Here is a 71474-nt window from a genome sequence, read left to right as displayed (position 1 = left end):
AGAAAATTGCAGTTCCAACAATCCCCCACATGAATAGAAATAAGTTTAAACACATGACGACAGAACTAACCCTATAGACTAACACTACTAGCTAGACTAGACAGACTTTCGAGAGTATATGCGAAAACTAACTGTATCTGAGTTTGTGGCGTTTTTCAACCTTGAACCGACTCATTGTTATACCTGTCGAGTTTACTCGGCCAGATGGTGAACATGATGTCTTGAACCATTCAGATTTGTATGTAAACTTAGACAGTAGGCATAACACAACTTCGTTTTCTCGTAGAACAAGGTTCTCTATTGTGTTCATTGTGGCCTTGAACATGCCTAGTTAATCATGAGTGAACTTGGAGAGTATAGCCTCATATATTCTCCTAGAAACGGTACCATTTCACACTCACAAGGTGATTTTAATAGCTGCTTGTATTTAAAGAAATATCCTGTAATTATTTCAAATATTTTACAGAGCTACATTTCAAATCATTAAAAGCATATGCTTAACATACAGGAAGCACTTTACATCATTTTAGGAACTGGGAAAAGACAAAAGTCTCTTAGTGCTTGTAACAGATTCAGCTTGATTTAGTTGTCCTTTTGAACCTAGGTCATGGGGTCTCCAATCTGAGTAGGTGGGGTTACCATCAAACCTCCTCTTAAGTCGTAGGCTTCAAACCCATTCCTCTTGATGATTTTATAACTTGATCTCGCGCCAAACCTTTTGTAAATGGATCCGCTAGGTTTTCTTTTGTATGGATGTAATCAATCATAACTATACCAGTTGAGATAAGTTGTCTAACAGTTTTATGTCTCCGTCTGATGTCACGAGATTTGCCATTATAATGGGTATTTGTTGCCCTACCCAAAGCTGATTCGCTATCACAGTGTACACGTATTGCAGGCACAGGGTTCCCCCATATTGGGATGTCTTCCAAGAAATTACGAAGTGATTTAGCTTCCGACATAGCTATCTCCAAAGCTATGAATTCAGATTCCATAGTTGATTTAGCTGCTAGAGTTTGTTTGGAAGACTTCCATGACACTGCTGCACCTCCAAGTGTAAAAACGTATCCACACGTGGATTTTGAGTTTCTCGAGTCTGCGATCCAGTTGGTATCACTGTAACCTTCCAAAACTCCGGGTTCTCTACCATAGTGCAAGCCATGATCTTTGGTATAAAATAGATAGTCTAAAACTCTAGTTATAGCCATCCAATGCTTATGTCCTGGATTACTTGTGTAGCGACTAAGTACATTTACAGAGTGCGCTAAATCTGGTCTTGTACAGTTTGTCAAGTATATTAGACTGCCAATTACTCTTGCATACTCCACCTGTTGCACAGGTTCACCAGAATATTTGGTCAAGTGAATTTGAGGATCCTCTAGAGTTTTTGCAGTCCCATTTGAGTAATGCTTGAATCTATCAAGTACCTTTTCAGCATAGTGGGTTTGAGACAAGATAAGGCCCTCATCAGTTCTGATGATTTTTATCCCCAAAATTACATCTGCTAAACCCAAGTCCTTCATGTCAAAATGTCTTTGGAGCATGTTTTTCGTTTGAGTTATGATGTCTTTGTTGCTGCCAATGATGAGCATATCATCTACATATAAGCATAACAAAATGTACCCTGATGGAGTAGTTTTGTAGTATATGCATTTGTCACATTCATTAATGCGAAAACCATTAGACATCATCATACTGTCAAACTTCTCATGCCACTGCTTATGAACCTGTTTGAGTCAATATAATGACTTCACAAGTTTACATACTTTGTGTTCTTGTCCTGGAATAACAAATACCTCAGGTTGTTTCATGTAGATTTCCTCCTCTAAATCTCCATGGAGAAAAGCAGTTTTTACATCCATTTGATGGATTTCAAGATTTCTCAAGGCTGCAATACCTATGAGCATCCTGATCGAAGATAGTCTTGTTACCGGTGAATAGGTATCAAACAAATCTAATCCTTCTTTTTGCCGAAATCCTTGCACTACAAGCCTAGCCTTGTGCTGCTCAATATCGCCATTAGGTTTCGTTTTATCATAAAAATCCATTTACACCCCAAAGGCTTAAATCCTTGTGGTAGATCTGCCATCTCGTGAGTATGATGTTGCATGATAGAGTCTATTTCAGTTTTGTCTGCTTCCTTCCAATAAGTTGCATCAGGTATAGACATAGCTCCTGCGTATGTTCCTGGTAGATTTTCAACAGCTCCTGCGTATGTTCCTGGTAGATTTTCAACTAGAAATGCCATCATCAGAAAATCATCACCAAACGATTTAATTTTGCGAGCTCGTTCACTTCGTCTAGGTTCCAGTTTTGTTTCTACAGAAGTCGTACTCAAAGTATTGCCAGCTTCCAAAGTCGCTGCATCTCGTTGTTGAGTTTTCCTAGAGGGGAAAATGTCTTCAAAAAATGAAGCATTTCTTGATTCCATAACTGTATTCACATGGATATCTGGAATATCTGATTTATGAACCAGAAATCGATATGCATTACTGTTATGTGCGTATCCGATGAAGATACAATCTACGGTCTTAGGCCCAATTATGACCTTTTTAGGAGGTGGTACAGCCACTTTTGCTAGGCACCTCCACACTTTGAGGTATTTGTACGAAGGTACTGTACCTTTCCAAAGCTTATATGGGGATTTGCCAGTCACCTTATGTGGTATCCTATTGAGGATGTAATTTGTGGTAAGCAAAGTTTCCCCCCCCCCCACATGTTCTGGGCTAATCCAGATTCCTGCAACAACGCATTCATCATCTCTTTCAGAGTTTGATTCTATCGTTCCGCTACTCCGTTAGATTCTGGCGAGTAGGGAGCGGTTGTCTGATGTATAATGCCATTTTCTCTGCAAAATGCATTGAACGACTCATTATATTCTCCTCCTCTATCACTTCGAACTACTTTTATAGTTTTCTAAAGCTGATTTTCTACCTCGAAGGTGAACTCTTTGAATTTTTCCAGTGCTTCATATTTGCTATGCAAGAGATATACATAGCAATATCTTGTGCAATCATCAATGAAGGTAACAAAGTATTTCTTACCGCCTCTAGTTTGCATATATTTTAAATCACATAAGTCTGTGTGAATTAAACCTAGAGGTTCGGTTGTTCTTTCAACGCATAGTGAGGGAGTTTTAGTGAGTTTGGCCTGTACGCACACTTCACATTTTTCTTGGTTAGTTTTGAATTTTGGAATCAAATTCAAGTTTTGCATTTTTTGCATTTTTTTGTAATTGACATGTCCTAAACGTTCATGCCAAGTAGTAATCGACTCAACCAAGTAAGCAATAGGGTTTTCTTTCATTTCAGTAACAGAAGCAGAAGCTACAATATTCGGATGGACTGTCCTTACAGACATTTTGATCAGTCCACCCTTAACAAAACCCTTTCCCAAATACATCCCATTTTTCTTAAGAACTAACTTATCAGCCTCAAAGTTAATAGAAAAACCATGCTTGCTTAGCTCTGTTCTAGAGGTGAGATTCTTCCGCATATCAGGTACGTGCTTCACGTTCTGCATGGTGAGCTCCCGATCAGAAGTTAGCTTCAGAACCACTTTGCCCTTACCTTCAATCTTGGACACCGCCGTGTTGCCCATGAAAAGCTGCTCATTTGACTTGTTCTTCTCGTAGGTGGTGAACATGGTCCTATGAGTGCATATATGTGTGGTAGCGCCAGTGTCGTAGAACCACTCCACTGGATTGAAGATATCAACCAAGTTACATTCCGTAACCACCGCAACCATGTCTTCTTCAGTTAGTTTTGCTTGCAACTTGAGATCTTTGGCTTTGCTTTTGCACACTTCAGCCTTGTGTCCAATCTTACCACAATGATGACACTTTCCTTTGAACTTCCTCTCATGGTTGCTCTTCTAGAAGTTTGGTCCAGATGATACCTTCAACGGTTTATGAGGAATAGAGATCCCTTTACCCTTGCCTTTCAGCTTGACCTCATGCTCAACTACATAAACATCATGCCCCTGGTTTTGAGCTTTCGAATGAGCTCCACGATTGTTGCCCTCAACTCTCAACCGACGGATGAGATCATCAAGAGACATTGAAATAATGCTTGAAATTTGACCAACCTGGTGGTAGCTTCTTGATCAAGCAATTCGTTTTTAAGACATTGTAGATCGACATCCCTTCCAAATCAATCTCCTGAAAGATACGTTGAAGAGCCTCCACTTGTTCCATAATTGGTTTGGAATCTACCATCTTGAAGTTCAGGAACTTCGTAGTTGAGAATTTCTGCATCCCAGACTCATCAGTCTTGTACTTGGTCTCCAAAGCTAGCCACAATGCTTTTGAAGTCTTGTACATACTGTAAAGGTCATACAGATCATTGACCAAACGGTTTAGAATCTGACCTTTGCAACAATAGTCTCCTTGAGCCCATCTATCCATACTTCCAACCACATACACATCAGTTTCACCTTGTGGAAGAGTTGCTGGATCCTCTGTGAGGTATCGTTCCATGTTCATGCTGGCCAAGTAGTAGCACATCTTGTTTTGCTACGTTTTGGACCCAGCTTTGCCATCGAACTTATCTGGCATCATCCCTTTGGAAGCCAAAGGTGGTAACCCCATGTGGGTTGATCCATTACCGAACAGATTTTGGCGTACGTTTTCCATACCCGAATCGGTAAGCTTCGTGTTTTCAAATTCTTTAGCAAGACGTAAAGCCAAATCTACAGGAGTTTCAACAGGGGTTGCAGGAACCCTAGCACCGTCAACGTTGTTGGTGTTGTCTCCAGACATTTTTTCTGTTTCACAATAAACAGATCTGATTAGTATATTAATCAGACAATTCAAGTAATAAAATTACACTGAATTAGTTTTGCAAACTCGCTTAAGAAGTGTTTGCAGAAACTCGTTTCACAAACTCACTATTAAGAGCGTTCGTGGAAACCAGAGGGAGTAGATAAGAAATAAGTAAAAGCGTTCTTCTAAAAACTTTTCGCGTAAACACCAAAAGATGAAAGCAAAAATAGTTTTTTCGAAGATTTTGAAATCGTTTTTAAAATAATAAAAATTCAAAAAATTCTCAATCCGTTTATTGAATTAAGACTGTTAGGAACGCAAAAATCGAATTGAGAAAATATGCGAATTATATTTAAATAACGAAATCAAGAACGAATTACAACAGCATAATATAAAGCAGAAAATAAATCACGGAGGCGAGATATGATATCTCTTTCCTTAATTCAATAAATCGGCCGTAAGTGCTTTCAGACAATCACCATTTATGAATCCCAAGATATAACCAATCACGAACTATTATAGTAGCACACCAATAATAGAACTAAAGCGAACAAATATACGTTATAATCTCGAGACTACTAACTATAAGAACTTACTTGGACTAAGCAAGGGAGAGGGAGAGAGGAATCTTCAGAGGAAGGAGTCTTTGTGTTTTTGAGTGTGAGAAATAATGAGAGGTTGTGTCTCTATATATAGTGGAATTAACTGAATATTCTCGGAGTACTGCCCAAGTTGCTTGGAGTTCACACCAAGTCTTTCCAAAAAAATAAATGGGTCTAAAGCTGTCCAAAAAGCCCAAAAAACCCACGGCCTATGGCCTGCGTCCACGCCCAGCCCGGCCCAGACCGCCCCGCGTCCGTCCCTGGCCCGCCCTGCGTCCGTGCCCGGTTCGGTTCGGTTTGCGTGTGGGAACCTTCCCTCTTCCTTCTACACACTTTTGAAACTAGAAGAGTGTGAAACTATATATATATGAGTGAAAATCAGTCGTATTTCCGATGTGGGATATTTCCCAAACCATCCCAAGTAGCTCACATCACACTCTTATTTCTCATTCAAATCAACTCCGTTTTGAACGTATGAGTATACCATCTTGTAAGTACTCATTACCAGAATTCCATTGCACTATTGACCCGACAATTCCAAGCAGCCATTTGGCCGGAAAGGCGCCGGAAAGTCATTGTCTCAAAACCAACCATTTTCCAAAAAATTGCAGTTCCAACATTAGTGTCAGAGACTTACATTCATAGTCTAAGAGATTAGTTGTCTAGGATGTTTGTTGACGTGAATGAACTTGTTTTTCATTCCTTCTTGATCATGTTTCTCTAGCGAGAGGTAGGTTTGGATGTGTTCGAGTCTGAGTAGCTTCTGTCAAGAGATTGAATTAGCTAAATTGTGATGTTCATTGTCTAGGGATAGTTTGCTTGTGGCATGTTAAACACTCTGTAGACTAGGAGACTCCGCCGACATCAATTACTCCCATCCTTAGGACTTCTATCTTTCTGATTGTTATTGCATTCCTGAGACCATTTCTGTTCTTGTTATTTAATTCATGCTTAGACTTGTTTTTGGTTTTACTTATTCATGTTCGCTTCTTGTGCATGTTTGTTTCTAGTTCTCTAATTTATTTTCGTTTTGCATTTTGATCATTCTAGGATTGTTAGACATAAACACCATCTTTGATTAGCTTAACTTGTGATTGCTTGATTGTATCTTGAGTGACTAGCATCATCCCATTTGGATTGACACCTTAAATACTACAACTACATAAGGTTAATTTAATCTGCTAGGATACACATACAAAAATCTTAGTATCACTACCAAAATCAATGGTTAAAATTCTATAAAAATTTAGATATATATTAAAAATAATTACATAAATCAAGTATTATTTACATTTGTATTTATCTTATAATAGGAAACTTAGCTTTATCATATATGTACCATTTTATATAAATACTCATCTTAGGTTAATGAATAAACCAAGCCTTTCTAAATTATATTAACAAAATCCTAGATAAAAAAAATTACGTTAAAAAAATATGAATTCAAATTCAAATGATCATGTTTTATCTGGCTGGTCATGAGAAGTGAATTGTGTACGAAGTGACAGAAGGATAGGCAAGATCACCCCATTAAGGCGGGGAGAGCTACAACCTGAGATGAATTGGTGTTTCTTGGAGCTCCAACATAAGATAATGAGGAAGAGTTTCCTATCATTGTAGTAACTAAATGATTGATTTTGAAAAATGTTAAAAATGTACATCTCTTTTAATTATATATGTCACTATTAAAACATGAGGTTATGCGATGATCTGGTTAGTATAGTCATTAAATTTACAACTTATAAAATAGTAAGTTAAATATAGTGGTAATGTGTATTATTACTACAATTACTCAATTTGAGGGTACAAATCTTTTGATGGTCTTAATTAGTGCAGAAGCTGACATGGTTTAATTCGTTTGTTTGTTTTTTTCTTTTTTTAGAGTATATATATATCAGTTTGATTCTTGTCACGGACTTTTGGTTCTTTTGTTTTTATTTTTATTTTTATAGAGTTTTGTTTTCGATTCCTTTTTTTACGATAATCTTTTGGAAAAAGACAATTCAGAGAAGAAAAGAGATTATAGTTTGATGAATACACAAACACAAGTTACACCAAATAGACAAAAAGAATAACGCAATTCTGTAAAGGCACAAAGCCATAAAAAAGAGACTCGTAAAACATATTTATGATGACTAATTTAAAGTAATCGAACCTTCAACAACTTTGTTTCTAACTCAGGAATTAACCACCTGAGCTACCTACTAAGACTTTTTTGGTAATTCTAGTTACGACATTCATAACCTTATTACATCTATATAATTAAAATATATATATAAGAATTAGCTCGATTCTTGTAGTTAGATCAACGAGCATAGCTCAAGGTGTTGAGCAGACCAAATGAATGAAAGAAAAAACTATAGGTTTTACTTTCTAATTATTTATCTCATTATTTCCCAATTCTCAATGTCAAGATATCCTTTACATGAGACTATCTTTTTCTTAAAATTTAATGCATAAACAAAAACTAACTTCGAACTATACAAACCATACATTAATTAGAAGTAGCTTTAAAGATGAAATCTTGTTCTAGAAAATCCAATACTTTTACTTCAGCTCTGCATAATAAATAAATCTGAACATATACGTTTCACAAATATATTTAGTTTGAACTTATTGTATAATTTAATTTCTTACAATAAGCTTGATTGATAATTTAATAAACATAAATGACAACATATATCCACTACTACACCTTCTACATATCACAATCCTGTTTTTGAACGTAAGCTGTTTTTGCTTTGAGGTCGTAGCCCAAGTTATACCCTTGCATTGCTATAACCCCAATGATGATCTGTGAAAAAGATCCCTTATTATTCACTATTTCCAAGCAACGAACTCCAAGGGGACCTTGTGGTATGAAGATATCATGGATATTAACGCTCAACTCAGCTCCTCCGGCGAACGGAAAACCAACATCCATTTTCTCTAGCTTTTCTATGGCATCTGCTTTGTAGCACAGCCTTGGTTCATACATGACAGGTCTACCTATTAGATCGTCGAACTCGTCCACAAATTTAAAGTATAAACTTGTGGACAAGTGAGAAAGCTCGGATCCCGTGTCAACAAATACTTCAACCGGGTCATCCAATGGTATTTCCTCTCCAACAATGACGGACACCAAGTTAAACATATATTGACCTTCGGTTATGTTTATTACTGTGGCATGTCCTTCTAAGTTTGCACCATCCCCAAGGATTAAGTTGTGAGAAGTTTTAGGTTCGCTTATCCGACCAAGGCAAAATGAGAATTTCGAGCCACACTCCCCTATGATAGAGTACTTTCCAACACCAAGGCCCAATATGCCCGTTCCCGTAATGCTTGCCCTGTCACTCAAATGGTTGCACCCAAAATATACACCATGTACCTTTTTGAACCCTCCATCAAGCGTATCCACCGTAATCATTTCTTGTGCAAGTGTGCCTTTGATGTTGCTGTCGTCTAAATAATATTGTTGGTAGGTGCATTTCCTCGTCAAAGGATGATATGTGAAATGCGGATTTGATTTATTACTGGCTGATGTTTCACACATCGCATCGCGGTATGTAATTGAGTCTCCCGGACGGTATTTTGTATATACCTTCTGGTCAAAACAGTCGGTGCAAGGGAAGCATTGCGTCCAGCTAAGACTACTTCCAGTATCCAAGAGAAGAAGTTGTCTTCTCTGAGGAGATCCGAAGTGAAGTTGGGCCATGTACGCTAGTCCTCGGTTGGAGTGGCAACGACTTTGTTGTCATAAAAATTAGCACCATTGTGCACAAGAGGGGTATGGAGTGTGGGTCTCTTTGGTCTAGCATTGGTTAAGAGAGGGAGCGAGGATATGAAGAACAACAAAAGTGATCGCACTTTTCATTCTGATTGATTTATGCATAGAGTAATTTAGGATTCGATTTTTGAGAACATGTAGTGCTATGCTTTTATACATGTAGTGCTATGGTTTTAGTGAAAGATTTGTGAAGTAGAAGTGGAATGATAAAGTATGTGACACGAAAGTAAGTGAAAATTAGGTTTACTTGTTAAAGAGTGAGGAAAACAAGCAGAAATGGGGTTTGTTAGTAGAAATTATTGTTGGTAATGTATGTGGGATATAGCTTGGTTTGGTGTAGGGGATATAAAAGTATGTGACACCAATAAATTATATAGTGAGGAAAGATAGTTTGGTATAAGAAGTGGGTTAGTTATTAGAAATTGTTGCATGTAGGAAATTATAGTTTGGTATAAGGGATATGAAATTATAGTTGGTTTGACCGAAATAAGAAAAAATCCACGGAACGATCAAAAGTCCACCGAGAGTTTTTCTTCATATCTTCTTTTACGTAGAAAGAGACACGTACGTAGCTATCTAGCAGGTCAGGAAAAGATTGTTTACAACATGAAACAACCAATTTATAAGCATAATAATCTTCTTCTTCATTATTGTGGAAATTGTAACATCCCAATTCTGTAATTGGGATATGAGCTGATTTTTGTTAGTAAGTTTCAGCCCATGAAGATCCAGTAACTCTATTGATTAAAACAACAAGGGTTTGGTGCACATATATATATATATATATATATATATATATATATATACATCTACGTATTTATCTCCCTCGCCGCAAGAAGGAGAGACGGGAAGCTTGTGAGAGAGTTGGAAAGAGAAGAGAGGACATGAAAGAGAAGACGACAATATGGAGCCAAGAGATGGAAGTGGAAGAAGAGATAGAAAAGGGAGAGAAAGACAGAAGAGGACAGAACGGTAGTCGTAAAGGAGAGAGGAGAACGAGACGTTGCGACGGTGGTGGAGAACACAGGTGGGGTCTGTTTATTCATGTTATGGCCGTGGAAAGCCTCGGTGGTGGTGGAGGAGCAAAGTCGGAGTAAATCAGAGGTGGAGAAGAGAAGAACAAGAAAGAGTAAGAAAGAAATAAGAGCAGTTTGAATAGGCAACTTTGGAGGCTCCTCGGACGCCGGATTTGACATCAGTTTATCAATATAAAAACATCGGCGTGATCACCATCAAGCCATGAGCTCGTAGCAACTGACGGAAATCAGATTCGAGGTTATCTCTTTGGAACAGCGTTTGGTGGTCCAAAAACTTACCCGATTGAGCTGAGATTTGATGGGAAGCTTCACGGTACTACAACCTAAATATGCAACGGTGGGATCGTGATTTTAACGGTTAGTTGTGGTTTTACATGTGTGTTAATGCGGCTTGTTTGTATAGAATAAATGGTGACATTGTAATGTTTGGTTGGCAAACTGAGGTTGGATGGAGCAGCAGCTTGTATGAGTGCTCTTTAATATTGGGTCAGACATGGGAAAGGAGAAATTAGTTTCAACATTTAAGTAGCAAAGGTGAGGGTGGTAATCGCATAAACACAATGGTTACTTTCTAAGCATATTTTCATGAATTGCTTGTATAGGTTTGGAAACTATGTGATTGGATATGTCTATTGTTTGATATTGCGTGATATGATTATAATGTATGATGACATGGTATGATGATATAATGCATGATAGAATGAGTCGATGTGTAACATGATAATTGTTGAATGATGATATGAAATGAGATTATGTGATGGAGGCGTGAACATGAGATTTGTTTCACGTCTTGTGATGGGCAAACCTGAGATTGGTTTTGTGCCTTATGATGGACGGAACATGGGATTTGTTTTGTACCTGGCGATTGGACGAACATGAGATTTGTTTCGTGCCATGCTAAGCTGATGAGATTTCGGTTTAGCGATGTTGATGAATGTATGTATCGATGAATGTGTTGGTGTTTAAATATGGTTTAAATGATATTATGATTATATGCTAGGTAGAGTATTATGTGAAACAGTATGCTTGTTGGATGTATGTCAAGAATGTAGAGTCTGATTCTATGCTACGCACTGATTGTTGAATGTGATTAGAATGTCGTCACTGTGTTCATCATTTTATCTTTTCCCTCAAGTTAAAAGATTTGTGAGTTGTGGAATTTTTATGATTGAAGAGTTTTATTTTTAAGAAAAAGCATTTTTGCGGGACCATTTGAATAACACCTTGTCTTGGCCGATAAGGCGGGACGGGTGTTACAGAAATATTTTTCAAAATCTTGTTACGAAATTAAAAACAATAGAGAGGAAATCATGAGTTAGTTCATTTTCTTTCCTGTAGAAAATAGAAAAGTGATTTAAAGTCTAGTGATTGATGGTCCAGTAGTAAATATAAATGGACATTAATCTTTGGGCCTAGAAAGTCTTTAGGATCACTCCTGAGTAATCAAAAATAATAATAATAATAATAATAATAATAATATGATTGATGTGTTTACAAAACTTCTCGCCTCCCACTAGTAGAAATCATCCATATTGTTACAAAGTATTGCTACGAAATTAGTGATAACAAAATATAGCTACAAAAAGCTACATATTAGTGACAAAATTTTAGTTTATTTATTTTGTTGCAAATTAATAACTATTTGTATCAAGTTTTCTACAAAAAACTATAAACCTGTTTTGTAACAATTTTACTACAAATGAAGGGACAAAATAGTTTGTAGCCTTGAGTTAAAAATCTTAGATTATTTTTCTACAATGTAGTCGTAACAAAAATTATGTGTAGTGACGAAATAGACGTAGCAATTATTATCTACAACGCACTTGTAGCGAAATGGGAACAAAATAACTATACAAGTGTTTTTTACTAGTGTCCTCTTTATACGTGGGAAATCTAACTCGTGATATGTAAAGTTTATTTATTCTGTTAAAGAAACATTTTCTCTCTCATTAGGTAGCGAATATCTTTGTATATTTCGCTTGATTCTTTCCTTGCTCCTTAAGTCGACGACCGATTCGGTTGATCATCCGAGGAGCCTAACTTTAATGTCCTTCCTTGACCTAATGGCTTGATGATCCAGGCTTCTTGCCTATCCGCTCGAATTCGATATGTCTTGGTTTATTCCTGGTTAACCGAATGGTGCAATCATCATCCAACAATTAGTCCTCCCAAGTTTCATGAGAAATGACATAACTCGGAGATCGTCAAAGTGAAAGATTTTCTTTTAGCTTGGTATAAATGAAGATATCACTGAATTTGCAAGGTCCCCTCTTGCAAAAGCATTACTGAGAATCCGCTATCTCCTAGAAGTAACAGACTAATCATTTGAACTACGAGCGAGGGAGACTTTATATTTTTCCTTTACGCAAACCGTCATACGACTCCATGTATTCAAATCGAAGGTAATCCCCCTCCCTTTTCCCTTAATTTTCACAAATCGCGATTCTAGACCAATTCGTCCAGTTTACATTTTTCCTTTACGAAAACCAAAAACATGGTCCGAGTATCGAAGAAACCTGCCTCTAACGAGACTACTTCGCCATCAGCTAGTGATAACACCCTAATGTGCCGTCACCCAGCCAATCAAAGGCGCAACAAGCGTGTGGACACGTCAGCAATGTCCAAAATTTCTTTCGGATCTAGAGAGCCAACTTTATTTCTGTGTCAGCCGCAATCTCTAGAATCGACTCCAGGTGGGTATCGGGGTGATAGTTCCACCAATGATCGAGTTCAGGACTAGACTGTTAGTAGAAAAGCCTCTACTCCACCGGAAGAAAGGAGAAACATCTTCCACTAAGAAGTATTAAGAGTAAATCATGTCAATTGATTTGATCAATCACTTCCTGATTACATGTTCATATCTTCTATTTATGTAAACTAGATCATGTAGATATTCTCTTCTCAATAACCTAGCTAGGTTTGTCCGTGTATATAAGTCTACTGTCTGTACATCATATCAATTATCAATTCAATAAACATTTACATGGTATCAAGAGCAAACGATCTCTATATATAAATTTTTCTTTCTCTTCTTCCTCTCCCAAAAATTCCTCCGCTGTCATGGCTGCTCCCACCATAACCGATACTCTCAACCCCAATACTCCTTCTCTTCTCACGATCAATATGACGAATGTTACTAAACTAAGTTCCACAAACTATCTTATGTGGAAACTACAAGTTCAGGCCCTTGTTGCTGGCTATGGTTTGGTAGGTTATCTTGATGGCTCCACTGTTCGTCCTGCTCCAACGGTAACAAACAACAGTGTGTTGTCTGTTAACCCAGAGTTTGACTTGTGGAAACGTCAGGATAATCTCCTCTATAGTGCTCTCCTAGGGTCCATATCACTTTCCGTCCAGCCGCTACTCTCTCGAACTACCACCGCAGAGGAGATCTGGAGCATACTTGCTGCGACATATGCAAACCCCAGCCGAGGACATGTTCAACAGTTGAAGGATCAACTGAAAGTTTGGAAGAAAGGAGACCGTACCATTGATGAGTATTTTCAAGGCCTCACCATACGTTTTGATACTCTTGCCAATCTAGGTAAGCCCATGGACCACGAAGATCAACTTGAGTTTCTTCTCGATGGTCTGCCTGAAGAGTATCGACCTATCATTGATCAAATTGAAAGTCGGGATGTCCCACCAACCCTCACGTACGTTCACGAACGTCTACTCAATCCAGAAGCTAGGCTTCTCTCTGCCGCTGCTGCTGTCCCATCGCTGCTTCCGGTCACAGCCAATATTGCTACGCATCGTCACCACACCAACAAAAACACTCACACTACCAATTCTTCGCGTCACGGTGGTTCCCACCATTCCACCAAACAACGCTCTAACTCCTCCAATTAAAACTGGCAGTCACAACAAAACAACAACAATAACACTTCTGTCAACAATTATCGTGGATCTCGTCCGTATCTCGGCCGCTGTCAGTTCTGTAATGTCCAAGGACACTCCGCAAAAAGGTGTCCTCAGCTTCAACAACGTTTGTCTTCTGCTGGTCCTTCCCAAGCCAGTCCCTTCACTCCTTGGCAACCTCGTGCCAATCTCGCAATGGCCTCTCCTTATAGTCCTGACCCATGGCTCCTGGATAGTGGTGCTACACATCATCTTACATCTGATCTACAGAATCTGGCCTTACATCAACCATATACTGGTGGTGAAGATGTCGTCATTGGTGATGGTTCGGGCCTCCCTATCACTCATACTGGTTCCACAACACTTTCTTCTCCTACAAGAAATTTTCAATTAGATAACGTTTTATGTGTTCCTCATATACACAAGAATCTAATTTCAGTATATCGCCTATGCAATTCTAACCAAGTCTCGGTAAAATTTTGTCCTGCTTCTTTCAAGGTGGAGGACCTCAGCATGGGAGCCAAGTTGCTCCAGGGCAAAACTAAAAACGAAATGTACGAGTGGCCGGTTCCGTCATCATCTGTTGCATCCTTCTATGCGTCTCCTAGTCCTAAAACGACAGTCTCGTCCTGGCATGCTCGTCTCGGTCATCCCTCTGCCTCGGTGTTACAAACTGTTTTGTCAAAATTTTCTTTGCCATTGTCTTCTTCTGCTTCTGTCCCTTTGTCCTGTTCGGAGTGTTTGCTTAATAAAACGCATAAGTTACCTTTTGCTTCATCAACCATTACCTCCGTCAGACCGCTTCAATATTTGTTCACTGATGTATGGACATCTCCGGTTGTCTCCGTTGACAATTATAAGTACTATCTTATTTTTGTGGATCATTATTCACGGTACACATGGTTCTATCCGCTACGTAACAAATCTGATGTTCACAGTGTGTTCATTGCGTTCAAAGAGCTTGTTGAAAATCATTTCCGGGAAAAAATTCAAACCTTATATTCGGATAATGGTGGGGAGTATATTGCTCTTCGTCGTTATCTCTCTGCTCACGGCATTTCTCACTACACGACACCACCGCATACTCCAGAGCATAACGGTATATCTGAAAGAAAACATCGACATATAGTTGAGACTGGTCTCACCTTGCTCTCCCAAGCCTCAATGCCTCTACGTTACTGGTCGTATCCGCTTGTTCACAGTGTACCCAAATAGAAACACGATCTCCCTCTGAAAATTCAGTCACTAACCAAATTGAACCAGAAACACAATCCCCTACCCGGTCTGCTACATCGTCTTCATCTTCTTCCTCCGCATCGTTACCATTACAGCCCGTCGATCCGCTTGTTCAGCCACCGCCTGTCAATGATCACCCAATGTCTACAAGAGCAAAGTCGGGGATTTCCAAACCAAACAAAAAATATATGTTCACTGCTTCTCTCCCGTATGCTGCTTATGAACCTCAGACGGTGATTCAAGCCTTGAAAGATGAGCGATGGAGGCGTCCATTAACAGATGAGATGAATGCTCAATTGCGTAATCATACATGGGATCTTGTCCCTCCGCCTCCTTCCAATGTCACGATTGTTGGTTGTCGTTGGGTCTTCACCACGAAATACAACTCGGATGGCTCGATCAGTCGACATAAAGCCAGGTTAGTGGCTAAAGGATACACTCAACAACATGGTTTAGATTATGCAGAGACTTTTAGTCCAGTTATTAAGTCTACAACAATACGAGTTGTTCTTGGTGTTGCGGTGGATTGCGGCTGGCCAGTCCGACAGCTTGATGTCAATAATGCATTCCTTCAAGGTCACCTAACAGAAGAGGTATACATGTCACAGCCTCCAGGCTTTGTTGATCAAGACAGACCTCACTATGTTTGCAAGCTCCGCAAGGCGATTTACGGCCTGAAACAGGCACCGAGGGCCTGGTATACTGAACTTCGAAATTATCTTCTTGCGGTGGGTTTTGTGAACTCTATGGCGGATACGTCATTGTTCATTTTGCGTCGTGGCAGCTCCATTGTCTATATGCTTGTATACGTCGATGATATCATCGTTACGGGTAATGATAATGCTCTCCTTTCTTATACGCTTGATGGTTTAGCTCAAAGGTTCTCTGTCAAGGATCATGAAGACTTGTCTTATTTTCTTGGCATTGAGGCTACCAGAACTTCCTTAGGTCTACATTTGAATCAACGGAAGTATACACTCGACTTACTTGCTCGCACAAACATGCTTCACTCCAAGCCGGTTAAAACACCTATGGCGACGTCTCCGAAACTGAAACTTCTCTCAGGGTCCAGACTCCATGATCCGAAAGAATATAGAAGTGTTGTTGGCAGTTTGCAGTATTTATCATTCACTCGCCCTGACATCTCCTATGCAGTGAATAGATTGTCTCAGTATATGCATGCTCCGACTTCTGATCATTGGCAAGCAGTTAAACGGTTACTGCGATATCTCAGAGGCACCGTTACTCATGGTATTTTTCTTAAACGCCACAACTTTCTTTCTCTTCATGCCTATTCGGATGCAGATTGGGCTGGAGATTCTGATGACTATGTCTCTACAAATGCATATGTTGTTTATTTGGGTCATAATCCTGTATCATGGTCGTCCAAGAAACAAAGAGGGGTTGCTAGGTCCTCCACAGAAGCTGAGTATCGTTCTGTTGCTAACACCACTTCTGAGCTTATTTGGGTTTGTTCTCTTCTTCAAGAACTGGGACTTCGCCTACCTTCTGCTCCGATCGTGTATTGTGACAATATGGGAGCAACTTACTTATTTGCCAATCCAGTCTTCCACTCAAGAATGAAGCACATCGCTTTGGACTATCATTTCATTCGCAATCAAGTTCAATCTGGTGCCTTGCGTGTGGTTCATGTTCATACCAAAGATCAATTAGCCGATGCCTTAACTAAGCCACTTCCTCGTACGTCTTTTCTCCATCTGACTAGCAAGATTGGAGTTACGCCATGCCCCTCCATCTTGCGGGGGCGTATTAAGAGTAAATCATGTCAATTGATTTGATCAATCACTTCCTGATTACATGTTCATATCTTCTATTTATGTAAACTAGATCATGTAGATATTCTCTTCTCAATAACCTAGCTAGGTTTGTCCGTGTATATAAGTCTACTGTCTGTACATCATATCAATTATCAATTCAATAAACATTTACAAGAAGTCAGTCAGTGACTTGCTCAAAGATTACGGGTTCACCATTCAAGGAATCCATTACATTGGTATCCGAGCTGACAAACGTCCTAAGAATCTGCTGATTAGCTACAATTTTTTTTATGAAGCATACCTCCTCCCTTATTCTTAGGGTTTTGTAACTGCATAAGTGTGTGATCTGCCAACTCAGTCATGCTTCTGTTTGCAACATAGTCAAGGTTACTTATTTTGCGAGCCGAGGTTGGGATAGAGATTTGCTCCTGCTTCTTTGAAGAGGTTATCTTAACTGAAGAAAATGGATAGCATGCTTGATAAAAGGATTTTCACACAGGGTATTAATTCCCTATGCAGTTGTAGTACAAAGGGTTATCAATCCAAACGGTTATTGTTAAAAGATAGAATGCAATCAGAACAATGCAAGTCAAGCCAATCAATAATGGGAGTTTTATCTATCAATCTAAGGTGAACAAAAATAAAGGAAATAAGACAAGAACCACTCGACCTTAGTACATGATGTAAGCAATCGAGTACCGGATCAAGTGAGTGATCGAATAACAGGGAAATCAATAACACAATGATGAACAACTTGAGGGGGTACACAAAGCTGATAATCGAGTACCAGTTCGGGCAACGGGTCGAATTAAGAATAAAAGTTTAAATACGAAACCTAGAATGTTTTACAAGCCTCAAGCTAGCTATTCCCTAGACAACGAATTTATAATCCCTGCTAATCCACTCTCATGGTAGAAAAAATCAAACCTAATCACTCTCTTATCCAACTCTCATTGGAGAAACATGACCAAGCATGCATTAAAATCCATCTCGTTATTGTCAATAAACTCCTTACACATCTAATCTCTTAGGCTAAGTGAATAAATCTCTAGCATAAGTTGATTCAAGCATTTCAACAAACATCTCTCGATGGCAAAACACCCTAGATCTAGTCTCAACCTCTCAGTCTGAAACTAACATTAATAAAACTAATCTAGAAGGGAATTTTGATAAAAACAATCAGTCAAAAACATCCTAATCGATTAAGAACACTTACTAACCTATCCCATCCCTAGAAACTTTGGTTCACTACTCAGATCTCATGATAAACGACATACAAACACAAACGAATGACAATTGCATCGAATAATAAAATATTGAAAAAGAGACAAAAGTGTAAAGGTACAGACAACAGTTCTGAGAGAGACACCACGCGACTCGACCAGCGCTCTTGGGAGAGACGACATTCCACTCGACCAGCACTCCTGGGATAGAAGCAATGTGACTCGACCGACATGCGACTTGGACGTGCTTCCAGGAAGGAGCACCAGCATGCATTCGACCATCACGCCTGGAATGGACGTCATCTGAAACAACCCGACCCGATTTTTTTTTTAACAATAATATAATTAAACACCCCATAATATTTAATTAAACCAAACATACCACAATTCACCAATAAACCTATATATACCAATACGCACAGCGAAAACATACCATCAATACACAAACACTCCTAACCATTCTAACCCATAACCTAGCATGCTACTTAACCAGGTTCAAACATCAAAATATCCAACAACACACAACCGAGACCCTAGATCATCTTCCTCCTCATCGCCATGATTCCACGTCACATACCTACACACCACAAACAACAATTGAGATGCGTAAGTATTATCACAAATACTTAGTGAGACAATCCTCCCATCTACTAGGCTATACACACAAGCAACTAAGATTCAAATGTTTAACAAACAACAAATAATCACAACAAACCAGGAAATCACGCAACAGACAAGCTGGTGTCGACCGACACCAGAGTGGTGTGGATCGACACTGGCCCAAACATGGTGTCGACCGACACCCGAACTGGTGTCGATCATCACCGACTCCGCAAATGCGTTCTACTCGACGCCGATCGTTGAATCTCCGTTCCAATCCTTCTCCCATCCATAACTCGTCCAAAGACCACAAGAACCCACAAAAACCTCAAATCAATCAAAACACCAAGAAAAACACCAAACAAGCAAAACATAAGAGATCTCAAGCTTAGATCAGAAACCTCTTTGTAGGAAGTTTCTGACCAACAATGATGAATCCCACACTCCCAGCAAACTTCTAACACCTTCCCAGCTTCAGATCTCTCAGGAACAGCCAAGGAATCTCAACAATCCTCCCAAAATTTCAAGAACAATGTTTTCTCTCTTTTCTCTCAAAAACAAGAGAAACGGCGACAAACACAACTTCCAAAACCCTTCTGGTCGACAAAACACTTAAGTATCTCAGTTTAATGGTTCTCCCTAAACCAAACGGTCCAAATAGATAATTAAATCGAACTGTTCGAACTAGAAAAGCTGAGGATATGGATCCTTACAGAAAGAAGAAGTTTTTCAGAGAAGTCAATCACTACTTCTGGGATGAGCCCTACATATTTAAAATAGGTTATGAGGGTATGTTTAGAAGATGCATAGCAGAAGGGGAAGTGCATGGAGTGCTTGAGCACTGTAATGGCTCCACTTATGGAGGTCATTTCGCCACATTCAAGACAGCTCAGAAAGTTTTTCAAGCAGGTCTCTGGTGGCCAACTTTATTCAAGGACACTCATTGTTTCATTACCAAGTGTGATGCTTGTCAAAGGATAGACAACATCACTAGGAGGAACAAGATGCCCAAGAATCCGATCCTGGAAGTGCAAATATTTAATGTTTGGGGTATAGACTTCATGGGACCTTTTAATCCTCCATCTAATTGTAATGTCTATATTCTAGTAGCAAATGACTACATTTCTAAGTGGGTGAAGCCATTGCCAGTCCTACCAACGATCACAAGATCGTTCTGAAGTTGTTCAAGAGTATAATTTTTCCAAGGTATGAGATACCTAGAGCAGTGATCAGTGATGGTGGAAGTCATTTCCTCAATAAGGTATTCGAGAGTATGTTGAGGAAGTATGGCGTGAAGCACAAAGTTTTTATTGCGTATCACCCTCAGACCAGCGGGTAGGTTGAAATCTCGAATAAGCAAATCAAGAGTATCTTCTCAAGGATAGTTGGAGTTTCAAAGAAAGATTGGTCTACGAAGTTGGACGAAACTCTTTGGACATACATAACAGCATTCAAGATGCCAATAGGATGAACACCATTTCAGTTGGTTTATGGTAAAATATGTCACCTCCCCGTAGAGGTTGAGTACAAGGCGCTTTGGGCTATCAAGCTTCTGAATTTAGATATTAAAACAGCTCAGGCTAAGAGGACTCCTGACATCCATGAGTTTGAAGAAATAAGACTTGATGCTTATGAGAATTCTAAGATTTACAAGGAAAGAACCAAGAATTTTCATGATAACAAGATTGTTGTTAAGGAGCTCAAGGCTGGAGATCAAGTTTTGCTTTTCAACTCCAGACTTAAGTCTAGGTGGTCTTGACCTTTTAAAGTCAAAGAAGTTCTGCCATGTGGAGCTATCACTCTTCTGAATAAGGATGGTAGCAAATTCACTGTAAATGGTCAGAGAGTCAATAAATATTTAGCTGATCAAGTCCAACCAGAGGAGTCTTTTGTGCTCCTCTATGAACCCCCAAAAGCATAAAAAGCTGAAAAGTCAAGCTAAGGACTTTAAATAAGCTCATTTGGGAGGAAGTCCCAAAGGTATCATTGTAAATATTTTTTTTAGGATACTTCTGTTTTAAATTTTTGTTTTTAGTTTTCTGGTGTTCATGATTCTACAGAAGGAAGTATGGGGAACAAAAAGGGAAAAATGAAAGTAGCTGTCAAAAGAGTGAATTCGGAGTCAAGCCGAGTATGATGGGTTCTACAGAAGAGATAGAAGATAAAAAAAAAATAAAGGAAAAGCAGTGTTAGACAGAGTGTGTTAGTTTTATGCAGGAAAGAGTAAAAACTTACATAGTGGGTAAAGTAGAGGAGTAAAATTTAGATAGGAAATCTTCACTATTCGCGACCCCACTCCCTTCCTTACCACCCACCCACGAAATTAACCCCTCTCCTCTCACCCACGTGAATCTCACCAACTCCCCCATCATTTCAATTCCAATCCCCTTTTGTTCCCTCTCACCAAACATATCACCTCTCTCTATGTGTCCCATCATCCCACTACCACTCACCTACCACACTCTCACTTTCTTCCCCCATACTCGACACCCTTCACCCTCTCTTTATTTATTAGACTCCTTCACCAACCAAACAAAATTTTATCTCACCTAACCTCACACTCTCTCCTTACACTTCTCGTATCTTGCTTCACCATCAACACTCCATCACTTATCAACTCGTATCTGCTCCCCATCACTCTTCACTTCGTTTTCTCTCACTCTTTGTTCCACACCTCATCTCACTTGACCGGCTTTTCCCATCATCGTTGAGAAGATCCTATCGTTGAAGCTCCGACTCAATCCGTCGTTCCGGAGCTGCTATCCACTCGATCTGACAAAGCTACAACTCGAGTCACGCCGTTCGTCTTCGATCAGTTTAGTCCGACAAAGTCACCCGCTCGAGTCAAGATGATGCCACTCGACTAGAGAGTCCACCTAGCTTTAACGCGAACCGTAGTTCGTCGACTCGACCCGTCATCCCATTCACGCTCTGCAACTTGACCGAAATCATCCGCTCGGTCCCCCAGATGCACAACTCGACCGACACGTTCACGATTATGCGACATGCCACTCGACTAGAGAAGCTAAGTCTTGCTCGAGTTACCACCCTTTGACTCGATCTCTCTGTCCCCGTCGTAACCCGACTTGAACGCGCATCTCACTTCGCACATCTCACGTGGACACCAATGCGCTTCACTGTCCGACTCGATCTACCTCATGTACCGTCACGACCTGCCGACTCGTCCTGCGTTCTCCCAGCGACTCGACTCACGCATTGAAGATGCGTTCGAGTCACGGTGGTTAGACTCGACCGGTTCAGCACAACTGCCTTTGCGGTTTGACACACACATCTCTTAGCATTCTAAGTATCAAATTTGATAATTGTTCTTATAAGTTGCTCACTAACCTATTGAATTTTAGTTTTGAGTTAAACATATCTCAAAGAAGTAGAAAGAGCACTGAACTCATAGATGAAATGAGAGATGCGTATGGTTGTAGGGCTGGAGAAAGCTCATCGCCTAAGTCTATGGAAAAGCGTTTCTTGGAAATGAAGAACATGGTGGGAGAAGCTGTTGAGCTGTTTCAGCATCTTGAGTTCATGGGAACGAGATATCCCCATGTTGAGACAATGGAGCAACTCAGGATTGCTGCGGATGTGCAGTATCTGTTTAGGCGGTGCCACCTGGATAGGATCATGAACACTCCCAAACAATGATACATGTAGGAAACCATCCAGTTCCTCTATGACTATCCACTTGTATGCAGATGAGCCGAGCACAATGTCTGATGGAGGTTGGGGTCACATCACATTCCGCATCCGCGGTCAATTTTACACTCTCACCATCAGGACCATCAAGGAAGTACTCGAATTTCCCAGCAGAACTAGGACTGCGCCAATGAATGATCAGAATGAAGTGGCGGCACTCTAGGCAATGATTGGAAGCACACATACGTTCGTCTCGTCGAAAAAAAGGCAACACACTTGAGAAACCCAGTGTTGCGATACTTCCAGAAGGCAGTTGCCAATGCATTTTACGCGAAGGAAATCAATGGCTATATCACGAATAGTGAGCTTGAGATGGTTGATCTAGCTGTTAAGGGAGTCTTGTTCACTGTAATGGATGGAACAGAACTGCAAGGTGACACAACCAACACTTCCACCTTGTTCTACCTTCTGAACTACATGATGACCTACAAGACTTGGGTCTCGCGGTTTAATAGTAACCGAACTCCAGGAGTGATGTGCATGGGTGGCATTGTTACTTGGTTTCTTGAGGCTGCTGGTGTTCCCCTACCCTCCGAGTCATACCCACCACGCTGAATAGACGTGAATAATTTGCGACAGCTTAACACTCTAGATTGGGGTTTGAGGCATGGACGGCTCATCTACAAGTTTATGCATCCTAAAGCGGATCCCTCGAGATTACTTCTCCTTTGCGTCGAGTTCACTACAATCTTGGGCGGTGAGCATATCGAGTTTATTCCTGCCACAGAAACTCTGTATGATTCTTAGGTTAAGGAGCAACATGTAGAAGTTGCAGAAGCAAGAACCGACCCGATGGAGGAAGACAAAGATGAGTACCGCTCAGAGAAGTTTCACTTCGAGGAATCTTAAGAACCGAGAATGGCCAAGGGGGTCAAGGCATCTCATGAACGTCTCAACAAGCTTCACAGATGGGGCAAGGCAAGGGACAAGGCGTTCAACAGTTTCCCGAAGACTTTCACGAACTTCATGCGTAAGTTCAGCTGTTCGACATCCACCACAACCATTCCTATGTCTATTCCCAAGGAAACCAGACCAATGCAGGGTCGCTCCTTCGCGAGCCTTGAGCCAACTCGCCACAGAATACTCTCTTTGGTCCCTTCTCCAGCACGTCAATCCTCTTATGTGTCAGCCTTCTCCCGCTCCTTCAAGACACGCGTCTCATGAGTCTAGGGAGAGAAGGAGAAGAAGTTCGTGAGGTTCCAGGGATAGAGCCTCCTCAATTCATCATTCAGAGCATCGGTTGCAGCTCAAGGTGAGCAAGAGGTTGAGCAGCAGAATGAAGCTCAGGGTGATTATCAAGGCATGCACGCAGTTGAGCAGAAGATTGAGCATCAAGGTGGTTATCAGTCTACAGAGGTTGTTGTGTTAGTATCGGAACATGGTGAGTCCCGAGTCGACGACATGCAGTGCAAAGAGTGGTAGAACGTTTATCAAAACATGGAAGTGGTTGAGCAGCAAGTCGACCAAGCAGCTGAGGTCACTCCTGCGTATCCAGAACAAGACGAGGGACAAAGTAAGTATCATGCTCCTCCTTGGGCAAGCACCGATTCTTTCTTCTACTACTAAGGTACTCCTACCTTCCCTTTGTATATACCATTTCATTCATGCATTGTTTTGGTTTTGATTCTCAAATCCTTTTGCAAATTTTTCTTACACAAGAGACTGTGTAATATAAGTTTTGAGGAGGGTTTGAGATGATGTATCTAATGTTATTTTTTGTGATTCTTAATTCAAATTTTTGCATCATATCATGTTTGAGTCTGCATTCATCTATTTGCGTAGAAAAGCCAAAAAATTTGAAAAACATTTCGAAAATTTCCACAAAAATAGAGTGTTCATGTAGTTTGCACTTGCATATTAGGATTGAGTCTAGTGTTATTCATACATGGCTGTTGCATTTATCATAGGGGTTGATGATGATTGTAACCTTGTTAGCATGCTGAATTCAATAGGATAGGATCAAGGCCCTTGTTATTAGTTCTTTGATGCATGTTGATTGAACTTGATAAGTAAGATTGAACCAGGTTTTGAATTCTCAAAATTGCATTCTAGTCTTGACTGAAGCATGTTTTGAATTGACATCATTCCCTATCTACTTGAACCTAATCTCGACTTGCAATTATCTTGTTATGCATTGAAGTCGAACTCATGGATACCATATACATACTTGGATTTTTCTTTCTCATTTTTACGACCCTTTTCAATCCAAGTAGCTAATTCCCATCTTTGGAACAGTTTCTCACACCCTTAACCAACTGTTATTTCAAGCCAATTGCATTCTTGAGTGTGAGGCCTTTTCTGAGTTGAGCTTGTTAGAAAGTGTTAAGTTCTAGTCGACAAGAGTAGGATCCTGTGTAGTTCTAGTTCGTGTTATATGGACTAGTAGGACTAGGTGAGAACTCAATTTTGGGTATTGGGATAGGATTTGTGCTGAAAGTGAAGAGTAAAAGAAAAAAGAAAAGGGTAAAGAGTCTTTAGGAGGGGGAATGTGTTTGCAAGGTTTACAAGTCTAGTAAATGATTTGGGTTGAGCAAAGTAAAAAAAAAAAAAAAAGTCATTGGTTCTGGGCATAGAATGAAAAAGTTAGACAAAGAAGAGAAAGAAAAACGCTTAAGATGCCTAGAGTTCTAAGAGGAAAAGAAAGAGAACCATAGTGATAAAGAAAAAATTCCAATCCGCTAGACTGATAAGAAGTAACCTCTTGCTAAGAATAAGAGAATGGGTTTAAAAAGAAAAATCTATGAAGGGTAGAGATAGGACCAAATTTTGGGTTAGAATGTTAGGGCAGAGTTTCCTTGGGGACTTATGGGTAGACAGGGTATTGCTCTTCTATGTATCCGTTGGTTTCAACCTTTAGCATTCTCTTAAGCTCAACTCCTTTCTATGAGAGAACCTTGTTCTGTATTGATAAAACCACTTGAGAAGAAGACCATCTTTGTCTCAAACCTTTCACTCTAGCCAAATAAGTATGATGACATTGCATGGCTTGATTCACGGTTCTCTGTTAATGAATGTTAAATGGAATAATTGATAGGATTGCATGTGTAGATTAAAGATTGTAATCGTTTCAGGTGGTGATGAACTTGTCGAAATTTTTAAATAAAGTTCCTTCACCATGCATCATAGAACTAAAAACAAGGACCTTGATTCTAATTATTCTATTCAACATGTTTTAGGTTCTGAGACCCCATCTTCAAATCTCTCTTCCATACTTTGTTCTTGATTGTTTGCTTGAGGGCAAGCAAAGAATAAGTTTGGGAGAGTTGATATATATATATATATATATTTTACACTCTTTCATCATGCATTTGTCATTCATTTTACTCTCTTAACTCATTGTTTTACATTGTTTTTAGTCTCTTTTGCATAATATGCATATGTAGGTAGTACTTGCATTTGTCTAGCATGTATCTTGCATATTGGAGTTGTTTCGGGTGTTTAGGAGATGTCCAAACCATCAAAAAGCAAACAGAGAGCAGTAGAGCAGTTCAGCGACTCGATCTACACCACCCAGCGACTAAGATGTCCTTCCACCTCTTTGATTGAGTCGAGTGAAGATTTTACTTTGGGATTAAGCTTTTGATGTACTCATCAAAATTTTAGGGAATTGGGTCATCTTTCCAATTCCGTTTATTTCAAGCCAATCGGAGGCGTGGTTCAAGAGTTATCACTGTTGTAGTGTATGTACGTATGTTCAGAATTCCGATTAGACCAGCACTCCTGGGAAAGACACAATGCGACTCGACCGGCGCTCCCGTGAGAGACGACATTCAACTCGACCAGCACTCCCATGAGAAAAGCAATGTGACTCGACCAACATATAACTTGGACGCGCTTCCAGGAAGAAGCACCAGCATGTACTCGATATCACGCATGGAATGGACGTCATCCCACTCGACCAGCATTTCCGGGAGAGATGCCAGACGACTCGACCAACTACGCGAGACATGCGACTCTACCACTGTAACATCTACGAACCAAAATGTGAATTTTGGGGATGTTTTTCGATCGACACCAGCAAGTTCTGGTTCGATCATATTGATTTAATTGTCGTTTTGTGTCAGTTTGGTTTGAGGAAAACCTTATAACCAGATTATATAAGTGGGAAGTCGAAAAAAAGGGTTTCGGAAAGTTGTTTTGTCGCCGTTCCACAAAATTTTAGAGAGAAAAGAGTGTTCTTGAGAGTTGGGTGATTTTTGGGAAGATTGCTGGCTTTACCTGAGAGATCTAAAGCTAGGAGGATGATAGAAGCTTGCTAGGAGGGTTCAATTCGTCGTTGTTGGTCATAAACATCCTGCAAAGAGGTGAGTGCATGACCATGGCTGATATAAGCCTGAGATTTTCGTTTGTCTTGCTTGTTCTGTGTTGTTGTGGTGTTTTCCTTGCTAGTTATGGTTGCTTAAGGTTCTTACGAGTTCTTATGGCTGTTGATCGAGTTTGGGACGGATTGGAGATGTTGCGAAGCGAGATTCGACTCTCGGTTTCAAGTAGATCACGACTGCGGAGTCAGTATCAATCGACACCAGGTGGATGTCGGTCGACACCATGGAACAGTATCGATCGACACTGTGGGGTAGTGTCGGTCGACACTTGGCTGGTGTCGGTCGACACCTCCCTTCCAGCGAGCTGATGATACGTGTTTCCCTGTTTTGTGTGTTTCGATTGTTGTTTGTTGACATTGGTATCTCAATTGCATGTGTGTATAGCCCAGTAGATGGGAGGATTGCCTCACTGAATGTTTATAAAATACTCATGCATCTCAATTTTTGTTTGTGGTGTAGGTAAAGGCAAAGTATGATCATGGAATCAAGGCAATGAAGATGATGATGTTCTATAGGCTCGGTTGATTGCTCTGTGTCTTTGTTAGGATGCTAGAGTGGAACTTAGCGGTCTAGAACGGATGTTAGGACTGCTGGTTTTCTTGATTTGTTTTATGTTCTGGATTGTTGTTGGAATTGATATGATGTTATTTCTTTAATTGCTATTGGTTATTGGATTAATTATGTTATTCGCTGTTGTTATTGATTTGGGCTAGATTGATAGTGAGTATGAGATCACTAGTATATTATTATTATTATTATTATTAAAAAAAATGGGTCGGGTCGTTTAAGTTTGGTATCAGAGCCCTTACGGTTCTAGGTACGGGTTCATTGTGTTTCTGTTGATGATGTTTGGGGATTGCATGCTTTGATTGATTATGTGAGTTAGTCAATTTTGTCTGGCATGGAGTCCTAGAACATCCTCTTCGAGCCTACAGTGTGATTCTACGGTGAGTTATGTCTTTGTGTACTATTTAAATTGTGTGCTTAGCCTTCTTTTCATGGTATTGTAGATGGTTAGAGGTGGTGATGTTGCTGGACGCGGATGTGGTCGTGGTAGGGGCAGAGGCCCAGTGGTTAGTGATATCGTGGATTAGAGTGTTACAGCTGAGGGTGTTGGCGAGTCGTAGGGCTTTTAGGAGGGGTCCATGAGTGTGGCCGATGGTGGTGTTGATAGGACCGTAGACGCCGAGGGGGTTGGTGTGGGCGTAGTCGGTGTCCGAGTGGCCGGTGATGCTAGGGTTCCGAGTGTGGGAGTCTCTGGAGGGGGCGTTGATCTTGCAGACTTGTTACCACGAGTGCTGGAGTGGTTGCCGGCAGTGTCACCAGCTCAGGCTCAGGTAGTGCCGCAAATGGCGGTGGTAGAGCAGCAGCCAGTGGCTGTGGATGTGGAAGCTCATTCTCGTTATGTCAGTATGCTGAGGGAGATGGGCAACATTGGTACTGAGCAGTTTGCGGGTGATTAGATCCTACTGCTGCAGATGCGTGGAGGGCGAGAGTGGAACGTAACTTCCAGTCTTTCAGATGTCCTCAGGAGTTTTGGGTGGATATAGGGGTCCACAACCAAGTTGGTGATGCTCACGTGTGGTGGAGATTAGTGGCTGCTATGAGGGTGCAAAGTGAGATGTCTTGGGCTGACTTCGTGAAGGAGTTCAACCGCAAGTACTTTCCTAGGGAGGAATTAGACCGGTTGGAGGTGCAGTTCCTACAGTTATCTCAGGGGACTCGGTCAGTACGGGAGCTAGACTTGGAGTTCCGTCGACTTCTAATGTATGGGGGTTGGGCGATGGAGTCTAGGGAGACTCAGATCAGGAGGTTTATGAGGGCTCTTGTGACGATTTGAGGGTTCACTGTAGAGGGCGGAGTTATGTTACGCGTGTAGAGCTGGTTGATACTGCGATAGTGATTGAGGAGGATATTCGGGCATAGTCAATGGCGGTTAGTCCAGCACTTCAGCCTAGGAAGGCTCAGCATCAGGGAGGTTATGGCAAGGGAGGCAAGCCTGCACAGGGAACCAAGAGTAAGTGGGAGGCTACGCAGAGGCCGAGTGGTGCTGGGTGTTTTGGATGTGGTAGTATGGACCATAAGGTAGCTAGCTCCCAAGAGGAGTGCTCCGACGGCAGCGGTTCGTGTATGCTATCATTGCAGGGAGCCTGGGCACATCAAGTCCAAGTGTCCTAAGTTGCAGCAGATGGCAGTGGCGACGGTGCTTAACTGTGGAGTTTTCTCTGGATGTGGTGATTTTTAGGGACGGTAACAAGTCTTTAAAACCTCCCGGATGTAGCAAACCGGCCGTCAGATATTGATGGGCTCACGGGACTAGTGAGAGGACGTGAAGCCCACTAAGAAAGGTGGGCCCATGGACTGGGAGTTGACAACTACCATGCCTGGAAGAGATGACATTCCACTTGACTGACCACGCAAGACATGCGACTCGACCACCATGCCTCGCACGCTTTAGAACATTCCCTAACCGTCTCTCTATCTTATCGTTTTATGTTTTAGGGTTTTCTAAGTTTTGCTATAAATACTCTTTTAATTCTTTACCCAAAGGGGATCTTTTTTTACCTTAAGGTTTATCTGTAGCCACCTAAAACGTTTTCAGATTTTGTAATCCAGATAACTCTGAATTTATTTAGTTTTTGCATTTGATTTCTTCTACAAAGTTGTTCATTTCATTTTTTTCTATCTGATTATGTTGGATTTAATGTTTTCAGGGTTTGTATCTTTAGTGATGAGGATTTCCGAATTTGAGTAGTGTTAGTGTTCTTGAGGATGAGATCGATTAGGTGGAGAATCTTAGTATATATAGGGTTAGAAATGCTAGTTTCCCTTCTGAACTAGAGTTAGAAATGCTAGTTTCTCTCTGACCAATTGGAAGTAGGTTTTAGATATTTTGCACACCCAAAAGGTGTTTGATGACATGTCTGACCAACTAGTGTGATAACGGGATTTTCACCCAGGGTATCAATTCCCTATGCAGTTGTAGTACAAAGGGTTATCAATCCAAATGGTTGTTATGCTAGCAGATAAGATATGATCAGAAGCAAGCAATTCAAGCCAAGCAATAATTGGGGTTTTATCTAACAATCCTAAAATAATCAAAAGAAAATAAATAAGCAAGAACCACACGACCTAAGCACTCGATGCAAGCATTCGAGTACAGGATCGGGTGGAGTGATCGGGTAAAGAAGTCAAGGATGAACAGTTTGAAGGCATACACGAGGTTGGTGATCGAGTACCAGTTCAGGTAAGGGATCGAGTTATAAAATAAAGCTAAACAATCAAAATAAGAAAGCTCCTAAGGATGGGGTAATCGACTCCTAAGTGTTCCTGACCAATATGGGATGTCCTACATGCCTCAAGCAAATATTCCCTAGACAATGAATCTCTAAAATCTTGTTAAAACACTCTCGTGATAGAAACAGTCAACCTTGGTCACTCCCCTACCCAACTCTCGTTGGAGAAACATGACCAAGCAGGCATTACAAACCGATTCATTATTGTCAATAAACTCTTTACACATCTAATCTCTTAGGCTAAGTGAGTAAATCTCTAGCATTGATTGATTCAAGCATTTCAACAACATCTCTCGATGGCAAAACACCCTAGATCTAATCTCAACCTCTCGGTCTGAAAATAGCATTAAGAACACTAATCTAGAAAGGAATTTATATAAAATAAACAATCAAGCTAAGACATCCTAACCAATCAAGAACACATATTTGTCTATCCCATCCCTATAAACTTTGTTTTACTACTCAGATCTCATTGCAGAAAACATAAAAACACAAATAAACGAAAATTGCATTGTATTGAAAATAAGATAAAAGTAGAAGAGTACATAATCGAAAACTAAAAAGAATAGCAAAAGAAATGAAAAATAAATCTTAACAAAGTGGAAAAAGTGTTTGAGTCGCTCAAGATCTCTCTCAGAAGCTCTCGCTCTCTGTTTTGAGTGTCTGCGGCGTGCTAGGGCGAGAGGAAGAAGAGGGGGGTTTATATATGGAAACCCTTTTAACCTAGCTGCTCCGTCCTGCCTGAGGGTCTGCTCGATGTGGTGCACGAGGATAAGGTCGGGTTGTTATTCGGGTAGGTCTTCGGGTTGTTCTTCCTGCCCTTGGATCCTTTTCGATCGGGTTGAGGTTTAGACTGTTCTTCCTGCTCAATAGCTCCTTCGGATACATGCTCGGATTTGACCTTGTTTTCCCCCATTTTAGGCTCTAAAGAACTTGTTTTCATCCAAAATGCACAAATGCAAGAATGCAACACCCTAAATGGCCTAAATGTGAATTCGTACAGTTAATGACCTAAAAATGGTAAGGTTAGAGTCTATATAATGCAAAATATGGAAAAAGGTGTCTAAAACATGTAAATTAGAGAGTTATCATACCCTCAAACTTAAATCTTGCTAGTCCTCTAGAAAGGAAGTAGGAGGATGAGGGTTAAAAATGGGGACTCATAACCTTTTTGTGCTAAGCGAAGGATTCAAGCTATAATCTTTAAAGATAGTTTAATAGTGCTAAGATCAATCCACATACTTACAAATATTTTTCTATGCTTATCACCATGCATCGATCTAGTTCATCCTCCAACTATCAGTAAAGACTTGCAATTCCAAAGAACATCTCTTTCACATTCATTAAAGTGTTTGGCGAATTCTTGCAAATAGGAAGTGAATCAAGTTTAATCGGTTTCAAGGGTAAGGCTTTTTAGTAGGGTGGTTTCAAACAATATCTCTGGGTGATTTTCTCTCAAAAGATGGAATGCTAGACAGTTGTGAAAATTATCTAAGATTGAGAACAATTAGGGCATACAAATCTTAACTCTTGTTAATCTACCATTTTCTCATTCACTTTTCTTTATGTCCAACACCCTAGAGTAAGATTACCCATAATCTTGATTTTAACTCTTTTTTCTTTTTATAATCCCTAAGGTTTAAACTTTAAACATCTAGCTCTTTTTTTTTTTTTCTTTGCTAAACTCCTAATAATATTCCTATATTATTTTTTTTCTTTTTCTAGGAGACTTAGCAAGATCTTTTTCTCTTCCCTTTTTTTTTTACTTAGAGACTTAGAGCTAATTAAACCAAACCTTAGGGACTTTCTTCTTTAATTTCTCTTTTATTCCTCAACCCAACCCCAAATAATCATGCTAACCACCTATCTTTCAAAACCGATTCTATTAGCTAGTCCAAATGATTCTAAACTTAGCTAAAACAAGAGCCAGTTCTTTGTCGTTCTCAATACTCTCAAGGTTTCACAACCTATAGCACAATGAAAAGGCCTCACTTAACAATTCACAACAAGGCTTGAAAAAAAGGTTTGGGTTCAAGGGTAGGAAACACAAATCGGGTTAAACAAAAAGATTGGCAAAAATGGAGTGTTAACCCGAGTTTAGAGTTACCATGAGCAAGCATTCAAATTCCATAAGCAAGATAATTTAAGTTCAAGTTAAGTCTAATAATATAGAGATGATACAATGTTCAAGCAAGTTTCACACAAGTGGAAGAAGCTTTCAAAAGACTTTAAACAAAGATTTTTCATTTTTTTCCAAAGATATATCTTGCAACAATGAACGGTGATTAAGAGCTATAGCTTCAATCCTAAGGTTTGACTTTAAACAATGTGGTTTTAATCATTGTCCCCTAAAATGTATATGCAACAATACTATATGAAGCAGTCTAGACTCAATCCTAATATGTAAATGCAACTACATGAACACTCCTTTTTTTTTTTTTTTTTTTTTTAAATTTTTTTTTGTTTTTTAATGCAAATAGATGCAGACTCAAATGGATAAAACTAGTCTGCAAAAGTTTGAAATAAGAAAATAAGAAAATAAAACACAATGTTATATACATTCTCAGGCCCTCCCCCAAATTTAAACTACACAGTCCCTTGTGTAAATAAAAGTCTGAAAAAGAAGTCTGAGAATCACACAAAATGAAATAAAATGCAATGGTATAAACAATGGTTTGGATGAAAGTGGTACCTCATGGGTTGGTGAAGAAGGAGCTTGTGGCAGCCTCCATGCTCGCCAACGTGTACCCAGGATCGTCACTGGCTTTACCAGGCACCGAGATTCGCTCATCAGAGAGCTCGGTTATGTGCACGGATGACTTTCTCGGACCAGCATCCGAGGGGTTAATCGGGTAAGGCATCGCGTAGCTCATCGGGTAGGGCATCGGGTAGTACGACGAGTATGGTGGGAGAGGTCCGGAATGGTCACCCGTGTAGCTGACAATGTAGAGAAGCAGAGAGAATGCAACTGGTTGATGTCAAGGAGGCTGAAGCAAAGAGAGGTAGAGACTCCGGCCAAACTCTTCAAGGTCCTCCACAAGATGAGCTTCGTTGGGACCCGCTACCCCCACCGCGAGACGATGAAACAGTTGGAAATCGCTAGAGATTATTGAGTTCCTCTTCGACATGTGCCACATGGGCCAGATGATGCGAGCCAACCTTGAAGCCTACAAGGAGGATACGGTTCACTTCCTCTCCACGCTGTGGTTATACTATTTCAAAGACCACCCGACCCTGCTACCCGATGGGGGGATCGCGTTCATCACCTTCTCCGTGCGCAACAAGGAATACCGACTCACTTTCAAGGAGATGGAGGAGTTGTATGGTTTCAAGGCCGGTCATGGAGAGAACATGGAGGTAAACAAGGAGGAGATGAAATCCCTATGGCTGACAATAGGAGATAAGCTTCCCTACAAATCCACAAGCTCCAAATCTTCTCAAATTAGGAGTCCTATCTTGAGGTATTTTCACAAGTCCCTAGCCTGCACTTTATTTGCTAGGAAGGAAACTGGGAATGTGAATGATCATGAGCTCCAACTGCTAGATATAGCCTTGTGTGGAATCTTGGATAATGCTAGGGATGATAGACCACCAGTGTTGATCGACACTAACAACCTGGTGTCGACCGACACCTGCTCGACACCTCCCGAAAACCCTAGTTGTATCGACCGACACCTCCACATGGTGTCGATCGACACTCCCAAAGATTCTCGAGCCGTCCTCGCACTAGTGTTGACCGACACACTAATGGTGTCGATCGACACTGATGTCGAGCGTCATCTTCCTCGACGCTCTCTTGCAGATCTCCGCTTCCCAAAGCTTCCCAATCATCCCAAACTCATCCATAAGCCACATAATGACGTAGAAACACCAAAACAACCACAAGCAAGCAAGAAATCAATCAGACAACTCAAAAATCACAAAACATAGAATTCTCAAGCTTAGATAAGCCATGTTCATGCACTGACCTCTTTTGCAGGAGAAACTGAATCAAAACCAGCAACCACACACTCCTAGCAAGCTTCTGATGCAATCCCAGCAACCAATCTCTCAAAAACCACCAACAATCTCTCCAAGACTCAAGAACACTCACAAGTCTCCTTTTTCTCTCTAAAACACTTAAGCGGCGACAAAAACCCTCTTTCCCAAAACAATAGTCGACTTTTCCTTATAAATGTTGGTTTTAGAAATTTTAATTGAACCAAACCGAACCAAACAGCAATTAAAACAAACTGGTCAAAACCAGAATTGCTGGTGTCGATCGATACACCACTGGTGTCGATCAACACCCCCTCCAAAAGTACAATTTTTGGTTCGCAGATGTTACAATGTGTACCCAAAATCAACCAAAACCCGAACCGAAACCCGAACTACACCTGAAATACATGAAAAAAATCTGCAGTTTACCATCCAAAATCTGCAGTTTACCATCCAGAATCACATAAAAATAGCATATAATATATCAATATAACTCCAAATTTAACATCTTAAAACTAAAAGAGATAAAAAAAAGTGATAACAAATTCAAGTTGCATAAAGCAGAGTAAAACATAGAAATAGAAGATATAAAGTAGAAACTTGGTGAATGATGCCTTTTATTTCATATTTCCTGAAACAAAATGAAACAAATGTCAATAACAACAATGAGAATAATGACAAATGCAGAAGTATAGACTATATAGTATATACTTAACCTATAAAGATCATCTAGGTGACTCATTCTCAAGATTAGCTGTCCAAATGTTTGAGTTCAGGTTCATACTCTATAAAAAACAAATGTAAACCGTAAGAAGTAAGAACAATCAAAATCATATTCAAAATTGTAGAAACAGTTAAGCAATAAAAAGAAAACCTACCTCTCATAAGATCATCATCATGCTCAACTTCCAAAAGCAAATGTTCTACTGTGCAGACTCCTTTTTCATTGATATGAATTTCAGCTTTTAGCCATTGCTCGGTGTAGATCAACACTTCAACCATATGGTGTGTTAAACAGCTCCTATAAGGATCAATTCAAAGATTAAGCTATATTTTTCACAAAAACAAACAAGAATCAGAGAAGTGACAATCTAATTTAGTAATAGTTTATACTCGATACTATAGAATTTTGTTTGTCGTTTGAATCAAAAGAATCACATAATTGAGTCAATTGACAAGTTACTCGAGAAAGAAGAAGAACCCTCAAAAATCAGAAGTCATACCTCTGAGTGACTTAACGACAAGGCTGACGGTGGTGAGGTTATCTCCTTCAGCAGCGACGATAAGGTCTCCGCGAAGTTAGCAACAGCAAGGGTTTTCAGGTTTGTCTTTGGAATTAAGATGATGAATATATATAATTGATATCGAATCAAACCTCGAGAGATTTTAGGAAACTGAATCGACAAAGTGATAACAAAAGGTAAGTCATAGGGTCCCTAAGTGGTTTAGTGTTTTGTTCTTCAGGTTCGATGGGTACCCGAACCCATAGATTCTGGAAAATAGAACCCAATAGGATTTTATAGCTATATCCAAACCCAACCCAAACCTGGTTTTTCGGGTTGGGTTCCGGATTGGGTAATCGAGTTCCGATTTTATGCCCAGAGCTAGACATGCCCTTAGAGATGGTAAGAGATGCTCACGCGTCCATCATTCATTGGCTACTGTTTTTGACAAAAATAAAAAATAATGACATGTCTTTCTCTCTCTTTTCCTCGCATTTCTCTCTCTTTCTCGCCTCTTTCTCTCTTCTCTTGCTCGAGTCTCGGCAATGGAGAATCAGTTTTGTGATTCAGAGCATCAAAAGTGAAGATCAATTTCACCCATTTTTGATGTTCCTCTTCGTCCAATTTTGCTTTCACATCCCACTTGCATTCTCGTTTCTAAACGTACTCGCAAATTCTTATATAATCAACATCAAGTGAAGAGATTGAGGATTTAGTGTTAAAAAACTCATAACCTAGATGAATTAGTGGGGAAATTGAATTATGGGTTTTTGCTTTCCTTCCATGGAAGCAGAGAAATTTTCCCAATTGGGTTTTACGTTTGCTTGTTTTTTTATTAGTATCCTCTATGATTTATCATGAAAATTGCAAGTTAAAAACTTATGTACATATATGTTTGAGAAATACAGTCTCTGTTTGTTTATCAGGGTATGTCTTAGCTCCAGCCATCACTATTGCCTCCTCTCTGTTTCTCAGGTGTACCCATATTCAGAACCTGCAGCAACTACTCTTTGCGTCTTTAACTACTGCACAACCTATATTGACTCCATGGGTAAAATAATTCTCAGTTCTCAGCTACCACTTTTAGTCGTTAATCTAAACCAATATATGGAACTCATGTTTGTTTCCTTCATGTAACATTAGCCGCTCATGAAAGAACTTGACGAAATGGGGGAAATCAACTCCAAACTCTCTACAGCTGTGGAAGACGTCAGGCTTGACCAGATCAATTGGTGACAGCTTGTTTTGTGGGAAGGTTGTTAAAGGGTAGGGACTAGGGTTCGAAGAACATCTGGCGCACCAATAACCTACTGGTGGATTTGGATATCTACAGTGATGGGTTAGGATCGATGCCCTGCAGGGCCAGCTTGGGATCTGTTGGGACGGCTAGCGGGGGGGCTAGCAGGGTCCACGGACGGTCCATTGGGGCAGCTAGCGGAGGGCTAGTGGGGTCTGCGAGACGGATTGTCACATATATAATTGATGACAATTATAAAATATTAACTTCTGAAAATTTTAAGTTATTATTTAGACAATAATTTTAATAAGAAAATCTCAAGTTAAAAAAATTTGATCAAAAAAATCATGAACCAGTTTTGGTTTCTCAAATTCAATTGAACACCATCACTTATGTCTTCATTTTTTCTCATTTACTCTTTATATTCTTTCTCGTCATCTTCATTTTTAATTTTGTATGGTAGTTATAATCGTTATTTTCACCGTTGCTTCTTTGTTATACTCTTATTCTTTTTTTTTCTTGTCTGATTTCCCGCTTTCTTCCACTAAATAATCATTGAGAACATTTTTATTTTAAATTACCACATAAATTTCGTCTGCTTCTCATTTTCTATCACTGAATAATCATTCAAAACCTTTTTGTTTTGAAGTACTACACAACTTACTTTTTGTTGAAAATTGTTAGAAATTTTATTATTGTCTAAACTAAAGAACAGGAAATCAATTGTATATGTAATCTAAATTGGTTGAAATTATATTATTGTTTAAATATTAAAATGTTTAAATTCTCTAAAATAAAGAACCGAAATAAACCGAATTAAACTTTTAAATTTGGATGCCTGATAAATCAAGCTTCATGTTCATTTTTTAAATTTTGTAAAAGCTAAGAACTTTTAAAAGTTTCAATATTTATAATATTTAAACTTTTTATAATTTTATATATTATAATATTTAGAAAAATTTAAATGTTTTTATTTGCTCAAATAAAACATCATATTAAACCAAATAAATTTTCAGAATTGGACGCTTGATATATTAAGATTTCCTGGTTATTCGTTGTTGGAAGCATAATAGTCTTATTTATAATGCTGCTGAACCATTGTCTAAAACTTTTCTAGCCGATGTGGGACATTATATATATATATATATATATGTCTTTTATTTTCATAGATTTAAAATTTTCCATTTTATAAAAAAGTTAATAATATAGAAAACTACTATATTTTCAAAAATGTTAATAAACGAAATGTCTAATTTCTATTGGTTGTTTTAAATACTATGTGGACACCTTAAGAAAAAATGTTAATTAGTGATATGTCTAATTTCTATTGGTGGTTTAAAATCTCATGTGGACAGCCTTAAGATCTTCTACTTTTATTAGTATAGACTAGGTTTTGAACCCATGCTATGCTTGGGTTTATTTGATATATTTTGATAAAATTTATATATGATTGATGATTTTTAATGAAATATTATTTTATAAAAATTTAAATTAGTATTAAGGAAAAAAATAAATTTCAGATACACAATTCTTAAAAATATAAAAATCACTTATGTTATAAAATTAAATCCGATCAAAAAAATCATGAATTTAACTCGACGTCCAGGTGTGGCGGATCAAACTGGTGACCTCACATATCCTAAACCATTTTTTGACCACAAGAAAAACAAAAAAAAATTTATAATCATGAATTTATCTCATTTTCATATTTAATTGATCGTTACCACCTATGTTTTCATGTTTTTTATTCAATGTTTTCTTATTCTTCATATTCTTTCTTGTTATTTTCATTGTCAAATTTTATGGTAATTGTCATCATTACTTTTACCTTCCAGTTATTCATTATACTCTTCTTCTTCTTCCTCGTCAACTTCTTCACATTCTTCCACTGAAAAATCTTTTTTAAGACTAACACACAACTTGTTAACCCATCAAACTCCAAGACCAAAATCATTTTTTTCTCATAAAATTTGTGCAATTCATGAAGACCAGCATAGTCAACACATGCACCCAATTATTGATAATTTCATCCATATACTTATTCAGTTTTAGTTCCACACATATTGAAACTTCTCAAACCAAAAACCTTACTTGCAGAAAAAGTAATATGAACATATGTATAGTTAAAACAATATTTGTGCTTTTCGTCGATCCTTCTTCTTTAAACTCAAATAACATCAAATCAAGGTCTTGCGAGTCAATCTTGCGAGTCAGTCTTTCTTTCTTAGACTTAAAAATAAATATTTTACTGCAAGAATATCAAATCATCTCTAAAGTCATACACAAAAAAAACATGTTTTACAGCTCATAAGAGATATAAAGCACAAACGGAGATAAGTAAGATATTTTCAAGATATTAAAAAATTAATATATAATATTTAGTAATTCTTAAACTTTAAAATACAGATTAAATATTTAAAATATTGTAAACTTTAGATGTAGTTTAAATATTTGTAACAATTGTTTTTAGAGTTTAAATAGTTAAAATATTTTAAACTTTTTATGGAGGTATTTATAAAATTTTAAAACATAAATATTTAAACCTTTAAAATTTTTAATTTGCTAAAATGAATCAAATAAAACTTTTCAATTTGGAAACCTGATAAATCAAGCTTCCTGCTAATTTATAGTTAAAAACATAATATTTTTATTTATAATGGTTCTCAACCTTTTTCTAAAATTTTCTAGCCGATGTGGGACGTTGTACATATTTCTTTTATTTCTATAGATTTTACTTTTTTCTAAAAAATCTTAATAATATAGATTACTACTATATTTTCATAAATGTTAATTAGTGTAATATCTTATTCTTATTGGTTGTTTAAAATCCTCTATGGACACCTTTAGGAGTTTATAGCTTCATCTTTTTATTAGTATAGATATAATAATTTAAAATTTCTATGGAGGTTTAAGTAATTGTAATATTTTACAACATTCTATGAAGTTTAAATATTTTTAATATTTCAACCTTTTAAAAGTTTCAATATTTATAATATTTTAAACTTTTAAAATTTATAAATTATAATTCTCTTAAAACTTTTTAAAAGCTAGGAAATTTTTAAAATTTATAAATTATAATATTTTGAAACCTTTTTAAAGCTAAGACTTTAAGAAGTTTCAATATTTATAACATTTTAAACTTTTAAAAGTTTTGAAATATAATATTTGAACCTTTTAAAAAGTTTCAATATTTATAATATTTTAAACTATTAAAATTTAAAATTATAATATTTAAAATCTTTTTAAAAGCTAAGAACTTTTAAAAGTTTTAAAATTTATAATATTTAAACTTTTAAAATTTTAAAATATTTTCATATTTTTTTGAAGCTTTTTAAAGTTTTAATTTGATCAAATAAAAAACTGGATCAAACCGAATAAAACGTTTAAACTTGGACGCTTGATAAATCAAGCTTTCCTGCTCATTCGTTGTTGGAAGCATATTAGTCTTATTTATACAGGTTCTGAACCATTGTCTAAAAGATTTTTAGCCGATGTGGAACGTTGTACATAGTTCTATTATTTCCATAAATTTAAAATTCTAGAAATTTAGAAAATGTTAATTAATGAATTATGACATGTCAAATCCTGATAGGTTGCTTAAAATACTATGTGGACGTCTTAAGGAGCTTATAGCTCCTACTTTAGACCGCTTAGACCGCCTAAAATCACATAATATTACTTTATTGTATATTTTTTATTTTTAAGTACATATATTTAAAATTTTAAGTTTATATTCATATAAATGTTAATATGTTATTAATCTAAATTAAATAAATATATTTTTACTAATTTTAGTTTATGATTTATTATTATTTATTTCTTCTAACATATATTTTTACATAATTTTACATATAATATTATATATATAATGTTCGTATTGTAAACGCCTAAACCGCCTTAAAACGCCTAAAATTCCGACTAGGCGTTCTAGGCGCTAGGCGCTGGGTCACCGCCCACATACCGCCTAGCGTTTTCTTGAACACTGAGTATAGATTTGAAAAAAATCTTATTAATATTTAAAATTCTGGAGATTTAAAAAAAATGTTAATTAGTGATATGTCTAATCCTTATTGGTGGAGATTTTAAAAAATATTAATTAATGATATGTCTAATCCCTATTGGTGGTTTAAAATCCTATTTATAAAAAATTTTGGAGATTATTAAAAATGTTAATTAGTGATATGTTTAATTTCTATTGGTGGTTTAAACTCCCATGTGGATAACCTTAGGAGCTTATAGTTCTACTTTTATTAGTATAGATGTGATGAAAGTGACCCCAATATTATAACATCACTAAATGAAATAAACCACAACCGTAACAAGCATAAAGGTAAAGAGTGGCCATTTCGATTTAAGCTTAGATCCGCCATAAGTTGTGTAATCAAGTGGACTTGCAATCCGGTGGACACCCATAAAGGAATCCACGAAGATGAAGATGTATTGAATGGCTGAAGTACTGTCTGCGTGATTCAAGACGTGATACAAGATTGTTGGTGTTTTATGTATGTGAGAAGTTTCTAGAAGGTTTGAGAAGGAATTATTGAAGGAAGATTTGAGGATGAATTTAATAGGAAAACTACTATTTTTTTGGTTGATTAAATTGGAGTTTTACAAGGAAAAGGAAAATAGCAAAAAGGAAAAAGTCTTTTTCTTATGAGAATTGGAAATCTTTTCCTATGGTGATTAGGAAGTATTGATGGGTATATAAGGAGGTGTTAGGCACGTCCTAGAGAAGTAAGAGAGCTGAGGCATAAAGGTTAGAACCCTAGAGAGCTTTATGTGTTGGTGTGCGGCATAGTTTCGCGGTTTGGTGCTTGTGTTGTTCAAGCTTCTTTGTTCGTCGGTGTGACGTGTGTGTGAAGGTTGCTCAAGAGAGTTGAAGATTGTAGTCTAGGCTCAGAGGGAGTTTAGCCCAAGGTTAGGTTATCTTGGTTTAAATCTAGGCTTGGTGTTAGTCTAGTTAAGGGTAGAGAATTATCCTTAAGATTTCATGTTATAGAACGGAGCGGTGAATTAAGAGGGTTTTGCTTGATTTACGCGTTTGCGAATAGGTTGTATTTGCTTTCTTCTTCTAGTGGAATCAAAATCTGGACGTGTTCCCGGACAGTAGGAAAAACCGAACCTCGTTAACAAAGTTCTTGTGTTCTTTACTTTCTACACTTTATTATTGTCTCATCCGCATTTACAAGTGGTATCAGAGCATGTTCTCGATAGAGATTCAGTCTAGTTTCGGGTAGATCAAGGGTGAGGGTAATTCAGGAAGTAAGGAAGAGCTTTGAATCAGTTGTGATGACTTCATACAGAGAAGGCACGTCTATGACATGACCACCATTGCTTGATTCATCGAATTATGGATATTGGAAGGTTCGTATGCAAGCGTTTATTAGTAACCTTGATGAAGATTGCTGGAATTCGATTGAGCTTGGTTGGAGGCCCCTAAATTCGTGGATGATAAAGGAGTTGAGTGTCTTAAGCCAAGAGATAAGTGGACTACTGCAGAGAAAAAGCTATCAAGTTGTAATTCTACAGCCAAGACTGCGATTTACAATGCTATTGATTCAAGCCACTTCAAGTTGATTTCTCAATGTGTATCAGCTCAGAAAGCATGGAAGTCATTGGAGAATATGTTTGAGGGTACTTCAAGTGTTAAGAGAACTAAGTTGGATATGTTGGCTTCACAATTTGAGAATCTAAGGATGGAATAAAAAGAAACTGTGGCTGAGTTCAGTGCTAAGTTGTGTGATATATCTAATGAGGATTTTGCTCTTGGAAAGCAGTACAAAGACAAAAAGCTTGTGAAGAAGCTGAAGCGGTCATTGCCTACAAAATTTGAGTCAAAAATTTCTGCAGTTGAAGAAGCTCATAATTTAGATGAGATGGCTTTTGATGAGTTTGTTGGGATTCTTAAGGCTTTTGAATTAAGCAAAGCATATGAAGCTAAGGAGTAAAGAAGAAAGATGATCAAGTTAAGGAAGCAATAAAGAAGGAAGTTGACATTGGAGTAGCTCTTAAGGTATCATCTTGTGAAGATTCAATGGCTATGTTATCAAGACAATTTGCTAAATTTTTGAAGCGTAAGGGTGAAGAGAAGAAAAGTAGAATGGGTGAAGAGATGAAGACTTCATCAAAGAATGTTCAATGTTTTGAATGCAAAGGATATGGTCATGTACGGTCTGATTGTGCCAATCTACAAAAGCATAAGAAGAAGGCTATGAATGTTGTTACTAGTGATTCTGAAACTGATTCAGATGAAGAAGAAGATCTGATGAATTTTGTGGCGTTTACAACTTTTGAAGATAGTTCTGAATCAGCTTCTGTAACAGTGTCTGCAACTACTTCTGAATCCGCAGCAAAACCTGCAACTGCAATAGAGCATGAGTCTGAGAGTGATAGTGATTCAGAGGATATGAGCTATGAAGAACTTGGTAAGAGTTATGAGAATTTGTATACACATTGGCTTAAGATAGTTGATGATGGCTTAAGATAGTTGATGAAAATTCAGTTTTGATTAAGGAGAAGCTCCAGTTAGAGGCTAAAGTCGTTGAAGCAGAGAAACATGCAACAAAGAAGGGAGAAGAAGCATTACAAGCTAAAGTGCAACTTGAAGAAACTCAAAAGAATTTGAGGATGCTTAATAATGGTACAGAGAAGCTGGATCATATTCTGAGTATTGGCAAGACAGATAAGTGTGGCCTTGGATATGAAGGAAAAGTTTCAAAGTCGGATCCGGTGTTTGTTTCAAGTGGAAAAATTACGTCGGCTTCAAAGCGTACTTCAGAGTCTGCTACAGAGGCTGCTTCAGTTTTTGTGAAAGAGCAGAATGCGCCTAGACAAGTATTTCGACCTGTTTGCCATCATTGTGGTGTTGTTGGGCATATTAGCCAAGATGTTTTAGATTGTTGAGAGAGAGGAGCCGAATGGAGAATGCTTATGATGTAAGGTTTCAAGGTCCTACATGTTATCATTGTGGAGTTCAAGGACATCTTAAGAGGAATTGTTTCAGATTCATTCAAGGAGTCAATCATGGAGGTCTAAGGCACAACAAGATTTGGGTACACAAAGATGAGTTCTATGGAGGTGGTGTACTAGGCTATCAACCGTGTATTGCAAAGCGGGAGAATTTTCCAGTTAGTTTTGACCATGTTGTGACTCATTCAGGGGGAGAATGAAGATGTATTGAATGGCTGAAGTAGTGTCTGTGTGATTCAAGACGTGATACAAGATTGTTGGTGTTTTATGTGTGTGAGAAGTTTCTAAAAGGTTTGAGAAGGAATTATTGAAGGAAGATTTGAGGATGAATTGAATAGGAAAACTACTATTTCTTTGGTTGATTAAATTGGAGTTTTACAAGGAAAAGGAAAAGAGCAAAAAGGAAAAAGTCTTTTTCTTATGAGATTTGGAAATCTTTTCCTATGGTGATTAGGAAGTATTGATGGGTATATGAAGAGGTGTTAGGCACGTCCTAGAGAAGCAAGAGAGCTGAGGCATAAAGGTTAGAACCCTAGAGAGCTTTCTGTGTTGGTGTGTGGCATAGTTTCGCGGTTTGGTGCTTGTGTTGTTCAAGCTTCTTTGTTCGTCGGTGTGACGTGTGTGTGAAGGTTGCTCAAGAGAGTTGAAAATTGAAGTCTAGGCTCAGGGGGAGTTTAGCCCAAGGTTAGGTTATCTTGGTTTAAATCTAGGTTTGGTGTTAGTCTAGTTAAGGGTAGAGAATTATCCTTAAGATTTCATGTTATAGAACGAAGCGGTGAATTAAGACGGTTGTGCTTGATTTACGCGTTTGCGAATAGGTTGTATTTGCTTTCTTGTTCTAGTGAAATCAAAATCTGGACGTGGTCCCGGGGAGTAGGAAAAACCGAACCTCGTTAACAAAGTTCTTGTGTTATTTACTTTCTGCACTTTATTATTGCCTCATCCGCATTTACAGAAGATGTCAGATTCGATGAAGAGAGCACGGTCAACCGTACAATAAGAGTCAGAATTGTTGGTTCTCAGAATGGAGGAGCCGTTGAGAAGAGTGGGTAGTCTCGATCGACTTGCCTTTGAGACAAGATCCGCAAACTCAAGCCTCTCAGGCACAATGTGGTAAGCCACCTTCTCACTATCAACGCTCCCGTTGGTGGAAGAGTTTGGGATGAAGAGTGTGGATGGGATAACCTCGGCACGGTGGAGGAGACAGGCCGTGAGATCATTGATGCATGCATTGGCTCATGCAACTTTTGAAGAATGGTCATTGGTTTCTAGGAAAACCGATGACCATTCTTCAAAAGTTGCATGAGCCAATGCATCAATGATCTCACGGCCTGTCTCTTCCACCGTGCAAGAGACAACGCCAAAAACTGAAAGGATGGATAGAAGTAGGATTACTAGGAGATTCATTGCTCCAGGAGTTGAAGAAAGAGTCCACGAGAATGGAAGAAAAGAGTTTTTCTTTTGTTCTTGGGAGTTAGGATTGTGATTAAATTTGACTAGTTGCTTCAAGTTAGTATTTTATAAGTCCCAACAATGATAATAATGTGTAGAACTTAGGTGTGCGTGAAAGTGTGATGGGAAAGAGAGCACACGAATTTTAAGACTTTGAACGTTTCATATACTAGCTTATAGTGATTTTGATTTAACTAGATATTGTAATCTATACTATTAAAGCAGAAGTACTCCCTAGACTCAAAATGGACCTTGACTTGGTTTTGGTAGGTCTTTCATTAAAAATGATTAGAGAATCACAAAATTTAATATAATTAACCTATAGTTTCGTTTTTGACAAATGACCATTATACCCTCGATCGATCACTTAAAAAATTATGGGTCGGGACGCGGATCCTAAAATATCCGACAACAGAAGGAAAAAAACCCGCAGATCTGTTTGTACTCCAGATTAATATTTTTCGGATCGAGTATATTATTTCATTCAAGATTAGTTATTTAAGATCCCAAACAGAGTTATTCGTTATAGACAAACACTCTGATTTCATTTTTCTTTAAGGTATTTAAATGAAAACCATAAATTTTAATTACCAAAAATTTGGATATTTTCTTAATTACCGAGATTCAATCTTAACAAATAATCTTTAAAAATGAATATTTTGTGATTCTAAGAACCATAATAGTATCCTAAATAAAGCATAAATCAGAATAATTTTTCCATATCTTTGTTCCCAAAATTATCTCGATCTTCAATGCTAATTAAACAAATCAAACGACATTCAATATTTTAAGATTATAGAAACTAGAATATCTTAATTACATCTTAGATTTAGATTATATGGAAACTGGAAATCATATAATTAATAGCAAATGGAAACCAATATTGCATATTCTTAATCATTGGTATATTACTCGCATATTCCATATATTGCTAATCACTCACCTACAACCCTAGGATCTCAATACTGCTCATTCACCAGAGCTCATAACACCAAAAAACCAAAACACACAAGCAGAAAATTTTAATTATAATCATTTTTTTTTCTAATACGTTTGCTCAAACTATGTTTTGATAGTAAGGATTATTTATTTCATTAATTAAGTTATTGATTTACGCTATACTCTCCTATATCCAAACTACATTCTTATATACTATGAGTTATTTTATTCAACAACAATCAATTTTTTGTTTTTTTCCAGCAACAATCAGTTTACATTTCTGAAATTTAGAGTTTTATACAATTTATGCAATGAAAATTGGTTATTAACCATTGCATCCCTAGCTTGATCAAAATTATTGAGCTATTACGGCTGATTTTGTTGTGTATTACCGACCTATCAAGCAAATGCATTTTACTACAAAACTACTATCCAATATTGCGGTGTATCTGTTTCCGTGAAAAGAAATATTCTACAAACTACTTACTTTATTAGGATTTCCAATTTACTTTATAACTCCAAATATATAAATAAACACTATATAAACAAAGAAAATAAGTCAAAATAAAAAAAACTACATTACAAAAATACAAATTACAAAAAAGTAACTAACAAAATATATAATCTCGTGCTGTAGCGCAGGGTATCACCTAGTTATGAGTTATAGAATAACACGATGGAGATAATTTTAATTTTGCTTATGTATCAGTAATATTATTAACACTAAAATAAATTAAAAATCTTACCAAATAGATAGAATATATGATTCATATGTATATATATTACACAATTTGATTTCATATATAATATAATAATTATTTGATTCATATACTAGTCATAGCATCCTATTCCCGTTTTTGTTTTATGCTATTTTGAACAAAGCAGCAGAGCAGGTATGACACAATTTGTTTCACTCAACTCAACTGAACATAATATTTATTAAATTTTTAGAGTAACATATGGTTACTTCTTATAAACGACATGCACCCTATTAACTTCTTCAATCCCTATCTTATTATATAAAGAAAATTACTAGTATATATCTATTTTATAAAAAAAATAATCTGAAAAAAGGATCACTTCTCTGTTTTTATTTTCTGAATTATTTGGGTACGGAAGATAATTACCCCCAAAATCGAGCGCGTGTGGTATATGCGCGTGCGATTTTTCTCCCAAAACCTCCGCCGCTTAAACCCTAGATCTGCTGTGCGTCTTGCCTCTCCGGTCATCGGCGCTCCTCGCCGTGACCGCGAGAGGGCCCCCGGTTTCTCCGATATGCGGTTAGGCTCTTTCCGGTAGGCGATTTGACGAGTCTGACACCGGAGCTTTGTGGTTTGGCTCATCGGAGGCTCCATCTGTAGAAGAAAAGGCGTCGGCTTACCTGAAATTTAACTTTTGACTTCGGCGACTTCACCTCCTCGGTTCTCTCGCGCATCCTCCGGTTTGTTTTGAAGACGAAAAATCTGATGTTGTGAGGCTCCTCACGGTGCTATTTTGGCGATGGTCTTGCGCTTCGTGGCTGTCGCGTAGCTGCTCAAGCGGCGGTTGGTTTTCTTCTCTAGCGAGTGGTTTGGTGGGGGTGGGGTTTTCTATCAGCTCACCTCTCCTTCCTGTTGGCGTGCGGTGGCTCTTCTACAGTGGTGGTCCGACGGTGCTCTGTTTCTCCGTCAGGCGCAGGGATGCTTCGGCTTTCTTTCCCTCTGCGGCTACCACTTGTCTTCACCCTCTGTGTCTTTTCTCCCGCCCCGTGTTAGTAGTCGTTGGTTTCCCTGGCTCGCTTTGCCTCTGTCGAGTGTTTGATGCATTAGGCCAGGTTGTTAGTGCTTTGGAATCAACCTCCGGATGTTTCGATCTTCTGCTTCTGTCTTCACTGGGGGTTTTGGGCTAGCTATGTCTGTCATTTGTTGTGGCTTGTCTTATAGGGCCGGCTTCTCTATCGTCTTCAAGTCACATTCGACTTCATTCCTCAGCTCATCTCCCAAGCCAAAGGTGTTGATTGATGATGATGACTGGTACTTTCCGAGACTTGTTTTGCTTCTGCAGGTAACTTGTGAGTTTCGTTTTGGAGGGAGTTGTTGGCTCTGCTTGATCAAGGGTTTGAGGCTTCCCGGCATCGCGGTAGCTAGCTGTATCTCCATGCATCTCCTTAACATGTCACACCTGTTTTTCGCCTTAGCGCTCAAGTTAATTGCTTCCTTCGCCGCAAATATCTTCGGCCTTTGTTCCAGCCTCTTCGGATTAGTGTGTCCCTAGTTTCAAGCTTCGAAAAATCTCAAAGTGTTTTTAGTGTTTGATCATGTGAGATGCTGGTGCTAGTATGGCTTTTTGCGGATGTGAAGTTGCTAGGCTCTGTACTACTGACTCCAAAGGGGGCTTAGGATGGACTTAGTAGAGTGAGTAAGCATTGCCTGCCTCATTAAGCTCGGTGGTTTCGCAGTCACTTGCTTGTCTCGGGCTACCATTGAACGGACTGCTTCCTTGCTACTCGATCAAACGCTTTGCATCTTTGTCATATTTTTCATTGTTGTTTTGATTTATAGGCTCTCTTTAGGGATTCGTTTTTATCTTGCATCAAACTGTCTTCTACCATTATCATTATGCTAATGGTTTGAATTTGATGATTTGGTGCAAGAATGTGGTATGCTTCCATGTTTTTTATTCTTTTTTTGGCATGGGACCATGTAATAAGTTATGCTTAATTGTGTAACTCAAACTTTCATTGTGAAATGAATATTTACATTCTTATCAAAAAAAATTATTTGGGTACGGCAAACTCGGAATACTATTCTGTAAGAATAACTACTTCATTGAAATCTTATATGTTTTTTGTATAACCCTTCCAAAATTAGTAGTAATTAACTGAAAAAATATAAGCCAAAAACCATAGACAAACTAATTAGAAACGAGAAAAACAACTAACAGTTAATAGTAATCAACTAAAAAAATATAAGCAAACTCGGAAGATTATTTCGTGAGAATAACTACTCCATGGAAAATCTTATGCTTTTTGTATAGAACTTCCAGAATCAAAAAGCAAAGATAAAATTAATATTAATCAACTAAAAAAAATATAAGCCAAACTAATTAGAAAAGGAAAAAAAAACTAACAATTACTTCAATAATTGTTTGTTTGAGTGAACCTTTTGCACCTTGATCTTGTTAGAGAACCCGCCAGAATAATCAATGCTTTCTCCGGTACAAGCTGCTCCTCCGCTTTGTATGGTTCTTGTGGTTGAGTTGGACTGGCCATGATCTCATCAGAAGAGTGCCCTAGTGTTTTAGTGAGAACGATACTCTATCCATAAGATTCCTAAAGGAAAATAAAATACATTACAAAAAAACGTGACAAAAATATTCTAACACAAAAAAAAATAGAGTACCATTACAGAATGACACAAACCCTTGTCGTTATTGCCAAAGTTGAGCCATAATTTAAGCCTCTGATATGGTTGATCTAACACCTCAAAAGATCTTGAAAAGCACATTTGGGCACATTAATGCAGTGTTTTTATTGTTTCTAATGCAACTTAAATTACACAAAATATACTGTCGGACACAAATGTAAGTAGACTACATTATATACGATTTCTAGAAATTTCAATGTATTGTACATGCGGATGTTGTAACACGTAAGCTGCGTATAACTCCGCATTATTTTCTGTATGTAAACAATTTTTCACGTATGACCTAATCTTTTGTTGTAAGAAAAAAAAGAACAATATACGATTATTAGAACTAGAATAGCCTTAATTTTTTCTATAATATCATATATATATAATATATTTTGTTGTTGTACAGAAGTCACAACCGTCTAAATTCCAGTAGACATTTTACGAGTTAGACGTTGGATCACCCCGATCCGCCCCCTTAAAGCTAGGGCTCGGCAATATATCTTGAATATATTGCCTTTCTATAATAATAAATTAAGAACTTCTTCCGTCTTTTTTTTCTGACCTCCGGATCCGTTCAAAAGGGAGTTATCTAGGTTAAGACCATGGCTGGCGTCGGCGACTCATTCCTGTCTGATGATACGGCGATCGATTCTCCACTGCAGAAGATACCAAAGATAGAGGAAGCCAAAGCCAGTGATGAAACGGTGGCGGGGAAGGCAGAGGAAGATGAAGAAGAAGAAGAGACACAGCCTATTATACTGGATTCCTTAAACTTTCACGGAAAGATAATCCGCTATGGCGGATTCTTGGACGAACCGGAATGTAATAGACAGCGAGATCTCTTTTTCAAACAATTTTCAGAGTCCGAGGTTATCTCTAGAAATCCCTAACCTAAATCTCAGTTATGTAGATGCCTCTTTCTAGATAGATTTGTTTGTGAGTTGGATCAATAATTTCTGGGCGTGATTTGTAGAGGACTTAGGGCGCCCGGCTCATGGGGGCGGCGGGAGGGGCAAAGGCCAAGGGACTAACCCAAAATTCAGAAAAATTCCTTCAACAAAGGGGATAAAAAAAAAAAATTAGTGTGAAAAAGGTCCAAAAAATTTAGTTCACCTAGGGTCCAAAAAAATATTGAGACAATACTATTGCTCTGTTTGATCTACTTTGTCTCAATTTGTTGGGTACATGTATTTGTATGCATCCACTTTGGTACTCATAAGTTTATATTGTTGTTCAATGACTTTAGGGTTTTGATGTGGACTGGGACAGCTTTGACTACGCTTTTAATGTTATCAACTTCGATTGGGGTCCAAATGTTGATATTAAACTAAGCGATGAAGAGCTGATCGAGCTGCTCATACAGTCAGCCATTAAAGAACACGATGAAGAAAATGTATGTACGTTAAGAGCTTGGTCTTCCCTATTTCTTTCAGCTTCTACTTATCTTTTTGTGTGTTTTGGCTTTGCTCTGCCAGGGAACACAGCTTAAATATGTCAAATACGTTAGTGCAAATCTAACACCCTGCAGGGGTTATAATTTTTATATTACATTTTTGGCCACTGATCTTAAATCGTCAATTCAAGAGCCAAAATCTTACCAAGCAAAGGTGTACAACTTTCGTGAAGAGATATCTGTTGATATGGTCAGGGTTAAGCCTACATAATCATCAAGTTTACAAGGTATACTGCTCACTTTAACCTTCTGTTGTAACATCATCACCATATATATGATTCATTCTAGCTTCTTGTTGAATTGTGGACCTGGTTTCCTACAAGATTACCTGAATCTAATTTGTAATCTTTGCTGCATTACAGGTCATTCCGAGGCGCTTCAAGTTGCAATAAGAACAATAAGATTATCAGAATTAGATTGGCCATTAAAAACAATATTTCATGCTAAACAAGTGGCTTCGGTTCTCTACTCTAGGAATATTTTTTTTAAATAGTTTTTCAAATTCAATCTCACTATTAATACATATACATGCAGGCATTCAAAAATAAAATGATGAGAGTATAAAGAACTCTCTTTCATCTTCTTCAAAATTACTTAATCACCACTGTGACACACTATCTTTTATTCTGTTTAGTCTATGTTTGTTGTTCAACCATTTGGGTCTGTTCGATTTTGGATATAGCGTTTAAAGCGAGGAAATTTTTGTAACCATGTTTCAATAATAAAATTATTTTGTAAATTATTTTCTATGTTTTGGAATACTTCTTTCCTAATAATAAGTAAAGTTTTGTTACAGTTTGTTTTGTCTACTTCGTTGTTAATAATACTTTGTCAAAACTTGCAAAATATCGTACACTGTGTCACATTTAAATATAAACGTATTATTGTATTCGTATATAAAATACTATAACAGTAGATGGGTTAATCTGCAAAACTATGATTACCGGTCCAAAATTAAGCGGGTTAGAGTTTACATAATCTTATAATGTTGTAAATCATGCGATTGAACATGTTAGAGTTTATATAACAATAAGAAGGATTTTTACATAAATATTAGTATAAGAAAAATATTTGACTACAACACATACTTTCACCATTTTTTGTGATAAGAAAATAAGAACTATTGCTTATTTTACCATATTTTATGTTAAATACTAATGTGGACTTATAAAAAAATTGTTGTGCAGAATTTTCAATATAAGAAAACAAATATGAAAACCAAAACAAAATCACTTATATTGACACATAAAAATTAGCACAAACAAAAAACAACATTACCTATTTACTTTGATAAATAGTAAAATTTTAAATTTAATTACGGTAAATTTGATGACACGAAAAGTAAAAATACAATATTATAAATATTGAAAATACATTAAAAAGCCAATCTACTTTTATTCGCTCTAATGGGGGGTTATTGGATCCTTGATTTTAATGGATTTAGAAATCCTTATAAGATTTGGAAATCCACATGTAATCCATGGATTTTTAAATCAAATAATATGGATTTGAAAATCAAATAATGTGGATTTGAAAGTCAAAGAAAGTGGATTTGAAAATCCTAGAGAATAGAATTCAAAATTTATAAAAGGAAAATAGAATTTATAAAAATAACCTCTCACGTATCACTCTCAAGTGAATCAGTCAACATGTTTGATGTTATTGTCTCTCTCCACTAATTGGCATATTTTCTTTGTTGTTCTTGGGTTGTAAGAACAAAGAGAGGTTTGAAAAAAAAGTTCCTAATTTGAAAAAAAATGTTCGTTACGACGCAGTTAAAGTGATTCACCAGTTAGGAATGAAAGAAGTCTTTGTTAGCATGTTGACTGATGAGCGTTATGGTTAGATTAAGCGTAACGTGATGGTGCTAATTATTATTACTGACTATCACTGGCCGAAGAACACCTTTTCTGCTTTCTCATTAAAGAATTTCTTTCTCTCAGTATTGTTATGTCTGGTCTTATAGGTGTAATTCTTCATGATCTTTTTGTCGTTGGTTTGCTATTACAATAATGCAGAAATATTACGTTTAATATTACGATAATATTATGTTTAATATTACATTTCATGATCTGTATGCTTTTACGTTTCATTATCGTTGGTTTAATATTACGTCAATTGTATATAGGCGTACAATGTCCTTATGTTCAATTATTAACAATTGTCTGCATTTGGTTTTGCAGAGCTGTTGCATCTGCTTGACTAGATATGGAGATGACGAAGATGTAAGAGAGCTGCCATGCGCACATGTCTTCCATGTAGACTGTGTAGATAAATGGCTTAAAATCAATATTACGATAATGCAGAGAAGAAAAATATGTTTGCTATTATGATAATTCTGTATGGTTTGCTATTATACGTATGAGGTGTTTTTTTTTTTTTCCAAATCCACCCAAATAACTAGGTGGAGACCAAGGATTTCCAATTCCTATATTTACAAGTAAAACATCTTTTCAAATCCATCCAAATCCAATATGAAATCAAATTCATACTCAAATCTTTAATAATGAATAAGGGGTCATTTTAATTAGGATTTAGAATTCATAGATCCAATAACACAGAATTTTAAAAAATATTTTAAAATGAATGATTGAATAACACATGATTTAACTTGGATTTCTAAATCCATTAAAATCAAGGATCCAATAACCCCCCCTAAAACTCTAAAACCTCTTATATTCGCTCTCTTTAAACTCTTTCTACTTTTTGAAACTTGAATTATGGTAACTTGTTCTTGTTGTATTTGTTTTTGAACGATGGTTAGTTTTGGTTAATTTGGATTGTTTTTTATTGTTTCGGGTAGAATGTTATGGTTCGGGTATTTAGAAACCGAACCGATTATTACCCGATATTTTTTGGTTTTTATATTAACTATCCGAATCAACCTGAACCGAATGAATACCGAAAAGAAACCGGTCTGATTAGGATAGTAAATTCACTATCCTAATTACCAGATAACCAAACCCATTATTATTTAATCCGATTATTTAATAACATATAGTATACATATATAGCTGGTGAAAAACAAAAAAAAAAAAAAAAATCTTCTCATCTTCTCAATTGGGGAAAAAAAAAATGTCGATCGAGGCTAGAGGCACGACAGAGTTTGTTTCTCCGCCGCTGAAGAAGGCGAAGACAGATCCGGATGCGAGGGAGTTGGTTTGTCCTTCAGATCCGGAGGAAGAAGAGATCGAAATCCCCGCAATGCGAAATCTCCGGAATGGAAACTGGGACGATCCTGAATATGCAAAACAGCGAATGATCTTTGAGAAGCAATTTACAGAGAGTGGGGTACGGTTCAATAATCGTTTATTATTATTATTATTAATTAATAAGAATCAGATGTTCAATTTTTGTTTTATTTTAGGGTTATGATGTTGATTGGGATAGTATGGACTACAACTTCCCGGGCAGCATAGTCGATTCGAGAGGAGATTATGATGATCAACTTAGCAATAAGGAGTTAATGAAACTGCTCATAAATACAGCCATTGACGAAATTGATAGTTCAACCTTGGCATGTTTTGTGCAAGATGGGTTTACAACAAGTTCTATCCCAAGAAATTGTAAATAGTTAGACACTTACGACACTTTAGAAGAGAAACAGAGATACACCCTCACAGCTCTCCCCACCACTATATATAATGAAACTGCTCATAAATACAGCCATTGACGAAGAAAACGAAGAAGCTGTCAGAGCTGCTAATTCTTTTACCTATTATATATTCTTTTTCTCTCAGCTTCGTGGTTCCTCTTTTTCAATTTAACACTCTCTTTTTGTGTGTGTGTTTTATTTCCCTAGCAGGGAACTGAACTCAAGCTTGTCAAGTATGTGACTGCAAATGTAGTGGCCGCCAAAGGTTTTCTGTTTTTTATAACATTTTGGGCAAAGGATCTGTCCGCACCAAATCCAGAGCCACAATGTTACCAAGTGAAGGCGCTCTGGTTTATGCGTGATGTCGATGTTCGTGAATTCAGGCTGAGGCCAACGCAATAATTTGATCAATGGGTGAGGTAGGTACACTTGTTATATATATGGCTTCTTCTTCTTCTTCTAATTATTAACCAGTAAGCTTTTTCTTTTTTTGCATTACAAAATGAGAAATTATATTACGAAAGAGGAACACATTTCAACCCTATGAAACTAATAATAGAACTAATTGTTGCTTGTGCTTTCACGGTGACGGAACTGGAATCACCCTTCTTGTTGTATAGATGTAGTTTTGGAGTATTATCTTTGCTTTTGAATTTTTCTTTGAGATTGCATTCCTTCAAGAAATCCTTCCTTGTGAGTTGTCAGCTGGGTCGCGCCTTGTTGACTATTTGAATCTTGGATGCATACAGGTGGTGGTGATGGTGATGGATGAATCTTGGCTCACTTCCAACTCTGTGGTCTTCCCTTCCACTGAGAAGACTCTTTATCTGGAACATTTTACTTAATTATGTATCTTGTCTTATTTGTAGTTGGTCTTTAACTTATCTAGATGTGTGAAAATGGCAATCCTGATACACTTGTGATTGATGAAAATGGTTTGTTATGATGGACAGAATCTTGTCTCCTAAAACACAGGTTGATAGTTCAACCTTGGCATGTTTTGTGCAAGATGGGTTTACAACAAGTTCTATCCCAAGAAAAATGTAAATAGTTGACCCTTTAGAAGAGAAACAGAGATACACCCTCACAGCTCTCCCCACCACTATATATCCCCCCCCAAGTAGCTGTAGTTGATTCGCAACATAATTTAAGCCTCTGATCACAGTATACTGGTTGATCTAACAACCTCGTAAGATCTTGTATACAACACATATAGGAACTAGGAAGTGATTTCATTCTGTACGTATCTCTTTCTGAAAACCTAAAAATAAAGTGAAACATTACGAAGGACACAAATATGCAAGTAGAGTGGCATCAGGTACGAATAGAAATTCTGAAGAACCAATGTACCCTTTTGTACCTACTTTTCCATTCTGCAAAACAGGTGACTGGAGAATCCAGATTCTGCAGACCAGCCGACTGGAGCCACCGTGCCATAAGGGCATTGCCTACCTCATTTGTAGTTGTAGGTCCTGCATTATGCATTTTTAGAACAACTCTTCATCCAAACAAAACCAAGAGAAAAGAGAGAATAAGAACAAATCTAAGGTAAAAAAAAGAAAAAGATTTCTTGGACCTGCAAGAAAGAAGGCCACAGGCAATGTGATCATTGCAAAGCTGAGAACGAGTTTGGTGAGAAAAGGAACGAATCAGTTTGTAAGTCTGAAAGTACAAACCGATTGACAGCAAAAGCGATTATGAGAGGCGAAGTGTCTTATTTCGATGAAGTTCTCAGGGGAAAAGCTGGTGTTTTGCAGTCAAGAAGAAGTTTTTTCTCAAAGCATAGAGTTTCGACACAGTGTTTCAAGTAAGAAGCCATAAAACTAATCGGATACTCCGGTTAAATAAATGTGTGTGGATTCAAAGTGACAGTGAACAAGAATGTTTAACTCGGAAAGGTAGAACCAAGTAGGATGAAACGCAGTGAAGTTTGTATGGTTGTTGTTCCAGGTGGCGTCTGTCTCTGCAACAAGTGTAGAGAACATCTCTAGATGTTTTTTGGATTGTAGATGAAGCAATTCATGGTTCAAAGAATCAGAGTTAAACATGTAAAGCTCACTGTTAAAAAGAAGAATCATAGATGTTTTGATGACAAAAGAAGAGGTGTTAACAGATTTGAGAAGAAGCTTGGGATTTTGATAAGAGTACTCAAGTATAAGTTGCAGGATGTCTAAAGATCCAGAGATTATACACAAGTACGAGTTTGAGATAATACTAACTGCTCAATGGATTCTTGAAAGAGAAATTGAGAAGAGAAAGTGAGAGAAACAGTTGCAAGTGCTCAATGGACTTTTTTAAGTTTTTATTTTTTCTGTTTAAATCACGATGAACATGTCGCTCAAATGTTGGAAAATGCAACTGGAGAAAACATACTGCATTTCGAGAAAATAACAAATCCAGCTTGTTGTGTCAGGTTGCATCGTAAGAAGACCAATTTGAATAAGGAGAAAATTCAGGTTCAGGGTTTTGATAACAGTTATAATGCAGGTCCCTAAGGCACTGTCACAAGTAAGGTTGATGGTTAAAGATAGATTTCAGGTTAGGTCCAAAAGTGGTAAATGATGCAGGTGTCAAGTCGTTGTGGAGTTTATGCATATTGGGTTCAGACTCTACAGATGAAAGCAACATCATAAGCTCAAGTTTTGATGTGGAAGTGGCTACAAAAGAAGTGTCTCAGGATTGTCACAGTTTTTGGTGATTAGAGACAAGTATCAAAAATTGCTAGTGGGGTAAGGTCAAAACTGCTTTGATACCAATTTCAGTTTGTAGAGGGTTTACCCTCTTCCAAGACTTAAGCTTTCTTATTCGTTTATACTTCCGAGCTATGCTTTGGAACTATTCTTGTGAAAAATGTAAAACTCAAACTATGATAACAATGAGAATCTGATGATGAATGCAGAGATAGAGTGTGATTGATGCACGAAACACAGTTTAACACGTTCAGATACACTAAGCCAGTATAGCCCTACGTCTCGCCACTAAACCACTTGAGAGTTAACCGCTTTTTCCTTCACCCACCCACGCTTGGCAAATACAAAGCTCACATTCTCTCAACTGTGTTTCTCCACTCTGTTATAAAGGCAAAAAAAAAGAAAAAGAAAGTCTTTTCTTTTGAAGAGTTTGAGATACTCTGTTACAAAACAGAGAGTCTCTCCATTCTTTTGTCCAAGCCACAAAGCTCTACGATACCTCCTTGTATTCTGAAATTCAACTGATAGATTCCAACACAAAAACTTGCACAACCTTGAAGTAGTAGTAGCAGCCGCACACAAAAGTAAAAGAAAAACAAAAACTTAAAATATCTATAAAGGTTCAACATCTTATCGATAACTGCCTTTCCTCTGATAAAAAGAAATAATTCAGTCTCCATTTTACTTCTTTTTCTTCTGTGGATATCCTTTCTTTTCTCCATAGTAGACTTGGGTAAATAGTGAACGTCTCCCTCTTCTAGATTCCCGGTGAATGCGACCAAATCCTCTTTCTCCCCAACCTCTTCCCCAACTGTTTTGGATTATCCAATAAAATCCATGTTCATCAACTCCAAAACCCATGATCAGAACGGCATGGTATTTGAGTAAACCATAGTTTAAAGACTTGGGATGATAGATTCCCTGCTTGTCAAACAATCATATGCTGTTAAAATATTATTATATCATCAGATTATATATATAGTTTCATAAACATATTGGTAGTCAACTCTATACTTACGTGTCTATGTTCATTAAAGTCACTCCACAGTGGCAACACTCCAACGACTGGATGCCTCATCACTAGTCTTGCAAGATCCACATCATCAACATGATCCATAACGACGAAACGGTCAATCGTCTCCCTAGTGGGCTACAAGAGAAGGAACAAAAAAAAAAGAAGACAGTAGTTTCTATTATTATATTACTATGTACCATAAACAGAGAAGAAGAAGAAGCTTATATTCTATTGTAAACACTGTCCTTAATTTTTTTATTCATACGATAATGAGAGATTCATAAGGTAAAAAAAACTTACATTGGCATGAGTAGGACACTCTTGTTTGGAACGTTTGTAAGAACATTCACCTTCTTCAAGGATACCATGTTTCTTCACAAACTCTCCAAGAACTCTCTTACATCTCCATCGTCCGACACGGTAATTTGTTTTTCCTTTTTCTTCTCCTCTTCCTAATAAACAAATAACATATATGATTAAACTAAATTAAATTAGTGAATAGTCAAATGATGTAGTTCATCACACATTTATTAAATTATAGATTTAAATACCATGTATGTTTTATTCCTAGGCATTTCTTCTTCGGTAATTTCTTTCTCCTTACCTTTGTCCTGATTAAGGAAAACATATAAACACATCAACTAGTTAACTTATTTTTTCACATATATGATGAACTTTATAATGTAACTAAGAAAACAAATCATACCTTCTTCCTGTTATGTTTGTCATTGTTTCTATCTTTTTTTCCTCCAATATCCATGTTTTTCAAGTTCTTCTTGTTCGGAAAAAATGTAAACAATACCAAAAAAAAAAAAAGAAGATTAAAGATGAGGTTTTTGTGGAAAAAAAGACATAAAACAGATACAGACTATATCATACAGTAATCTTAAAAAACAGTGATACATCAAAACGAAACTAACGGATATAGCCCTAAAATATAAATCTATCTTTACAGTAAGAAACCCAATAACAACAAGATTAAAAGCCAATATGGAGAGTGAAGAAGAAACCTTATGTATATGATTCGCTAAAAGGTATACACATCACTACATACAAATCATTCTCCATTCCCAGATTTACAGTAAACGCAACAAAAACAAACACTGAGAAAGGAGGAAAAATATCTTCTTGTTCGGTGTAAACAAGACCCAAAAAAAAAAAAAAAAATCAGATCCTCATATGTTTTATGACACCACAAAAAAGGTGACACTTCTGTTCTCTAAAATATAAATAAATCAAACTTTTCTATTTGTAAAACATTCATAGTTCCGCAAAGAAATTTTATAGGACCAAGTTTACATGAAAGGAAGAAAATGGATTAAAGATGAGGTTTTTATTATAAAAGACATAAAGCCCTAACAATAAAATTTGATCCCTAAAATGGATTGCTTTCCCTTTGTCTTCGAACATAGAAAACCAAGTTTACAGTGAGGAGAGGCTTTACAACCCCATAGATTTCAACAAACACAAACACAAATTTTTTTTTTTTTTTTTAAAACCCTTGCATCACGAAGATAGGTGAATCTATCTATGGAGAGTAGTGTTGGATATGGGCTTTGCCCCCAACACTTAGGAAGGCCCAAGCAGAAGATTTCATGAAGATTTGGGCCTAAAGTTTTGGATTTAGCCCAACAGGTCGCAAGGGCAAAATCGTCATTTTACCAGGAGACAGAAGAAACCCTAGGTCAAGGTCCCACTATAAATACCTGACATCATTGTTAGGAAAAGGGATCCGAAATTTTGGGCAATTAGAGAGAGGAAAAGCTGTTATTCTCGAATTAAGCATTTTAGCTCTGTAATTGTCATTTTCCTGAGAACCCTTCTAAGAGATTCTTACGTTAAATAAAAGAACCAGATCCGATTCATCCCATTTTACTCATATCATTTATATTGTCGATTTCATACATCAACAATTTGGTGCCCACCGTGGGGCCGAACGAGATCCTTTCATTTTGACGAGAAGAATTTCAAGAACAAGGCATTTTCGGAAAACCAAAAGCATGTCTCAGACCAATCACTCAAGCAACGAAGGCGTGAACTCCTCCCCAGCCCGCGACGTGTCTCCTCCACGCACCGTATGGGGGCGCTGTAACGCCCCCGAACCGCTCTATGACCACGGAGGCCATCGGATGGCGCCGAGACGCTACTTGTTGTGGGAACCGCACCCTGGTGGTCCGGTCGAGGGACGGAAGCTGCAGCTTCCCGACCAGTCCTCCTGGACGCGACTCCGCCCACGGCCGAGGTTCGCTTAGGCTTTGTAACCCTTGCGTCCCACAGCACGCGTTGTGTTGGCCCGGACAAGGCCGAGTATCGTTTGCAACTTGCCATGTTTTCCTGAAGACCGTATATATATCACTTTAATAAAATAATTCATCATAAATAAATCATTAAAGCAATATATATAAAGATAGTCGGGAAAATAAACATAACCGTTTACAAAATATAGGATTTTACAAAGAACACGTAAAACCCTATCCGGTACCCTAATGTTTGCTCCGGCTCTAAACTCGCTTAGGCTTCCCTGCAAGACCAAAATATTATCATGAGTAATCTAAGATTACTCAGTGAGCCTGGGTACCCCTTTCTCCTAAACAGGATACTAACTTCCCAACCCAACTACCCCGGCAAGCAAAGAAAACAAGCAAGGCAAACAAGCTAGCAAGTAATCAAAGCAACGCAACAAAAGCTATAGCGGAAGCAATTTAAACCATACACAAGCGAGAAAAGTTAGATCCAACGACTCGACTCGATGATCTAGACATCGCTATACACAACACAAGACGACTAAGGAACACTTAGACTCTTGAACCAAACGCAACTCTCTAAGATGACTAGAATAAACAAGGGATACTTGAACTATCCTAACTCTTAGACAACATACGCATGTAAAGACGAATAGACTCAGACAAGGAATACTTGAATGCTCTAACTCTTTACACCTAGGGCCCTTCGATAATCTGTTCTGTTCCGTATCATCTCCCATGCCGAGACCACAAAGGTCACCAGCATGAACCCACCTTTAGCTACATCGTCATGTAGCGGTTACGCTGGTAGCTAGCCAGCCGTAACAGTGTCCCCGCGTGAGTGGTCGTCGGGAACTCACGCGTGACACACGCTTATGGAACCAGAATTATCGACACACTACACTAGCTAAGACTCAAGAAACAAATTCAAGAGACTAGCTAAAATAAAACACCACCACAATTCGAGCTATGATTAACCAAGCACGCATGCGAGAAATCAAGCAAGAAAAGTACATGCGTTAATCACACAAGAAGCGAGAAAAATAAATCTAGCAACTTAGGATTATTTTATACGCATGCAAGCAATCAAGCAAGAACAACCAACATGGAATAATCAACAAGAAGCAAGAAAGTAAATCAAGCAACTTAAGATTATTCTACATGCATGCAAACAATATAATTAACTTAAGCAAGTTAATGCAACAAGTTCTAATATGCATGCAACCGTTCATGAATTAACTCCCTTTTAAATCCTCAAGTCCAAATTATGCTTGCAAAGCCAAATGATTTATTTCTCTTAAATCCTCTTAAATTCATTTAACATGCAATAACCTCATCCGATTTTATGCAATAAAAATTGCAAATAGACTTTACCAACTTTAAATCATGCATGCAACCATTTATAAGCAATCAAAATTTCTAACAAACTTCAACTCTCAAATCGCATGCAACCTATTCGATTTAAACATTTAAATCTTTAAGGTTCATTTAAGCATGTCCTAACCTTGATTAAAATTATGCAATATATTGCAAAATACTTAATCATTTAATCATGCATGGAACCAGTTTTTCAACAAGAATAAATCCAGTAAAACTAGGTTCGATCATGCATGCGACTAAACCCAAATTTTATGCAAGTCCAAAATTGCTTAAAATGCAACCAAATTCACTTGAAGTCTTGCATGGTGATTCCTAGCTCAAATTCGATGTAATCTTTAACATGAATCTAGCGTGAATCCTACCAAGTTTATGCATGCAACAATTTAACTGATTCTACCAAGAATCTAGTCTACATGCAACAAACAATTACCGCAGAACTCACCTTGACGCGATCGGTGATGATTGGACTTCACGGCACCGCGGATCAGACAATTCCTTCGCGCTTGACAGCTCCTCGATCAGCTTCACCGCAAATCTTCGACTCCCTCGACAATCTCTGTCGACACAAGCAGCACCTCGCTTTGATCTCCTTCGACGATCTCCCTCAACTCTCTCGGCAATCTCTCTCTCGACAAACTCTCTCTCTCTCGACACTCTCTCTCTAGATTTAGAGAGAGAAGCAAGCTTTTTCGTTTTAGTGGAAAGAGTGAAATGAGAGAAACTTCCCAAGTGAAGCCACTAAGCCCCTATTTATAGGCTCGATTTCTCTTCTTCTTCCCTTAGTGGAATTGGACAAATGGCAAAAGTTTGGCTGCATGTGGCGCGTGCATTACACCGCCCAATCTCCTCGCGCCATTCTTCTTAAACCACAAAAATTATTTGTGCATGCCTTGCATGTAAGGTGATTGGTCAGTTCATTGGGAAAATAGGGTTTCCGCGATTTCTCGACCAGCTTCGTCCTCCTTGCCCCACGTCTTCGACAATCCTCGAATTTTCTCGATATCGCTCGAATCGTTGGTTCTCTCGGCGTTTCTCGGACATTTTCGACTCCTTCGACTCTCTCGAGGGATTTTCTCGACCAATTTTCTTGACACTCGACAGAATGTCTCGACCACTTTTCTCGACCATCTCGACAGATTGTCTCGACCACTTTTCTCGACCATCTCGAAACTCTTCCTGGTACTTACCCGACTTTCCGCGGATGCTATTTCCGCATAGACTGATAATTTTTGACCAGTCTTACGGTCTCGATCGCACCTCCGGTCACTTTAGTCTTGGCTCGGCCATTCTCCGATTCATGAATTTTTCCTCGGACTTATTGTGGTCGTTCTTCTTTGTTTTACTCCCGCTACTTCCTTAAGTCTTTTCCGGGCCATTTCCTCGAATTTTTATTTTGGGATTTCTACCCTTAGTGAGGGTCACTACAGGCGCACCCGTGCGAGGACCAACCAACTCCAAGGCGTCAACAGGCCCGAAGCAGTAACGGGCGAGGACACAACACTCACTGACCGCGCAGCCGTAGGCACTACGCGTGTCGCTCCCACCAATGGCGTAGCCGCAGGCGTTACGTTTCCTGTTCGTGAAACCACTGGAGACAATCCAACCGACCGTGAAGCTGTAGGCGTTACGCGTGTCGCTCCGACAAATGGCGGATCCAATGGAGCAATCCTTCCAGATCGAGTAGCTGTTGAAGACGCTCCAAATGGCCGCAAAGATATGGGCACTACGCGTGACATTTACCCCCGTCGATCATCCAGACACGTGAAAATCAGTCAAGCCGCGCTTGACGAAGCTGTACAAAGAACCTTGGATAAGATGAGCGGTCAAGCGGCGCAGATAGAATCGCAAGGACGAAATGACCATGCAAGGCATCATCAGTGACAGGAGGATGAAGCATTGGCACCACGCACTCCGCGAGCTGACCTCAACGCTCTGCGAGCTGACCTCAACGCTCCGCGAGCTGACCTCAACGCTCTGCGAGCTGACCTCAACGCTCCGCGAGCTGACTTCAACGCTCCGCGTGCTGACCTCAACGCTCCGCGAGCTGACCTCTATGCTCCGCGAGCTGACCACCATGCTCCGCAAGCTAACCATTACACCGCTAACATACCAAGAGCTGAGCACAACGCCGATGGAAGGCCCCGTCTCTCGTCGATCATTGTTGGACCTAATGGCGAGCAGCCAAGGGTACATTTTCAGGCCAGTCAGGTCTCCGCACATCAGCGTGCTGATCCAAGTCGCTCCGAGAATGCTGAGAATCACGCGCTACGGCAAGAACTTCAGCATATGCAAGCTCAGCTGCAAACACTTACGACTCAGATGCACCGAGCAACAAGTGCAGCACCAGAGCTAGAAACCGTCTTAGCGGAAGCAAGACGTTCACCTTTCACTGCAAGAGTTTCTGGGGTTAGGGTCAAGCATAATCCCGATAATAGCAAGAACAGACCAATTCCATACGATGGATAGGGCGACCCCACCGTCTTCCTGAAGTCAATGACAATATACATCAGTCGATCGTATTTTTCACCTGAGGAAGCAGATGCAGGGAGCTGTCAGCTGTTTGTCAAGAGTCTTTCCGGCGAAGTGCTAAATTGGTTTTCAAGACTCGAGGCCAACTCAATCGATGGATACGAAGCACTAACAAGCGCATTCCTTCAGCATCACCAGTGCTTCATGCGCACACCCGCGTCAAATGCCGATCTATGGAGGATGTATCAGAAACGAGACAAATCACTACGGGCTTTCATGGATAGATTTAAGGATGTCGTGTCCCGACTATCTATAAGTGACGAATCAGCAATCGGTGCACTAAAAAATGCGCTCGCTCGGGGAACCAGGTTCAAGGACGATCTAAATATCTTGCCTGTCACAAGCTTGGGGGAAGTACTCGCACGCGCCAACCGATATATCCTAGTCGAAGAAGACAGAGGTAAGAGGAACCCCGATCAACCTGGTACAACCGAAAAAGCATCTGAAAAGGCTCCAGACTCAAAAGGAAAGGCCGTAGATGAGTACCACGAGCCACGCCAACACTACAACAAGGACTACGCCCGAGCCGAGAAAGGAAGAAAAGCGACGATGTTTGCTATTGATGGAAAAGAACAACCGAACAAGTCGTGGAACAAATGGAACCGTGAATCCGATAATCCCGGCTTCAAAGGAAAGCGACCGTACTGCGAGTTCCACAGGTTCAACGGACATTCGACTGAGGAGTGCAAAACAATTCAAATGCTGCTTCTGAATAAATACAAAAAAGGTGACATCGATGTAGAACGTGAACGGAGAAAAGTCGTCACACACAAAGACAACCAGTATTGCCTAAGAGATGACCAGCAGCACGACAGACAGCGCGAGGAAGAAGCTGCAGCACAAGATGACCGAGCATGGGCACAAAATGACCGCGCACGGGAAATTGCTCGCTTACCTCCTCCCCCAAAACGAAATCATGACGCAGAAGAGCACGACGAATCACAAGCTCCTCGCCGAAGGATCAACATGATCATGGGTGGCTTGTCAACCTGCCGTGATTCTGTTCGATCGATCCAAGCCTACTGTCGCGAAACGGAAACAAAGCGCAACATGCCTTCTCACAGCAACATGTTCAAGACATCCACTGCACCAATAACGTTTACTGAAGAAGACGCGCGCAACGCCAGTCCGAACAATGACCCACTTGTCGTAGAAATGGTAATCGGGGAAAGCTCAGTGACGAGAATCCTTATCGACACCGAGAGCTCGGTCAACGTAATCTTCCAGGATGTATTGATTCAAATGGAGATTGATTTGCGCAACACGGTACATGAAACGCAGCCTCTGACAGGATTCGATGGAGATACTATAATGACTGTTGGAACCATCACACTTCCGATCTACGTCGGCGGGACGATGCAATGCTTTAACTTCGCAATCGTGGACAAACCCATCATCTACAACGTCATTCTGGGAACACCGTGGCTCCACAAAATGCGCGCTGTCGCTTCTACATACCATCAATGTGTGAAGTTCCCAAACGCATACGGAATCTATACGCTGCGCGGAGACCCTCTGATGGCACGAACTTGTTTCATCATCGAAAAAAAAAATGCGGAATGCACGGGCTTTCGTAATAGCTGAATCAACTCCACCGCGAGACCCACGCATACCTCCCCCTAAGGAGTCTGTAATACAAGTCAACATCGATTTGTCTGATCCCAAACGCTGCGTGGGAATAGGCGCCGAGTTACCAATGGCTCTGCGAGACGAGCTCGTCCAGTTTTTGCGCAAAAACGCAACCACATTCGCGTGGACGATAGATCATATGACCGGAATCGATCCAAGCATTACTAGCCACGAGCTCAACGTCGACCCGACTTACAAGCCCGTCAAGTAAAAGCGTCGGAAGCTGGGAGCAGAACGCACTACCGCGGTCAATGATGAAGTACGAAAGCTACTTGATGCGGGATCAATCACGGAGGTTCGTTATCCAGATTGGTTGAGTAACCCCGTCGTCGTTAAGAAGAAGAATGGAACATGGAGAGTCTGCGTAGACTTTACAGACCTCAACAAAGCTTGTCCGAAAGACAGTTTTCCTCTTCCGCGCATTGATCAGCTCGTCGAGGCCACAGCAGGAAACGAGTTGTTCTCTTTCATGGACGCGTTCTCCGGCTACAACCAGATAATGATGCACAAAGATGATCGCGAGAAAACTGCATTCATTACTGAGCAGGGTACCTTCTGCTACAGAGTCATGCCCTTCGGACTAAAAAACGCGGGTGCAACGTATCAACGATTAGTGAACCGGATGTTCGCAAGTCAGCTAGGGAAAACGATGGAAGTCTACATTGATGATATGCTCGTCAAATCAGCTCAGGCCGCAGACCACGTCGCACATCTGAAGCAGTGTTTCGAGATACTCAACAAGTACAGCATGAAGCTAAACCCGGCAAAATGCACATTTGGGGTTACTTCCGGGGAATTCTTGGGATACCTCGTCACGAAACGTGGCATAGAAGCTAATCCTAAACAGATTTCGGCTATCATCAATCTCCCGTCACCACGGAATACACGCGAAGTACAGAGGCTTACTGACGAATTGCCGCACTGAATCGTTTCATCTCTCGTTCAACAGACAAGTGTTTACCGTTTTATCAGCTCCTCCGCGGGAATAAACGCTTCGAGTGGGATGAGAAATGCGAGCTAGCATTCACACAGTTGAAGGACTACTTATCGTCTCCACCAGTCCTGGCCAAACCCGAGCAAGGAGAAACGTTGTATCTCTACATCGCCATCTCCTGTTCAGCTGTAAGTGGTGTGCTCGTCAGAGAGGATCGTGGAGAGCAACATCCAATCTTCTATGTGAGCAAAACTCTCGATGGCGCAGAACTTCGGTACCCAACTCTTGAGAAGCTCGCATACGCAGTCGTCATTTCAGCCCGCAAGCTCCGCCCATACTTCCAATCACACACCGTTGAGGTTCTAACAAATCAGCCGCTGCGCACGATCCTTCACAGCCCAAGTCATTCAGGACGTCTGGCAAAGTGGGCAGTTGAATTGAGTGAGTACGACATTGAGTACAAGAATCGCACATGCGCTAAGTCACAGGTTCTCGCGGATTTTCTCGTAGAGCTCTCTCCTGAACTCGAAGCTGACAACCCCCCACCCGAGATATGGTCTCTTCACGTTGACGGCGCTTCATCGAAAATGGGCTCGGGAGCAGGCGTACGCCTAACCTCGCCAACAGGTGAAATCTTGGAGCAGTCATTCCGCCTTGCTTTCACTGCCACAAACAACGAGGCTGAGTATGAAGCGCTAATCGCCGGGTTACGTCTCGCACACGAAATCGGAGTCAAAAAGATACAAGCCTACTGTGATTCACAGCTGGTCACGCACCAATTCAGTGGAGACTATGCAACAAGACACGCGCGCATGGATGCTTATCTAAAAGTCGTCCGCGACCTCTCACAACAGTTCGAGTTCTTCGAGCTCGTCAAGATCCCATGCAGCGACAATGCTCCCGCAGACGCACTGGCAACACTAGCCTCTACATCGGACCCAGACCTCCGCCGAGTAATTCCGGTGGAATGCATTGATCAACCAAGTATTGACGTCCAACTCCTTGAAGTCGCCCTTTCAACAGAAGCGTCAGCAAACCCAAGCGCTAGCTCAGCAATCGTCTTAGCAGTCACGAGATCAGCCTCAACGGCCCCAAATGCAAACAATTCCACCACACCTGTTCCAGCCCCAATATCTGTGAATCCAAACACTCCAACCACTCCAGCCTCTCCAGCACCAGCACCCGATTCCTCCTCACGAGACGATTGGCAAACTGAGATTATAGCATTCATAGCGGACAGAATTATGCCAAAAGACAAGTGGGAAGCAAGACGTCTTCGCGTCAAGAGCGCGCACTACACAATGTTGGATGGAAGCTTGTTTCGTTGGGAGGAAAATGGCGCACTTCTTATCTGTGTTAATACAAAGGATGTCAACGACATCATGCGAGAGGTCCACGAAGGCGCTGGAGGTAACCACTCGGGGGGGCGAGCATTGGCACTTCGAATTCGTCGCAATGGCCATTTCTGGCCGACCATGGTTGCCGATTGTACTGCATTCGCAAAAAAGTGTGAAAAATGTCAGCGACATGCACCATTCATCCATTCTCTGACAGAACTCCTGAGGACCACATCCCCACCTTACCCCTTCATGCGATGGGCGATGGATATCGTCGGCCCCTTAACTCCGTCAAATCAAAAGAAATATCTCCTCATAATGACGGACTACTTTACAAAGTGGGTTGAAGCAGAATCGTATGCCTCGCTCGAAGCTAATGAAGTCCAGAACTTTGTGTGGAAGAATATTATATGCAGGCATGGACTTCCATACGAAATCGTATGTGACAATGGCCCACAATTTATTTCTCTCCAGTTTGAAGGTTTCTGCGCTGGGTGGCGGACAGGTCTTAGCAAGTCAACTCCACGATACCCGTAGGACAACGGACAAGCAGAAGCAACAAACAAGACAATCCTCGCTGGGATTAAGAAACGTCTCGACGCGAAGAAAGGACTCTGGGCAGACGAACTCGACGGCGTTTTGTGGTCTCACCGAACTTCCCCGCGCACTTCCACCGGACGAACCCCGTTTTCACTCGCGTACGGTATGGAGGCACTTGTACCAGCCGAAGTGGGAATCCCAACACTCCGACGATCTATGCTTGTACACAATCCGGAGCTGAATGACAAAATGCTATCCTTTTCATCGAAGAAGAGCGCGATCAGGCTATGCTGCGCATCTAGAACTACCAGCAAGCTGCTGCAAAGTTCTACAACAAAAAAGTCAAGTCTCGTTACTTTGACGAGGGAGATCTCGTCCTCCGCAAAGTCTTCGAAAACACCGCGGAAAAGAACGCAGGAAAGCTTGGCGCGCATTGGGAGGGCCCCTACTTAGTCTCGAAGATCGTCAAGCCAGGAGTCTATCAGCTACTCGAAATGTACGGCACACCAGTCCCGAGATCCTGGAATTCCGCCAACCTCAAGCGCTACTACCATTAGTCAATCAACTTGGAGCATGTTTACCAAAAAAAAAAAAAAAAAAAAAAAAAAAACCAGCTCGTCACCGAGCATTCTTATGTAACACGAACTACAATTGGTTTGATCCCTCTCGAAGGTACGTAGGCAGCCTTTCACGAGGTCCAACTATTACTTTAATAAAAAAATAAAATTTTCGAGCAAATCCTTCCTCTTCACACTGACGCCTTGGCCAGGTGTACAGTTCTACGTTCCGCATGAATGTAATGGTGAAAAAATCCATACTTTACTTCGGTAAAGAATAAAAGCCGAGTCCATACTCGCAAGCGCTCCGCATGAGTGCCGTGGTGAAATAATCCATGTCCTTACTTCGGTAAGGATTTATAAGCCGAGTCCAGACTCGCAAAGCTAGCAGGGCGCAGAGTGAATAAGCCGAAGACCCCGACTCGCACACTCTCGCGATTCCTGCAGCACCCACAGGGTAAGCCGGTCACGACTGAACGCACCTAACTAGTACGACAAGTCCGTCTTGTCTACTCTCACCGTTACGGGGAATAACATATCCAGGATAAGCCAGGAGACGTCCTGCACCGCAAAATATGCCCCGCAACGATAAAAAAAAAACGAAAGCAACTTCATCATTACGAAGAGAACAAAAATTCGGCAATAATCAACACTTATGCAGGAAAGCAAACAACCAAGTTTATAAAGCAAAAGCAAACGAGTTTGCAAATATACGAAGGGAAAGTACAGAAGCACTCAGCAACCAAGTACTATATAACAAGAAGCAAAACTCAAAAGCAATAACAATAAGTAATAATACGAGGACATATCACTCGTTTGCGACATCATCAGCACCTCCACCAGCAGCTTCCGGGAACGGCTCGAGATCATCATCATGAAGCGGCGGCACCACAACCCGTTCGATTTCGCCGTGAACTCCTTCTCGCCAGCAGCAAGACGCGCCATCCTCTCTTCGGGAATAGCAATACCCCTACTGATCAACTTCGTCAAGCATTGCCTAGTTCCGGTCACTTGGCTAAGAGTGAGTAAATGGGGCTGTTTCTTGCGTGTTGCGATCACATGCTCCCTGAAACGATCAATACGCTCTTCATGCGCCTTGATCACGATAGCAGCCTTGGCGTGCTCCTCCTCTCCGCGCTCATCCCTCGCTTTCCTAAGTCGCTCCGTCTCGGAGGTGAACTTGCGCTGAGATTGCTTGAGTGAAGCCGTGAGCTCCTTGACCATCGCTGTGTTTTCTTTGCTTGACTGCTCAGCCCGAACACGCGCAACCTGAGCAAGCAAGGCCTCCTTCCTAGCGGCGCACACCTTTTCATCACAGTCGCCAGCGAGATGGTTGATCCAGCTCATCGCCTAAAGCACCAAACAAAATAATTTGATTATGACTAAGTAAAATCCGTATCAGGGCGAACAGAGAGGTAAAATACAAACCTGAAATTGTCGATGAACGGCTTGCTCGTACGAGTCTTGACAAGCGAAATCGCGAGAGGTAAGAAGCGGAACAGAGTCACCGTCAATCCTGCTGGCAAGGTCCGCACAAGCTCGCGAGTTCCCAACGAACGCCTGGTCCTTCACGTCGTAGCGAAATGAGAAGGAGCGATCATCTTCACGACCACCTTCCGTCTGCGGGTCGAATTCCCCGCGCCCATCTTCCGCGTGATGAGGACGCCTAGAATTACCTCCAGCATCACTCCGAGGACTCGAACGTAATGATCTCTTCCGGGAGCGATCGCCACCAGCTGCCGAAACACTCTTACGAGACTCCGAGGAAGGCTTCTTCGCGGCACGAGCAGCAGCAACCTCGGCAGAACGGGATCTGCGGTCAGTCTCACCTACGGGAGCAAGTACCTCGCCATCCTCGAGTTCCACAGCAATGACCTCCAAGTCGGTCTCGGCGTCTGGCGCAACAACCTCGGTAGCAACAGCTGGCTCCTCCTCAGCATCGAACAGGTCAGCGTAACATGGCATCGGACAGTCCCCCATTTGCAAACCAGTCCGCGAACCTGCAGCATAAATAGACGCCTTAGTCACGAGAGCACATAAATCCCAAAAATAAGAAGACTAGCAAAACTCACAAGTCTTGAGATGAGAAAGAACTCTCGGCCACCGCAAAGCCTTACACCAAAGAAAAGGAACACATTTGTCGACAATGCTCAAATCGCGCGCTGCTGAAGATGGCGGTTTTCCTGCAAAA

General features: G+C 39.3%; 5 protein-coding genes, 1 long non-coding RNA gene and 2 pseudogenes across 9 annotated transcripts; 6 read left to right on the top strand and 2 right to left on the bottom strand.

Moving 5' to 3' along the window:
• Positions 1 to 8062: 8062 nt before the first annotated feature.
• On the bottom strand, positions 8063 to 9253 carry LOC109127964 (aspartyl protease UND-like). Its single transcript, XM_087476977.1, has one exon. The coding sequence runs from the start codon at positions 9056 to 9058 to the stop codon at positions 8063 to 8065; it is 996 nt and encodes a 331-aa protein (XP_087333103.1). The 5' UTR covers positions 9059 to 9253.
• Positions 9254 to 36318: 27065 nt separating this feature from the next.
• LOC147930661 (uncharacterized) lies at positions 36319 to 36944 on the top strand. The gene is made up of 2 exons (XR_015574135.1): positions 36319 to 36443; positions 36536 to 36944. It is a non-coding gene; the product is annotated as an uncharacterized LOC147930661 (long non-coding RNA).
• A 3978-nt stretch (positions 36945 to 40922) lies between these two features.
• On the bottom strand, positions 40923 to 45005 carry LOC147930659 (uncharacterized; annotated as a pseudogene).
• LOC147930660 (uncharacterized) lies at positions 41980 to 43798 on the top strand (annotated as a pseudogene).
• Positions 45006 to 49845: 4840 nt separating the features above from the next.
• On the top strand, positions 49846 to 51341 carry LOC147930658 (uncharacterized). 2 transcript variants are annotated; one of them, XR_015574049.1, is made up of 5 exons: positions 49846 to 50250; positions 50355 to 50474; positions 50628 to 50774; positions 50857 to 51061; positions 51197 to 51341. XR_015574049.1 is itself a non-coding variant. In XM_087477833.1 (4 exons), the coding sequence occupies exons 1-3, from the start codon at positions 49984 to 49986 to the stop codon at positions 51043 to 51045; spliced, it is 603 nt and encodes a 200-aa protein (XP_087333959.1). In that variant the 5' UTR covers positions 49970 to 49983; the 3' UTR covers positions 51046 to 51061; positions 51197 to 51341. The 2 variants fall into 2 exon arrangements, 1 of the variants encoding a protein (XP_087333959.1); XM_087477833.1 differs by lacking the exon at positions 50355 to 50474 and having other exon boundaries at positions 49970 to 50250.
• Positions 51342 to 53790: 2449 nt separating this feature from the next.
• Positions 53791 to 55381, top strand: LOC104732077 (uncharacterized). Of its 3 annotated transcripts, XM_087478451.1 has the most exons (5): positions 53820 to 54125; positions 54202 to 54333; positions 54512 to 54526; positions 54640 to 54848; positions 55179 to 55381. In XM_087478451.1, exons 1-4 carry the CDS (start codon positions 53910 to 53912, stop codon positions 54829 to 54831), a joined length of 555 nt encoding a protein of 184 aa, XP_087334577.1. In that variant the 5' UTR covers positions 53820 to 53909; the 3' UTR covers positions 54832 to 54848; positions 55179 to 55381. The 3 variants fall into 3 exon arrangements, 2 of the variants coding, with proteins under 2 accessions (XP_087334577.1, XP_087334578.1); XR_015574537.1 differs by lacking the exon at positions 54512 to 54526 and having other exon boundaries at positions 53791 to 54125; positions 54202 to 54340; positions 54637 to 54848; XM_087478452.1 differs by lacking the exons at positions 54202 to 54333; positions 54512 to 54526 and having other exon boundaries at positions 53841 to 54125.
• Positions 55382 to 64250: 8869 nt separating this feature from the next.
• On the top strand, positions 64251 to 65870 carry LOC147930657 (uncharacterized). The gene has a single exon (XM_087476976.1). The coding sequence runs from the start codon at positions 64251 to 64253 to the stop codon at positions 65868 to 65870; it is 1620 nt and encodes a 539-aa protein (XP_087333102.1).
• A 112-nt stretch (positions 65871 to 65982) lies between these two features.
• Positions 65983 to 69179, top strand: LOC147930656 (uncharacterized). The gene is made up of 4 exons (XM_087476975.1): positions 65983 to 66117; positions 66211 to 66807; positions 66888 to 68624; positions 68724 to 69179. Exons 1-4 carry the CDS (start codon positions 65983 to 65985, stop codon positions 69177 to 69179), a joined length of 2925 nt encoding a protein of 974 aa, XP_087333101.1.
• The last annotated feature ends 2295 nt before the right edge of the window (positions 69180 to 71474 follow it).

Source organism: Camelina sativa, chromosome 12, assembly GCF_030686135.1.
Source record: "Camelina sativa cultivar CO46 ecotype springtype chromosome 12, ASM3068613v1".
NCBI classification, from domain to species: domain Eukaryota; kingdom Viridiplantae; phylum Streptophyta; class Magnoliopsida; order Brassicales; family Brassicaceae; genus Camelina; species Camelina sativa.
This window is presented reverse-complemented; position numbering and strand designations above follow the sequence as displayed.

Bases quoted from the DNA above. Each gene is read 5' to 3' on its own strand.
- LOC147930657 (XM_087476976.1), top strand. From the start codon at position 64,251: ATGACAATATACATCAGTCGATCGTATTTTTCACCTGAGGAAGCAGAT.
- LOC104732077 (XM_087478451.1), top strand. From the start codon at position 53,910: ATGTCGATCGAGGCTAGAGGCACGACAGAGTTTGTTTCTCCGCCGCTG. The intron at 54,126-54,201 runs GTACGGTTCAAT...GTTTTATTTTAG, and splicing joins AGCAATTTACAGAGAGTGGG to GGTTATGATGTTGATTGGGA.
- LOC109127964 (XM_087476977.1), bottom strand. From the start codon at position 9,058: ATGGCCCAACTTCACTTCGGATCTCCTCAGAGAAGACAACTTCTTCTC.
- LOC147930656 (XM_087476975.1), top strand. From the start codon at position 65,983: ATGGCTCTGCGAGACGAGCTCGTCCAGTTTTTGCGCAAAAACGCAACC. The intron at 66,118-66,210 runs GTCAAGTAAAAG...TCAATCACGGAG, and splicing joins TCGACCCGACTTACAAGCCC to GTTCGTTATCCAGATTGGTT. The intron at 68,625-68,723 runs GTATGTGACAAT...CGATACCCGTAG, and splicing joins ATGGACTTCCATACGAAATC to GACAACGGACAAGCAGAAGC.
- LOC147930658 (XM_087477833.1), top strand. From the start codon at position 49,984: ATGGCTGGCGTCGGCGACTCATTCCTGTCTGATGATACGGCGATCGAT. The intron at 50,251-50,627 runs GTTATCTCTAGA...CAATGACTTTAG, and splicing joins AACAATTTTCAGAGTCCGAG to GGTTTTGATGTGGACTGGGA. The intron at 50,775-50,856 runs GTATGTACGTTA...TTGCTCTGCCAG, and splicing joins AAGAACACGATGAAGAAAAT to GGAACACAGCTTAAATATGT.